Genomic DNA, 72,089 nt, shown 5'->3' on the forward strand with positions numbered 1-72,089 from the left:
ATAGAGGTTGCCCACTTGGGTTTTCCTCTACCAACTATAAAATGACAAGGTTCCTTTTCAATTTACCTTTGGAGTTTGATGTAGGAGCATCCACTAGTGTGACAAGAATCTTGTACCACCAAAAAAATGCTCAATGTTAGTTTATGTTTAATTTTTTTGTATTTCTAGATACCCATTTGGGCCAAATATATATTCCAACTCTCATAGTTCAACTATTGGTTTTCTCGATTAGTTTTGTTTAGCACCTTGGCATGTGTCTCAGTGTAAAAAATAGATTATTTTGGAATTGACACATAATTATGATGAGATAGAGGGTTTAATTGGAGGGATAATTGTACTTTTAATTTAAATCTTTCCAAAAAAAGATTCAGGTCAAAAGGCTTTACAATTTGTATTAAAACATAGAAGTGGAAGATCTAATAGAGTTACAGATGCATTAACTAGGAGACAGTTGTTGCTAATAGAAATGCAGGTCAAAGTGGTTGGGTTTGATGAACTCAAGAATCTATATCCTAAGGATACTAACTTTGCAAAGGCTTATAAGGCTTGTAAAGAACCTATTACTCTAGATAGGACTAGGTGGTTGGATTACATGATCCAAGATGGTATGTTGTTTAAAGGTAGTCAAGTGTGTATTGCAAGGAGGCTCACGAGGGAGAACTTGATCAAGGAGAAACATAATGCAGTGATGACATGACACTTTAGTCAAGATAAGACCATTTTCATTGTTAGTGAACATTTTTTTTGGACTCAATTGTCAAAGGATGTGAAGAATTTTGTGTAGAGTTGTCAAGTATGTTTGACAACCAAAGGAGTCAATCAAAATACTAGACTCTATTAGCCGCTTCATGTTCCATCAAATTCCTAGGAGGACATAAGTATGGATTTTTTTTCTTGGGTTTCTAGGGACACAAAGGGGTAATGACTCAGTATTTGTGGTGGTTGATAGGTTATCCAAGATGGTGCATTTCATTCCATGCCACAAGACTCATGATGCACTGCATATTGTAGTTTTTTTTGTCAGAGAGGTGGTGAGGCTACACGGTCTCCCAAAAAGTATTATTTCTAATAGAGATACTAAATTTATTGGATATTACTAGAGGAATTTGTGGAAGACATTGAAGAAAAAATTGAAGTTCTATTCTGCACATCATCCACAAAGTGATGGACAAATAGAAGTGGTGAATAGAAGTCAAGACAAGTTGCTATGGTGTTTAGTAGGAGACAAACCCCAAGGGATGTGATTCAATTCTACCACAAGAGGGATTTTATTACAATAATTATGTGAATTAGAGTACTACTAGTTCACCATTCCAAATTGTCTATGGGATTAGTCTAAGGACTACACCAGATTTGAGGAAGATGGAGCAAGGAGAAAGGACTAGTGCTAAGGCCAAATAATTTGTTAAACATGTCAATAACCTACATGAAGAGGTAGGTGCACATATTACCAAGATGAAAATGCAGTATAAGGATAGAGAATATCAAAAGAGGAGTTCCAAGTTGGGGATCTGGTTATGGTGTACTTAAGGAAGGAATGATTTCTAATGGGCACCTACAACAAGGTAAAGATGAAGAAATTTGGTGCCTGCAAGATTTTGAAGAAACACAATTCAAGAAATACATATGAAGTAAAGTTGCCAGATGGGATCCATATTTCCCATGTTTTCAGTACTGTAGGCTTAGCAAAATACAATGAAGATAGTGCAAAGGAAGATTTGATACTAAATTGATTTCCCATTCCTACTTCTGAGAAAGAGGCAATTGAAGAAATTTTTGGATAGTCATGTAGGTTAGAGCACCAAAAACATGTAGTATGAGGATTATCTAGTGAAATGGAAGGGATGACCATTGGAAGATTTTGCCTAGTTATCCAAGAAAGAGGTTTCCTATTTGGGTTTTCCTTTTCCAACTATAAAGTGACAGGATCACTTTTAAATTTACCTTGGGCGTCTAATGTAGGAGCATCCACTGGTGTGAGGGAAATCTTGTATCACCCAAAAATATTCTTAGTGTTAATTTATTTTTAATGTGTTTGTATTTTTGGATACCCATTTGGGTCAAATAGATGTTCCAACTCTCACAGTTCCATTATTGGTTTTTTGGGTTGGTTTATTTTAGCACCTCAAGATGTGAGTCAGTGTAAAAAAAAGATTACTTTGGAATTGAAACATAATTATGATGAGTTAGTAGGTGTAATTTTGAGGGATTTTTTACCTTTATTTTAAAGTAGTAAAAAGAAAATAATTAAGTGAAAAGGCTTTACGATTTGTATTGAAACATAGAAGTGGGAGATCTAATAGGGTTCTAGATGCATTAACTAGGAGACAATTGTTGCTGATAGAAATGCAAGTCAAAGTTGTTGGGTTTGATGAACTCAAGAATATATACCCTAAGGATATTTAATCTTCAAAGTCTTGGAAGGCTTGTGAAGAACCTGTTACTCTAGATAGGACCAGGTGGTTGGATTACATGAATCAAGATGGTATGTTTTTTAAAGGTAGTCAAATCTGTATTCCAAGGAGTTCGACAAGGGAGAACTTGATCGAGGAGAAATATAGTGGAAGGATGATAGGAAAATTTGGTCGAGATAAGACCATTTCCATTGTTAGTGAACATTATTTTTGGCCACAACTATCAAATATGTGAAGAATTTTGTGCAAAGTTATTGAGTATGTTAGACAACCAACTGAGTCAATCAAAATGCTAGACTCTATTAGCCACTTCATGTTTTGTCAAAGCCCTAGGAGGACATAAGTATGGATTTTGTTCTTAGGTTTCTATGGACACAAAGGGGTAATGACTCAATATTTGTGGTGGTTGATAGGTTCTCCAAGATGGTGCATTTCATTCCATGCCACAAGACTCATGATGTAGTGCATATTGTAGATTTTTTTTTTAGAGAGGTGGCGAGGCTACATGGTCTCCGTAAAAGTATTGTTTTTGAGAGAGATACTAAATTTATTGGGTATTTCTAGAGAAATTTGTGAAGACGTTGAAGAAAAAATTGAAGTTCTATTATGCACATCATCCACTGACTGATGGACAAATAGAAGTGGTGAATAGAAGTATGCACAATTTGTTGTGGTATTTAGTAGGAGATAAACCCAAGGGATGTGATTTGATTCTACCACAAGAGGGATTTTATTACAATGATTCTGTGAATAGGAGTACTAGTAGATCACCATTCCAAATTACGTATGGGAGTAGTCCAAGGACTACACTAGAGTTGAGGAAGATGGAACAAGGAGAAAGGACTAGTGCTGAGGCAAAAGACTTTTTTGAACATGTCAAGAGCCTATATGAGGAGATACATGCACATATTACCAAGATGAACCTATAAAATAAGGATAGAGAAGATCAAAATATGAGACATAAGAAGTTCCATGTTAGGGATATGGTAATGGTGTACTTAAGGAAGGAATGATTCCCAATCGGCACCTACAACAAGTTGAAAATGAAGAAATTTCTTGCATGGAAGATTTTGAAGAAACATGATTCAAGAAATGCATATGAAGTGGAGTTGCCAGATGGGATCCATATTTCCCATGTTTACAATATTGTAGACTTAACAAAATATCATGAAGATAGTGTAAATGAGGATTTGATAATAAATTAATTTCTCATTCCTACTTCTGAGAAGAGGGAAATTGAAGAAATTTTGAATAGGCACGTAGGTTAGAGCACCAAAAACATGCAGTGTGAGGAGTATCTAATGAAGTTGAAGGGATGACCATTGGAAGATTTAACCTAGTTATCCAAGATGAAGGTTGCTCATTTTGGTTTTCCTCTACCAACTATAAAGTGACTGGGTCACTTTTCAATTTACCTTGGGTCTCTAATGCAGGAGCATCGAATGGTGTGAGGGAAATCTTGTATCACCCAAAAATATGCCTAGTGTTAGTTTATGTTTAATGTGTTTGTATTTCTGGATACCCATTTGGGCCAAATAGATATTCCAACTCTCATAGTTCTAGTATTTTTTTTTTTTGGGTTAGTTTTTTAGCACCTCGAGATGTGTATCGGTATCAAAAATAGATTATTTTGAAATTGAGCTATAGTTATTATGAGTTAAGAGGGTGTTAGTTGGAGGGATGATTGTACTTGTAATTTAAACCATTCCAAAAAAATTTAGGTCAAAAGGCTTTATAATTTGTATTGAAACATAGAAGTTGAAGATCTAATAGGGTTGTAGATGCATTAACTAAGAGACAAGTGTTGCCCAAAAATATGAGATTGTATTAACTAGGAGACAATAGATGCATTAACTAGGAGACCAGTGTGAGGGAAATCTTGTATCACCCAAAAATATTCTTAGTGTTAATTTATGTTTAATGTGTTTGTATTTTTGGATACCCTTTTGGGTCAAATAGATGTTCCAATTCTCACAGTTCCACTATTAGTTTTTTGGGTTGTTTTTTTTAGCACCTCAGGATGTGAGTCTGTATAGAAAATAGATTACTCTGGAATTGAAAAATAATTATGATGAGTTAGAGGGTTTAATTTTTAGGTATTATTTTACCTTTAGTTTAAAGTAGTAAAAAAAAGAATTAGGTCAAAAGGCTTTACGATTTGTATTGAAATGTAGAAGTGGGAGATCTAATAGGGTTCTAGATGCATTAACTAGGGGACAATTGTTGTTGATAGAAATGTAGGTCAAAGTGGTAGGGTTTGATGAAATCAAGAATGTATACCCTAAGGATCCTAACTCTGCAGAGGCTTGGAAGGCTTGTAAAGAACCTATTACTCTAGACATGACCAAGTGGTTGGATTACATGAATCAAGATGGTATGTTGTTTAAAGGTAATCAAATGTGTATTCCAAGGAGTTCCATGAGGGAAAACTTGATCAAGGAGAAACATAGTTAACGGATGATATGACACTTTAGTTGAGATAAAATCATTTCCATTGTTAGTGAACATTATTTTTGGCCTCAACTGTCACAAGATGTGAAGAATTTTGTGTAGAGTTGTCGAATACCCAGACAACCAAAGGAGTCAGTCAAAATACTGGTCTCTATCAACCACTTCATGTTCCATCAAATCCTTGGATGGACATATGTATGCATTTTTTTTCTTGGGTTTCTAGGGACACAAAGGAGTAATGACTCAGAATTTGTGGTGTTTGATAGTTTCTCCAAGATGGCACATTTCATTCCATGCCATAGGATTCATGATGGAGTGTATATTGCAGATTTTTTAAAGAGAGGTGGTGAGGCTACATGGTCTCCCAGAAAGTATTATTTCTAATAGAGATACTAAATTTATTGGATATTTCTAGAGGACATTGTGCAAGACATTAAAGACAAAACAAAACCTAAGTTTTGATCTACATATGATCCTAGTGTAGGGGCACCAACAAAGTATTTATTTTTCTCTTATTGTGGTCTTGAATTGGTTATTTGATAAAATTTGTATAAAATAACCATGAAGTGGTAAAATCATGATAAATGGAATTATTATCCCATTATAATATTTTTGGAATGTTCTTGTAAAGTAGTAAAGTCATTTGAGTATAATATTGTAAATGTTGTGAAATGCAACTTTTCAAAAGTTGTGAAAACACAAAATGGGAAGTTGGATGGTCATAAAAGGAAGTTAAGTAGTTATAACTCTCACGTGAAGTTGAAAAAGATATTATAACCTTGTAATTTTCTTTCATGGGAATGATGAAAAGTGGGATAAGCATTGGAAAATATTGGAAGCATTTTGATATCATATGTTCATTTTTAAATCTATTGTTTTGTTGTCTTGAAATTTTTTCCTCTTGTTTTCAAGTATTGTATAGCGTCAAAAAAAGTGTATTTATATTATGGTAGTTTATTACATTGAATAAGCTTTCCATTAATTTTGATTTTAGATGATTTCATGGACTATTGAGGAAGTTATCAAAGTTTTGGTGAAATTTGTAACTGCACAAAACTCTAATTCGCGATGACCTGTTTTGGAAAAACATTCATAACTTTTTATTACACCATTGGATATTTATATAAACTAGATAAATGATATATAATTAGCTATTCTAAAATATGAATGGTGGGATTGGGGTCAGTTTCAATATTTGAAGATTTATTGATGATTGTTTATAACTATATTTTCATGACCAGAATAGAGTTTATTTCACATGTGTTAATGCCTCTATCATGTTGAAGAGATTGTGTTGATCATTTAACTCTATGGTGGATTTGGGAGTTCTTGAAACGGTTTAACATGCTTCCTTGCATTACATCCACATAATGATAGACAAATAGAAGTGGTGAATAGAAGTATGGACAATTTGCTGTAATGTTTAGTAGGAGATAAACCCAAGGGATGTGATTTGATTCTACCACAAGAGGAATCTGCTTAAAATATTTCCATGAATAGGAGTACTAGTAGATCATCATTCCAAATTGTGTATGGGAGTATTGCAAGAACTGAACTAGAGTTGAGGAAGAGGGAACAAGGACAGAGGACTAGTGCTGAGGCAGAAGAGTTTGTTGAACATTTCAAGAACTTACACGAGGAGGTACGTACACATATTACAAAGATGAACCTGTTGCATAAGGCTAGAGAAGATCAAAAGAGGAGACATAAGGGGTTCCAAGTTGGGGATCTAGTTATGGCTTACTTAAGGAAGGAATGATTTCTCATAGGCACCTACAACAAGATGAAGATGAAGAAATTTGATGCCTGCAAGATTTTGAAGAAAGATGATTCTAGAAATGCATATAAAGTGGGGTAGTCAAATGGGATCCATATTCCCCATGTTTAAACAAATACAAAATTAACAAAATATCATGAAGATGGTGCAATGGAGGATTTGATATTGAATTGATTTCCCATTCCTACTTCTGAGAAGGAGGAGATTGAAGAAATTTTGGATAGTCATGTAGGTCAGAGCACCAAAAACACATAACATGAGGAGCATCTAGTGAAGTGGAAGGGATGACCATTGAAAGATTTGACCTAGTTTTCCAAGATGGAGGTTACCTGTTTGGGATTTCATCTACCAGATATAAAGTGGCAGGGTCACTTTTTAATTTACCTTGGGTGTCTCATGCAAGAGCATCCACTAGTGTGAGAGAAATCCTATATCACCCAAAAAAATTCTTATTGTTAGTTTATGTTTAATGTGTTTTTATTTATGGATACCCATTTGGGTGAAATAGATATTCCAACTCTCATAGTCCACTATTGGTTTTTTGGGTTAGTGTTTTCTTAGCACCTCAAGATGTGTGTCAATGTAGAAAATAGATTTTTTTTGAATTGAGCCATAATTATGATGAGCTAGAGGTTGTACATTAAAGGGATAATTTTTCTTATAATTTAAAGCATTCCAAAAAGGAATTAGGTCAAAAGGCTTTATCATTTGAATGTTATTGTAGTTTTAAGTTTCCTAGAGAGTCATATTTGAGGCACTAAATAGCCTTGTATGGTCTTGGATAATGGAGAATGAGAAAATCTAGTCAATTGTGCTATATAACACTTGGATATCTTTCCAAAAATGTAAATTATTTGTCAATCGGAGTCTCGGATCAAAAGTTATGCCTCCTAGAAGTTAGACAACCATTTTTGGATTCTTCAAATTTTGCACTGATTTATGATGTGTTTTATAGAACCTTGTGCTTTGATGGTGGATGCCAAATGAAATATTCTAAAATTTATTCCTAACCCTAAACCTAATTCGGGTTACTTAAAGTCATTTCTTGCATTGTAGAGGAAATTTTTTGGAGTTTGGGAGAAGGTACTGTGAGAAGGGTTTTTCTCTAGAATTTGATAACAATGTAAGCCCATAGGGCATGTAGTTGAGTCTATTTTTGATATACTAAATGTAATAGCATATCATCTCTGATAATAACATTTTTCTTTTCTTGTTGCATTTATTTTTTCTTGGGTTGTGCCCTCATACACATCCAATAAAATTGGAATGATACAGAGAAGATTAGCATGACCTCTGTGCAAGGATAATATGGATAAATCAAGAAATGGTCCAATTTTTTTAAAAATATACACTCCCTCCTCACTCATTTATTATTATTATATTATATTATAATTATTTGTAAATGTTTCATTCATAATATTTCAACATTAAGCCATCATTAGTACATTAGAAATGGGTATAACTCCATCACATAATTCCTCATATACAATAAGCCATTTAAGTTGCTGACTATCACTTTTTAAATTTTACATACCAATTAGATTTGGAGTTCTATCTTTACAAAATGGTAGGCCATATTTTCTAACAATCTCTTGTGTATTTTAGTATCAGAAACATCTTTCGATTCCCAAACTACCTCAAAAGATCATTGGCTCCTCCCAAACCCTCCAACTTCCCTATGAGGTCCTACTCTGAGCTAAAATTTAATTTATATATCACTCACAATTTATACTTCCAAAATCTAGTCCAAAAATTGGTTTTTTTTCTTCATTGTGTGTTTATACATGCATAAAACACTTTCTCTCCATTTATCCCAGAATCTTAGATTTTATTATTTCCTTGGCATATCCATCTTCTATAATAAAAAAGGGTCATTACATGCAACCCAGTTCTTCATTCCTTTTGAGGCCAATTGGACCATCTTCCTTCTAATGTAAGAGAAGATAGGTATAGGCTTCCTAGCTTTTCCATTCAAGCTAGTTAACCCTATTTCTTACCTTACATTTATTTTCTATTTTGGTGAACTCGACTCCTTAGATATGTAATTTGGATGTGTTTTTATAAATGATTTGTATACATTTAAGTTTATATTATTTACCTCATCTTACTACTATATTTTATGAATTTAGAGAACTAGTTCAATCTTGAATTTCACATGTCAAAAAAAATATGCCAGTATTATTTTTCATGTATTCTTGTTAGATTTCATGGATCTCAATTTTATTTATATCATTCATATCATTTATGTATACTTTATTTGATTATAGTTTCAATTGATGAATGGATTTGATATCATCTTTTTATCGTTCAATTTGAAGTTTTTTTAAAAACATTTCCAAGATATTCCCTTTCACACATATGATTATAGCTTAGTTCTTCATTTCATCCAGAGCCATAATATATCCTCTCCCAAAATTGATCCCACAAATAATATTATTTTTTTGAAAGAAGATGTTATTGATGCTTATTCCAAAAGTCTTCCTCCTAGGTATGAACATTGGAGTAGTAATTAACATTTGTAAAATCAAGATCACAATCATAATAATACTGAGAACTAGAAATAGTGCCTTAATTATATTCATGAGAATCCTTTATACTATGGGTTTTCTATTAAACCATTTGAAAATAATTACAATTAGGTGTCAAGATGTTGTTGACTTGGTGGTCAACACCTCCTTCAGGGTTCACAACATGGCTTAATTGTCTCTTGTGGATCTAGGTAAGTCTAATGTTTGTGATGTTCATTGATAGCTTGAGCTTTTGATGCAATGGAAACCATACCAAAAATTGGTATTAGAGCCTTGGGTCATAGGTTTAAATCTTGGGAGGTCTCCTTCATTTCATTGGTGTGGAACCCTTAGTTGGTGCTGAGGGGGAGATTATTGACTTGGTGGTCAGCACCTCCATCAGGGTTTGTGACATGGCTTAACTGCCTCTCGTGGATCTAGGTTGTAGACACCTAAATCTGATTACATCATTAGGTGATCATATTTAGTCATCTCATAGGACATTACTAATTAAATATTAATTAATTAATTAATTAATCATCATTCCCTAGCTAATTAATTGATTTAATTAACTATAGTCCAATTGATAAAATCAAATGATAACCCAAAATCAAAAATCTATTTAATTTAATCATATATCACCATTTTATTAAATAAATCATTTACTAAAATATTCAAACCCCTAAAACATCCCTAAGACCTACCTTTATCCCTAATCCAACCCATTCACCCGTTAAAGCTAAGTCACTTAGCCACTGAGCTAACCCATCCCAGCTAAGCCACTTGCCCCCTAACCTCCTTCCTAAGCTAAGTCTAATCCCCTTCCTAAACATGTTCACAACTTTAAGCAAGGTTAAGACTTGCTAACCCAAGCCAAAGTCATGAAGTCTCTCTTATCCTCTTTCATCCCTATCCAAGAGCATTAATGGCTCCTACATCCCTCTTAATGACTCTTGCATCCCTCTTTATGACTCTTACATGTCTCTTACATACACAAAATCCCTCATTACTCCCTTTGACCAACCCTTATCCCATCCCCTCACACTCATCCTCCTTGTGACAAGTGTCACTTCCCTATTGGCTCTAAATAAGCACAATCCATGTGCTTCCCTTTGAAAGCATCTTAGCCTTCCCTCACCATTCTTCCATCCTTGCATCCTGGTCCTCCATCTCTCTACCCATTGGCCTATAAATAAAGCCCTTCCCTCTCAAAATCCAGAATCCACTTTTATACAATCTTTTAATGCTCCATTAACTACTCCATTATAGCCATTTTAAACCATCATAATGTTGAAATCCATCCATACCTCCATTGTTGAATCCATCATCCATGTACACAATTGGTAAAACCTCCACCCTTTGGAAGCTTGAGCACAACATGAGCATACATCCATTATCCATCAGGGACATAGCTTTGACATCATAGGTTATGTCTAAGGAGCTTACCATTCTTGGTTTTCCTTCCTTTTGGTGATAACCTCATCCTATCATAAGTGTTTACTTATTTGGTATTGTGAATGCTTTTTAAAGTATTAGTATTCAATATTGCATTGCGAGATTAGGTGATATATTTTGGCACACCTAGTGGGACCTCGCATTCAGGTCACTATAATCACACTTTTTCTTGTTAATGTTTGAACTAACCAAATTGATGTTTTATGCTTGTTTGTGCACATAGGTGGTGTTTTAACATTTTTGCAGGCACTAAGGTCTCTTATCAGAAATTGCACTCCTAGCCATGAAAGAAAATTCCAATTCAAGTAACATTTTAGGAACCTTTTTTTGTGATCCCACAGCCATGAAATAGCAAATCTGTGACCCTGGGATTATGGCCTAAACCCGCAGGAACATGTCCCCATGAAAGCAAGATCACTTTTTGCTCCAAACCCAATCACTATGTGTAATTAAAAACACCCCCTCAATCCTACTAACCAATGGTCCTATGGGAACATGAGTTTTTACCAATGGGATCATTATAAAAGACCTGTAGGAATGCATGAGCTATTTTATCAACCAGTATTCCCCACTATTTTCCTCCTCTATCAAACCCACCAAGAAATCCTTCAGTGAGAATTCTTCCTCATAGACCTGTAGGACCGCCATTTTGTGGGATTTCCCTATGATTTTTTTACTCGTGGCCCATTGTTTGCAATTTCACCAGTTCTTTGTATTGCAATCTCACCACCTTGCAGCTGCATTCCCGCATCATGGGATCGCTGTTTAAACTAGCGGGATCACTATTTTACCCATGAGATTGCTATTTCATTTGTGGGATCACTGTTTATCTTGTGGGTTCACTATTTTTCCCATAGGATCGATGTTTTACCCATGGGATCGCTATTTCACCCGTGGGATCGCTGTTTAAAAAAATAGTGATAGGGGTAATTCTAAGCATTTTTACGCCTATAAAAAAGAACAAAATGGTTAAAAAAAACTTTCCCATAGTTAAGCTTTGATTTTGGGGCTTTTTGTCTGACTAATCAAATTAATTTTTTGTAACATTGCAGATTGGAGCATCTTCAAAACCTAACCATGTTTTTTGCATGTTTTTCTTAGAATGACCTTGAATGTCTAAACAAATATTTCATTGAATGAATGTCACTCAGCTCAATCTTGAATGCCATGGACTAAAATCAAGTTTTTTTCCCTTGGAATGTATGATTAAAAAAACAAACACAATCTTGAATGCCAAGTGTCAAATAATCATTGCTATACATCACACTTCAACTTTGGGGCTTAAAAAGAAATCACTCAATCTTGAATGCATAAATGAATTGACTTGTTCACTCATCCCTTATCAAATTTCTTATGTTGAAGAACTCTGGATTTTCATTCTATTGATGATGCTATCAAGTTGGAAAGAACCTTGTATGCCATAAATATTTGTCTTTAATAATAGCTTACACAATCTAAATCATCAATTGGAAACAAGAACGTGTCTTTTAAACCTAAGATCACTTATGTGGTCTTGTTTTACTTTTTTTAGGAGGCCTTCTTGGGGATTTCATCACTCCTTGGGATGACCTCAACTCTAGCATTCTAGTAGAGTAAAAATATCAAGAGATGAATCAAAAGACACCTCTCTTGGAAGTATAATCTTGTCACTCTTAACTAAGCCCCAAAGAACTTTATACCTTAGGGAAGTGAAGGTGGAGATTTGGGTTACCATCTCCTCCTGACTGTGTGGCATTATTTTCTTTCATCTACATATTTGAGCCTCACCTACCTTGCATATATCAAGGACACCCTAGCTAAGCTTGTATATCCTCATAAAACATCTTATAGGGCTATTGGTGTGTTTGACATTCTTGAGTGTTCAAAACCCTCCCCATGTTTTAGAAAAAATCAAATCTTTTTGGTAAAGAGATCACTTGGATATCCTTTGAAATGGTTGTTAGCAAGTCCATTCGCAACAACCCAACCATTGATCAATCATTCAACCCAAATGAAAGGAATACTTAGCGTAGTCACTTTCTCATTTGAGATTCATCCAAGCTTCCAAGCTTTCCTCTAGTACCATCATTCATAAGGTCTTCCATAAAGTATTCCTTTTCTCTCCATGTCTTAACTAGTAACATTCCATCCCTACCCAACTCATCATCAAAACATGATGTCACACTCCTATTATGGTGAGTTTGGTCATCCCACCTTTTCTCCCACTCCATCCTATTCCAATGATGATGAAGATCTTATTGACTATGATGGGTATATTGAAAGCCTTAGAGATATTACTCCCAACATCCTCCAAATCCAAACATTCCTCCAAACTACTCCATCATTCCTCCCTACATACCCACTAGTACTCCTTCTCATACCTTTGACAAGGAAAATCCATTATTATCCTCATCCTCACATCCTTCGATTATTGTGCCCACATATTTCTCTTATACATCAGTCATACCTCCATCTTCCTCCACCTTCATATCCCAATCTCTATCCTTCCAAAATAATTCTAGTAGCTAAATCCCTAGTCCCAACCCACCATCCCAATCTTCTCGAAACCACTTTCCAAATCCTCCAACCAATCCTATTAATACAACACATCACCCCAATCCCCTTACTCTTCCTAGTCTAACACACTCATCTCAAGGAATTTTACAAGGAAATGTAAAGAAAATCCATCTCCCACACTCAACATTCCTCTTACATCATCTTATTGCTATCATCCCTATTTTATCCACCCCACTTATCAAACCCCTTCTATCTCCTACTTCTCATCCATTGAATCTGTCTAGATCCCATCTACATCTTGTCCTCCTAGCATTACCCAAATTCCACGTAATAAACCTAATAAGTCCTTCCCCCATCAACCCATCCCCATTGCAGAACCTCCTATCCATCCATCTACCTCACTTAAAGAAACCATCCATACTTCTCCTATCATACCATCCACTCCCATCCATTCCTATCAAGATCTTTTCCAAAAGCATGTTGAAATTGTAGAACAAGATTTAGTGTGCAAAGAACATTAACAATAAGAGAAACATTCACAAACTAAAACTAAATTCACATATAAGCTTAGACAAAGAAAGCAAACCAAGGAATGCAAACCTAAGAGAGGAAACACCCCATGCTTCCTTGATTTGGTAGATGTGTCCTTTGATGTGGATGTATGCTCAATATTCTTGCTCAATTGATTCAATGATGGAGATGGGTAATGCAAAATTGATAGCCTTGTGAGCTCTCAATTTGGCATTATAAGGGTATGGTTGATGGCTTTGGTTCTCAAACTAGCATTATGACTTTACTAAAAGGATTGTGATGAAATGGCTTGGAAGGGGATTCAATTTATAGGCCAAGGGGTAGAGGGATGGATGGCTTAGATGCAAGGAAAGATGAAAGCTTAAGGAGGACTAGGATGCACTCAAAGGAGAACACATGGATTGTGCTTGTTTAGCACCAATGGGAAGGTGACACTTGTCACAAGGAGGATGAGTGTGAGAGGATAGGATAAGGGGTTGGTTAAAGGCTTGATGAGGGAGGTTGAGTATGTAAGAGGGATGTAAGAGTCATGAGTGGGAGAGGTGTAAGAGTCATGAGTGGGCTTGTAAGAGGATTTAAGGGTTTGTGGGCTTCATCAAGTTTGTGGTTGGGATATTTTGAGGGGAGACTTTGGTTTGGTTTAGGAAAGTCTTAAACTTGTTTAGGGAATGTGACAACATTAAGGGGTGGATTAGGCTTGGGTTTAGGATTAGATTAGGGATGTTAGAGATTTGCAAGTGGATGACATTAATGAGGTTGGGTGGGTTAGTGGCTAAGATTGGTTAGTATGGGTGGATGGGGTGGATTAGGCTAAATGGAGGATTAGGGATAAGTTAGGGACTTTTAGATTTGAGGGATTTATTTATCAAATAGATTTATTTAATAAATGGGGATTTTGGAATTAGATAGGAGAATAGGATTTAATTGATAAATGATAGGTTATTTGATTTATCAATTAGGACTATAGATGATTAATTAAATTAATCAGCTAGGGGATCGCAAAGGATTAATTAAATAAGAATTTAATTAATGATGCCTTTAGAGATGGCTAAATTATATTACCAAAGCGGTGAAATCAAATTTAGGTGTCTACAAAAATATCCCACGATACAAAAGAAGGCCCCACCATCCCACTTATTCCCCTACATAATCCACTTTTACCATTCACTCCATCCAAAGAGAAGTCACTATCCCCTCCATCTCCAAATCTTATCATCATACCTATTCCATCACAAGATCTACTTCCATCAACCCATCTAGATCAAGAGTCTATCTTGCCATCCCCTCTACTTCATAATCATACATCTCTCATAATCTATGATGATGGATCCATAGAAGAAGAACTAACTATTATATCTAAAGCTTCCACTCCTTCACCTAGTAATGGAGTCACATCTTGTGTTCCAAATAATGAACTTCATATTGAAGAAAGAAATAAAAGTGTATCACTTGATGTTGGTATCCCTCCTACCCCTTTATGGTCCCACATCCTTCCATCTTCACCCCAAAGTTCCCATCCATCTTGTTCTCCAACTATTTTGGGCCCTTATCCTACTACTTCTTTTCAACCCTCCATTTTAGGTCCGTATATCCCTTACCTAATACTCCCCACCTTTCCATCCATTTTGAGTCCTTATATACCTAATATGAATTCTTTACCCCCTCCATCTATTTTGGGACCTACTCCTTCCTCGTTTCCATCTATTTTATGCCCATATCCTTCATTCCCTCCATCCATTTTGGGCACTTATATGCCTCCATATCCTATATTCCAATCTATCACTCTATCCCCTCAAATCCATAAGCTAGATCATCAAAGGCACTCATCCTTGAATCACTTCCAATCTTAAAACTCTATCACTCCATCCATAATCCCTCCATATCTCCCCATGCTCTTGTTCCCATATCATGGCTAATAGAAGCATATTGGATGCCAAAATAAAAAAGCATAAATCCACAAATCCACAAAAATCCAAATATCGACATGTCCTTTCTAAAATACATGTTCCAAAAGAGACACATTTAATCCAAATCAAAGAAAAAGTCAAGAGGCCACAAAGGCCCAAGCTGAAAAATTAAAAGATCATGTGACTACCCAGGATGCTCATAAAAGAAATGCATCTCAAAGAAAAATCTCAATTGGTATCCATTCCTGCTACTCAAACAGCCTCATCTGTTCATATTTTATTCAAATCTCCATATATACACCCTTCAACCCCCTAATCCACTCTTAGTCCATATGCTTCTTATCCTAAAATTCCCATCCTCCATCTTCCAACTTTACTATCAGTCCTTATATTTCTCTTCCTCCATTTTCTTCGTAACCTCATTCAATACCATCTTTCCTACTACTTCATCACCTTTCAAGGTGTGTGCCAATGATGATCTTTCCATATTCCTCATCCATTTAACCACAAGTCTAATGTCTTCGTATCCCTTATCTACCAACTCCCACCCACCATTCTACTCATTTAATCCAATCTTTTTCCACCCTTCCTACCAACATCTATGAGTAAAAATGCATCAAAAAAGCCAAAAAAAACCATCCACTAGTGAAAACTTGGCAGTTCAAGCACCTTGGACAAGTACCATGTTGAAAACTTGGAAAATAAGTGTCATGCGTAATCCCTTCATCCAAATGCTCTACACACTTGGGGGCACATTCCCTCACCCACCATACCCATCTCATCCCACTAGACCAACCACATCTTAGCCATTTCACCTGCCATCTTCCTTTGGATCTTGATACAAATAAAATCCATCACCAGATACATGCTTTTGGTCATCCTTTTTGACATCCATTTCCCATCAAAGTTTGTATCTATGTATCCTTTATCCAACCACCCTTTTGTCCATATAATCCCTCCATCTTCCTCATCCATCCATCATACTTTCCCTTTATCTCATTCACCTTTCACATCTTGGCTTCCATCTATCTCCCTCATCCTCTTGTTGACCAATCTTCCATCCTATCCCACCCCTTATAAAACCTCCTCTTGAATAAAATATAGTTGGGGGAACTATATTCCTTAGAGACCGTGTTGTGTCCATCTTTCCATCCCCCCATTCTAGCCCTATTTTCATCTTGTCATCCCCAAACTAGTCATACCTTTTTCTCCTATCCTTGCACTCCTCACCATCTCTCCATCTTTCCATCACCTGGTACATCCCTTGTCATTGGTATTTAGCTCTAGGCCATCCCCATATACCCCAATGTCATCCATTCATATCCTAATGCTCCTATAAATATACCATCCATTGCACCATCCCATTGCACATCTTTTTAACTCATCTAATCACCTTCTTAATTTTTTGCCCAACCTTGTTGCAAGCCTTGGTCACACCCCAATCATCATCATTAGGATGCATCCTTCCCCTCCTTAAGCTTTTAATTCACTCTCTCCTCATTCCAATCTTTTCCTCTACTGCCTTGAGCTTTGTGCCCCCGCTATCTCCTCATACTGAGATTTTTACCCCCACTATCTCCTCATCCTAAGCTTTCATCTGCTATCACCTCATCTTGAACTTTTTATCCACTATCTTCCCATCCCAATATTTTCATCCCCTCTATATCCTTATCTTGACCTTTCCCTCTATCTCCTTATACTAATCATTTTATCGGCTATCTTCTCATCTTTATATTTCCTGTAGCTATCCTATCATGCTAAGCTTTAGTACGGTAATCAATTGTATATACTTTGGTCTATTAGCTATATATTCCTTGTGTGTAAGTCCTTATCTTAGTACCATTTTCTATCTCTCATCTCTTTGTGTCAGTTCATGCTTGATTGTAAGTTGCAGTTCTCTTGGTTAGGTGCTTTAGTGAATCTTCGTACAAGATCCCTTTTCCTAAAAAGTTATGATTGCCCAACTCATCCTAGTCCTCAATATTACTAATAGATCCTTGTAGGATGCATCCTTCCTCTCATCTAATCTTGGTCTATTAATATCTAGTCCTACCAATCTCTTTGGAAAAAGGTTACTTTTTGATGGACTCACATTTTCTTTCGATTTATTTTCTTTTCAAAATTTCAAGTTTATTTCTTAAAGTACCTCTTCCAAGTGATTTGAGTTTTTCCCTCCTCAAGGTTGCCATGATCTCTTATATCATGGTGTGCTACGAATGTAGCAATTCAAGAGCACAGTCTTGATCAAGTCTTTCATCTTTTCTTTTTTCTGCTTATGAGTTACTCAGATATGACCCTTGCATATTACAAACATGTGATCACTTGTGGTTACATGGTGCACATGAGAAATATCATTTTCTTATGGGTTACCTAGTATCGTTTCCACTTTGATTCTTTCGGGATTCATATGTGATGCTGGGGCAATCCTCGTGCGTTTGTTTCATGTCAATCCCATGTAATATTGGTGCAAAGGCCTTGATGTTCTTTGTAACCTTTGCATATGCCCAATATTCCTATATCAAAATAAGTGCTCAACTATATGGTGGTGCTCCCCTTTGCAACACCTCCACGCTCAAGATTCAATAGATTATTTCACACTTTCATCCTATTCATGTATCCCATCCTATACAAGCATCCCAAACATCCCATCCTATCCAAGCATCCCATCCTATCAAAACATTACATCCTATCCAAGCATCCCCTCCAATAAATCTTGCCATTATGATCTAACTAATCTATCAATCATAATCATATCTTCTGCATCAATCCCATAGTATCCAATCCTGCATCAATCCCATAGTATCAAATCCTACATCAATCATAATCATATCTCTTGCATCAATCATAATCATAGCTCCTAAATCAATCATAATAATAGCTAATGCATCAATCATAATATTAGTCATCACCAATCCTAGAATCATAATCTCCCCAACCTTACCATCTTCCAAATCACTTTCTTGGGCTCAATTTCAAACAACCAATCACCCTCCCCACTCCCCCTATAACTAGTGTTATTAACCATCACTTATCCTTGCGCACAAGGTTTCCCTTTGTATCATTCTCCCCTAGTGAGAGTAGGAGCTTCCTTAAACCCTCTTTCCTAGCCACTGTTAGTACTCCTACTCACCCTAGATTCTTGTACTTTTCAAGAAACTGTCGGGCCTCACGTTCTCTCCCCATCACCTTCTTGAGGGGACATTACATATTCCATTCTCTCCTCTTCTACTTGAAACTAGGGCAACCATCTTGCTTCAAAAAGTCTTCTTTGCATCATTTATATTTGAACTTCTTTGAAATGGTGTTGTTCCAATACTATGTCAAAGAGGGCCAAAATGTAGACACCTAAATCTAATTACATCATTAGGTAATAATATTTAGTCATCTCCTAGGACATTACTAATTAAATATTTATTATTTAATTAATTAATCATCGTCCCCTAGTTAATTAATTAATTAATTAATTAAACTATAGTCCAATTGATAAAATCAAATGATAACCCAAAATTAAATTATCAACTAAATCCCTATTCCTCTATTAAATTAAATAAACTCTCAAATATATTTAATTTAATCTCATATACCCATTTTATTAAATAAATCATTTAATAAAATATCCAAACCCCTAAAACATCCCTAAGACCTAACTTTATCCCTAATCCAACCCAGTCAACCATCAAAGCTAAGTCACTTAGCCACCTAACTAACCCATCCCATCAAAGCTAAGCCACTTGCCCCCTAACCCTCTTCCTAAGCTAAGTATACTCCCTCTCCTAAACATGTGCACAACTTTAAGCAAGGGTTAAGACTTGCTAACCCAAGCCAAAGTCAACAAGTCTCCCTTATCCTCTTCCATCCCTATCCAAGAGCATTAATGGCTCTTACATCCCTCTTAATGACTCTTACATCCCTCTTTATGACTCTTACATGTCTCTTACATACTCAACCTCCCTCATTACTCCCTTTGACTAACCCTTATCCCATCCGATCACACTCATCCTCCTTGTGACAAGTGTCACTTCCCTATTGGCTCTAAACAAGCACAATCCATGTGCTTCCCTTTGAAAGCATCTTAGCCCTCCCTCACTATTCTTCCATCCTTGCATCTTGACCCTCCATCTCTCTAGCCCTTGGCTTATAAATAAAGCCCTTCCCTCTCACAATACAAAATCCACTTTTATGCAACCTTATAATGCTCCACTAACTACTCCATTATAGCCATTTTACACCATCATAATGCTGAAATCCATCCATACCTCCATTATTGAAACCCTCATCCATGTACACACTTGGTAAAACCCCCCACCTTTTGGAATCTTGAGCACAATGTAAGCATACATCTGTTATCCATCAGGGACATAGCTTCGTCATCATAGGTTATGCCCAAGGAGCTTACCATTCTTGGTTTGCCTTCCTTTTGGTAATAACCTCATTGTATCATAAGTGTTTACTTATTTGGTATTGTGAATGCTGTTGTTAGTATTAGTATTCAATATTTCACTACTATATTAGGTGATACATGGGTAAGTTTGGTGTTTGTGACATTCGTTGATAGCTCAAGCTTTTGGTGCAATAAAAAATATACCAATAGATGTTTCCTTTTTATCTTCAAAGTATACATTGAATATTATCAAGTACATGTAGAGGATAAAAACTATAGATATTTGGTATGATAAGTCATACTTCACAATGATAACTATGTGGAGTAGATAGCTATTCTGAATTTACAGTCTCTGAATTTGTCACATAGAAATTTTTTGCTATGGGACTCTTCTTTTTTCCTTAACATTGTGTATGTGTTGTTTTTTTATCTTTGAGTATCTCTCTCATAAAAAATATTGGTTATATGTGAATATTTTTTAGTGACTTCACTCTTGACATGGCCATAAATGTCAACCCTTGTCTATCCATCTTGCCAATACTAATGGTTGCATTTTGTAATGTTAGTCCTTGAGATTTGTGTATGTTTATGGCCCATGTCATTGTTAATGGTATTTTTCATTTTTCACCTAGCGACATGGGAATGATTGGCACAACTTTAGGGTCATCTTTATCCCATGGTGGTCTATAGTAACTTTTAGTTATTACTATAAAATACATTGGGATTTTAAGTGACCTAGCACTTGGGACATAAACAATCTCAATTATTTTTCCAAGAGCACCATTTACAAGACCTAATTTTGTCCATACATTTATTGTCAACATTGTACATTGGCCTTCGCAAAGTAGGATGTGTTCTTCAAGTTGTTCATCACTTGCTTCTTTTTCTATTGTACTTTGTGTATTTGTTTTTATGCTTACTTCTATTGAGAAATTCAACCATTTTAACATACTTCTATTGTATACCTTGGTTGAGTCATTGGTTGCAAATAAGTGTATTGTATTATCAAAATCTTCCCCTTCTACTGGTGTTATTTATTTATTTTTGTGTATCATCAAGACATGACAATCCTCTTGCCTTGGTTCTACTTAATGTGTGTTCTCTGTAGACACCTAAAAACCTTTAGAAAATAAAGTATTTTTATTTTCTGAAAAATTCCTGATGACATCATCATTTATTAATTAATTAAATATTTAATTAATTAATTTATTTTTATGCCATTAAATCCCTTTATCTTAATTAAAAATATTTAATTAAGGAATCCCTCCCAAAAATGTTTAAATCTTATTTAAACATTATTTCCTTATTTATTAATTATTTAATTAATAAATTGACCAAAAACCCAAAATAAATAAAAAAATTATTTTTTTCCCAAAACTTGGCCAATTTCCTTAAGACCACTAACCTCCTCCAAAATCTTATAATCCTTCTTTAATTTTGATTAAAGGCCAATCCCATCATTTCCTACCCTTAATCCCAACTCAAAATATTTAATTAAGATTAAATATGAATCCTCATGTTTATTAAAAAAGTTTTAATAAATATCTCCTCAACCCAAACCCTTGAAATAAATAAAACTTTATTTATTTCCTAAAAGTCTAATTTATCCTCATCCTAAGAAGTTCTAGACTCTTCTAGAAAGTCTTCATCCTCATCCTAGGAAATTCTAGACTATTCTAGAAAGTCTTTATCCTCATCCAAAGTCTAGACTCTTCTAGAAGATGTCTTTAAACCTAATCCTAATCCCCTCCCAACCTTGTCACATTCCCTAAACATGGGTTAAGACTTACTAACCCAAGCCAAAGTTAACAAATATCTCCTCCTTCACCCACCCTCATTAAATGCCATCCACTTGCCTATCCCTAAGCTAATCCTAAACCATCCTAATCCATCCTCTAATCATTTGCACAAGCCTAAGCAAGCTTAAAACCTTCCTAATCAAGTCCAAGTCAAAATTGCTCTCATCACCCTCAAAATATCTCAACCATAAAACTTTATGAAGTCCACTAGGCCATAAATGACTCTTCCAAGCCCTTTTATTGCTCTTACAAGTCATTATGAGGGTCTTTATGAAGATTTTATCCCTTGAGCCTCCTTTGTTGACTCATCCTTCCCCTTTCCTCCATCCTCTCACCATATGACATGTGTCACTCCTTGATTGGCTATAAGGAAGCACAATCCATGTGCTCTCCTCTCATGCAATTTGAGCCCTCCATAAGCTTTTTCCCATCTTTGCATCTTAGCCCTCAATCCCTCAAGCCTCTTGCCTATAAATTGGATCCTTTCCCTTTGAAAAATAACACAATCCATGAAGTAAAGTCATAATGCCATTTTGAGAAGCCATTTTACATCAAAACCATACACTCACACCCAAATTCCAACTCCATTTGAAGCCCTTTTTGAAGCATAAAGCTTGAGCATATATCCTATCTATTTAGACAAAGCTACTCAACAAGAGAGCTTCTCATTGAGAGAGCCCATTAATGGCTCATATTCTCAATTGAGAGTTCATCTTAGTCTATCTTGAGGTTTATGAATTTTGTTTAGTTTGTAGAAGCTTTATTTAAATTTGGTTTCTATTAGCATACTAACATTGCTCATATACACTCTCTAGTAGCCAATGGAATTAATATTTCTCTTTTCTTTCACCTTTTTCTCTAAACATTGTCTTCAAGGTGACCACTATTGTGAACTATTCTTGTATTTCTCTGTTAGTTGATTGTATAGTGTACATAGACTTGTCCATCATAGGTAGAAATTATGTGAGGTCACCACCAAGAATTATGGAGACTCCTCCAAAGTAAATATGTTGATTATGTGGAAATGCTTTAATCTTCTATCAATTTTAAGAATAAGTTTTTTCTCTATAAAACTTAATTTGTCAATTAAGACATACCTTATGTATGTCAAATCTTCTTTAAATTTTCTCAGTGCTTTCCCCTACAACAATTGCATTTTTTTAATGAGAATCTTGAGGACTGAATGTATTGTTGATGCATGTATGTTCAATGTGGATTCACATGTTGGTGCAAGTATGAGAAACTTTCTCCCTAGTATCACATCATTCATTTCATTCCTTATGCCAATTGTCAAATATAATCTTTGGTACCTGTTGTGTCTTCTATGATCATGCAAAATGGTTGGAAAAATAGATGTCGACTATAGTTAGTGATTATTTTTAGTGTCATTTCTTGTTCTGACAATATTTCATACCTTGAAATTTCAAATTCTAACATAGTGCTCCTAATTGATTCTTTCTCTAGTAAGGTCTTCTAGTTCTTACTGTAGATCCAAAGTTCATGATCTCTTTAGCTAGTAGTACATATGGAAGGTTCTTGAGGTGAGCATGAAGGTTTTCAACATTGGATGGTATATTTTCCTCCACCTTTCTCTTGAAAAATATGGTTGTAAGGATTTGACTATTATGTCTCATCATAAGGTTGTAGATGAAATATTGAAATAGTTTTTATTCCATGGGTTGTGTTGAACCATCAAGGAATAGGGTGGGAAATACCATGTCTACTAGAACCTCTATGTTGTACTTATATATATTGGAGAAGTGGTGCAAGAGCACCTCAAACATGGTTGGATGTATTTAAGAGTTTTGAAAGTGTTTTGGTTGTAATAAGAACACATAAAAAAAAATATTGAGATTGAGCCTATGGAGTTTTGTTTTGGGTTGCAAGTCTTAAAAGTTGCACTTGACCAAATTTTGGTCTACTGCCACCATGGTTAGTCAATGTTGAGTCATGATGTAGATAAGGCTGTTAGGTATCATATAAGGTTTTAGGATGATTCCTAGGTGTTTTGGACCCACTTTGATAATTTTAGGGTCATCTAGTCACAAACCCTCACAAACTAGTGTTTTGACACAAAAATGTCTCTAGCTTAACATTCCATGATTAAAATCTTACATGGCTTGGTGGAATGTTAGGTTAGTATTACTTGCATTTTACCTTGGTTTTTTCAAACAAATTGCTGAATAGAAAATACCCTTAAAGGATTCTTGAACCTTGAACTTGAACTTTCTAGGTTGATGGTTCAAAGGTTCAAAATCACCCCTTGCCTCGTGTCAAGTTATTTTGCCTTGCTTTATCTTATTTCAAACTTGAACCATTGAAAAACTTGGTTCAAGGTTCAAAGTTAAATGGTTCATCATTGTATGTTTTGTATGTCTAACATGAAGCTTTGTGATCACTAGTGGACCTACATGCTCTTAAATAAAGATGAACTTCATACCTTGTGTCTTGCTAGTTTGAGTTCAAAGTTCAATAAGGTACAATTCATTCAAAGTCATTATGAGTCAAGTCTATTGATTTGCATGTCCAAATATCATTGAAAAATGGAATTTGAACTTTGAACCAATTATTTCATGGCTCAAAATTTTAAAGTTCACAATCTCATAACTGGCCACCCATAGGCATGTGGTGTTACAAAAATTCTTAGTTTCTTCTGAAAAAGGTGAAAAGACATGTGTTAAATGGTGATTAAAAAAGGTGATGGTGGAATGAGATTTAGTACTTGTGAAGGTAAATTGATTCATTAATGATTATGACACCCTATCAAATCAGTACATTCTCCTATCATTCAATGAGCATGTTGCCCATACCTAAGTTATTATTAAACCTTTTTCTGGTAAGGTTTGCACGATTGTATGAATGAGGTAAATTCACCATGTCTTCTTGGAGTTAAAAGGATGCAACGAAGTGGTGTTTGCATTAGAATATTTTTGTGGATTTAAACACGATGAGTCTATATCTCTTTCCCAAATCTTTTGTTTCTATTTTCTCTTTGAAAAGTTAGAAACTTTTCTGGTTTCTTTTCCCATACCCCTTTCATTGGTGCAAAATTAAAACCTCCAAATCCTCATGGCTGCCTCTTGTCCCAAGTTACCTAAGGAAAAGAAACATGAGCCCTTGATGAGTTTCCTACCAAAATTAGTGGATACCACACTAGTTGATGAGGAAATCAAGAAGTTAGTATCTAGGTTTAAGAAAACTCAACTTGATTCTATAGCCAAAGAGGTATCAACAAGAAGGTTAGTATAAGATAGTGGGTTTCCTAAAGCCATTCTTTGTCCTAAACTAGTTCTAGAATGTAGGGATAAATATGACACCATTGAGAGTGTTGGAAACTATGATTGGAGCAATTTTTATGTTGTCATTGATGTCAAACCTATGGGTAATACATAATGTCAAACCTACTTGAGAGACATTTACTAACAGTGTAGAGTTCCATATCATTTGATTGATGAAGAGGATTTGAAAAGAAGAGATAGCAAGGTGAGCTAGTGATGTTAATGAGTGTTGAAGATGTTAATTACCATGGAAATACAATGGGAACTTGATAAGTTATTCCTTGACAAGATAATTTGTTGTTCAATCAATACATGAACTGAAGAAGAAAGTTGGATGAAGCTTATAGTTAGAACAAATCAAAAGGATAAGCTTGACTGAGTATCAATATTGGCTAGCAAATCAAGGAGATGAAGTAGAAGATTAAGGAACATATGAAGAAGCTAGATAAAATAGTTCAAGTCGAATGTTAGTTATTACTGAGAAAATGTATGAAGAAGTGTTAGTAGTGATCGAGCATAGCGATGGGTGAGTGAGCATGTTGATGTCAAGCAAGACATTATAATGTATGGTGAGCTACATAATAATGGCTGAGCAAAAGAACCCAATGATTGCTAACTGAAAGAAAAAGTTACAGTTTGGGAAATATTTGAATTTGAGGTTGATACAATAGGGATTTGTAATTAGTCAAAGAGCATGAAAGATAAGGATTAATGAGCCAATGTATTTAATGTACAAGGAGAGTTTGTTGAGAGATCAAAGGTAAGGATTTGATCAGAAATTTCTAAAAGGAGAAGGAGAACAAAAAGGTTGTAAGGATTCAATGAATATGACCTAACCCTAAGATCAATAGTGAGGCTCAAGTAACAAAAGATCAAAATTACCTATGTAAGGAGGCATAAGAGATGTTGTCTAAGGTTGGTTCGTTGTTGATTGATGATCTTAAGGAGAAGATATAAAGAGTAGAACATTAGAGGTAAAGTGTGAAGAGTGATTGCTTGAGGAGTTACCAAGTAGATTAGTGATGGAGATGTGAATGAAGGCTAGTTAATGGACCGACAAATGAGTGAATACAAATTTGAATTTACAAAGTGAGTTATTTTTTATAGATCAAACCTATTGTTACATTCTAACCATTATATCAGTCAAAATTCTTTAATCAAGGTTAACCTAACATTGATTTTGTAAATCCTTTAATCAAGGTGAAATTCTAATGGAATGATCCAAAGTCGTCTAACAATGTCACTCCTAACACGATGATTAAATCCTTTAATAGGGTCACATTTAATAGTGTGTTGATAACCTTTAATAGGGTTGGCTCTTAACCGAGTTCACTTTGGAAGAGTGCAAATTGGTAGCATTTTACTTTGTGGTTTTTCCCAAATTAGGTTTTCATGTTAAATACTGGTGTCAAAGTGTTATTTACATATATGGATGTTAGTAGTTTATTTACCGACAATCAATATATATAGGAAACATAGAGTTAAGAAATTGCATGAAAAGTTAAATTGTTGATGATATGCTATATAGACTAAGTGTTTATCTGAGATTGATTGAGTTGTTTGAAGCTAGTTAAAGTTGAATTGGTACATCTAGTGTAAATGTTACTAAGTAATCCATAAAAGGAAATGGTGTACCTACTTGTATTGGTGAAGTAATAGAACAATGTTCCAATTGTAAGAAAGATTTTAATATATGATTATATTCAATGGTATACATGATATTTTTATAGATGAGGTTAATTTTGTGTTGACGTATTGAGGGGACAACATGCATAACATAAAAACATAGTCTCCCTATAAGAATATTAGAACTAAGAGTATCATAGATAGCATGTATAGGTGTAGGTAAAGTAGTCAAACATGTCATAATGTGTAAGGTTTTTGTACCTAAGGTTCTTTAGAAATTTTGTTGAATCCATGAATACAAATATAATTAGAGAGTTGGATAAGTCTTTGGTCTATATTAATTTTATGCAACAAGTATATGCTACGAACATTAAGATCAAATCCATTATCAACTCTGTGAGGTAAAAATATAAACTATGTGATGCAAACTAAAATCATGCAAGACTAGGAAAAATTAAGATTTAACTTGAACTAGAAATTTTCAAAATAAATTTGCAAAAATACAAGAAATCTTCACCACAACCTCCAATGAGCTAACAAGGGAACCAATCAACCTTATTTGATATGCTCTTAGAGAATTTTGTGGGTGTGCTCTCCTAACACAATACAATAATCCCACTAATGATTGCTTGCAAATGCAAATGAAGATGAAATATAAAATGCAAGTTAAAATGGGTGAGTGAAAAGGTTTGAGAACAAGTATGAAAAACCTTCCACAAATCTTCACAAAATGATAATGCAAATCAATATCTACTACAAAGAATGAAAATGCAAGAGAGTAATAACTATATTCAAATGAAAACTAAACTAAAATGTGAATGCAATGATTCAAACTAATATATGAAATTCAAATCTAAGATACATGCAAGAATCAAAATCTAAGATGTGATGAGAATGCAAGAAGTTATCAAACTAGGATGCTAAGAAATTAGGAGTTCTCAAGTGCTCAAAGCATCATGAATTTCAAATGAGGAGCGAGGTCTCCTTTTCATTAAAAAAATTAGGAGGAAAAATAAATGGTTAGGTCTAGGGTTTGGGAAGGTTATGGAAGGAATGAGGTGGTATCCAATTAAGAGCCATATAGGAGACACATAGGCTAAGAGGCAAAACATTCAAAAGTCAAACTTCACTTTTATGGGGAAAGAAAAAGAACTCGAAATGATTGGAGGAGAAAAAAGATGCAAAGGTGGCCACCTTGAAAAAGCTGACTGTGAACTTGAATGAAAGATAATCCACCTTTTAATCCAAATTAGATGAATATTAGCAAGAAAACAAGATTGGAAAAAGTGAAAATAACATTTAAATTTAAATATTTTAATTTGATGAAGGTTTAGAAGAACTTTAGGTTAGTGAAGGAATACAATTTATTTTAAAAGAAAAAATGGAGGGATAAAATATCAAAATAAATTTAATAAGTTATAGTATTTATATAAAATCCAAATATTAATGGTTTTTTTTAATATATTAAGAAAAATAGAAGACTATAACAATATATTCAATAATTAATAAAATCAACTATAATGTTAAGAAAAAATATTAAATAAATGAATATTTGAGTGCAGAGGATAATTTTAGTTGTTAATAGCAACTAATGTTCTTCTAGTAGCATTGCCATTAATAAAGATTGTAATCATAAAATGATTTTATTAGTTTTCAACTTCTAAAGAAAGCAACTCATCTTGAGAGAACACAATTTCATCTTTAGGGTAAACAAGCTAGTTTTTGCCCATGATTGTATTACTGCTCTACCACATCCTACCATTACCTTCCCTCCCCCCCCCCCCCACAAATTACCATTCATAAAAGCCTAAAAAATGACAAAATTCACTCCCTCCCCCCCAATTATTCTGAATCATTATAACATGAGAGATATATTAGGACTCATCGCAATGAGGATTTGGTGTATGTGAATCATCTCACTGTCATGGAAGCCTTAAGAATTCCTCCCAAGGAAGTGTATGAAGATTGGACAATAAGCCTATCATATTTCTAGTTCATTACAAATGCTAAATAATTCAATAGTGCCATTGTCAATAATTGGTTGCTAAGGCTAGAAAAAGGTGTTTCCCATCTGCCATAACCTTAAACTAGAGAGCACATGATTCCAAAAATCAAGTATATGATCATTTTCTTAAATACGATAAAGGGGAATAAGATTTCTTTTCTATGGGAAAATTGGGTGTTTTTCTTCATTTAGACTATTCTGGGTGAGGGTAAGTACATTAATTGGGTAGAGATTAATGTAGACATACTTCACGAGGAGCTTTCACGAGTATTCACAACCACTAGTTTTTACATGTTATCTTATCTATTTTACATTCTATCCTATTGCAAGGAGTGAGAAGGCTTACCTCACCAAGTCTTGGGAAATAACATGACTATCTATGATTACTATCCTCTTTTGTAAAAGAAAAGAAACCCTTAAGAATTTTGAAGGGTACAAGACATGTTTCTGGCTAGATTAATTTTCAAACTACAAAGGAAGGAGAATAGAAGGTTGTCTAAAGAATTTATTTAGCCAATTGAAATTTATGGTAGTTTCTTTGTCCATTTCTCTAAATTCACATGAAAACTAAACTAAAATAAGAATGCAATTATTCAAACTAATCTATGAAAATCAAATCTAAGCTACATGCAAGAATGGAAATCTAAGCTATGACAAGAATGGAACAAGTTTTAAAACTAGGATGCTAAGAAATCGGGAGTTCTCAAGTGCTCAAACTAGAAAATGTATGACAAATGCTCAAAGCATCATGAATTTCAAATCAAGAATGAGGTCTCCTTTTCTTAGAAATTTTAAAAGGAAAAATAAAAGGTAAGATCTAGGGTTTGGGAAGGCTATGGAAGGAATGAGGTGGTCCACATAAGAGCCGTATAGGAGACACATAGGCTAAGAGGTAAAACATTCAAAAGTCAAACTTCACTTTTATGGGGGAAAAAGAAGAACTCAAAATGATTGTAGGAGAAAAAAGATGCAGAGGTGGTCACCTTGAAAAAGGTGATTGTGAACATGAATTAAAGATAATCCACCTTTTAATCCTAATTTGAAGAATATTAGCAAGAAAACAAGATTAGAAAAATTGAAAATAACATTCAAATTTAAATATTTTAATTTGATGAAGGTTTAGAAGAACTTTAGGTTAGTGAAGGAATAAAATTTATTTTAAAAGGTAAAATGAAGGGATAAAATATCAAAATAAATTTAATAAGTTATAGTATTTAAATAAAATCCAAATATAAATGGATTTTTTATATAAAATAAATAGAAGAATGTAAAAAATATATTCAATAATTAATAAAATCAATTATAATGTTAAGAAAAAGTATTAAATAAATGAATATTCAAGTGCACAAGATAATTTTAGTTGTCAATAGCACTAATGTTCTTCTAGTAGCGTTGCCATTAATAAAGATTGTAATCATAAAAGGATTGTATTAGTTTTCAACTTCTAAAGAAAGCAACTCATCTTGAGAGAACACAATATCATCTTTAGGGTAAACGAGCTAGTTTTTGCCCATGATTATATTACTACCACATCCTACTATTACCTTCCCCCCCAATCACCATTCATAAAAGCCCCAAAAATGACAACATATGTACTCATAGTCATAACATATGCACTAATAGTTGATCACTTTTTTAGCTTTCTTGGTTTCTAATTGGTCCATTTGTACAAAAAGTACTTTTTTTGGTGATTGACTATTGTTGGGGGTGAACATAATGGGTTCTTGACGAATGTTTTAAGACCACCTTGCACTCTACGTGTTCGACAAAGAGCTCTGTAAATGTGGGAAACTTGAAAGGTTATATTTAAGCTCTTCATTCACCATGAAGGTTCACCAAAAACAGGGGCAAATTTTGACGTACGGATTAGGAACTATAGGTGCATGAAGTTAGCTTGGGCAACTAATGGGTTGTTTCACCTAGTTTGGTTGTATTCATACGCTCCAACAAGGCTACCACATCCTTAAATTCAATAGGAGGAACACCAATATTTTGTAAAGCATCCTAAGACTTGGAATGGTGTGTGAGTGAAATTTGAATCAAGTGCTAAGAGTAGCATGAATTTGTTCAATAAGATTATACACCTTACCAACTTTTACTTTAAGACAAGGGAGTGGAGGAAAGAAAAGGTTGAGAAGAGGAAGGATTAGTGATGTTTGTGAATGCATCATCTATAGAAGAGAAATAATTTCGATGTAATGAAGGTAAGGCAACATTAAGAATGGTTTTTATAATATCCTCCTCTTTCTCCAAAATATCCTCATACACGAGGTACATTTTAGGAGAATGATCAACGTCATTTTTAAGTGTCTATACCTAGGAGGGTGACTTTGGGAATAAACATTGATAACCTCTTCTTTCACATAAATGTTATTAAGAGGGTATATTATGCTATGGGTGACATGAAGAACTAAGGTATAATCATAAGTGTGAAAGGGAATAGCTTGGAAATATTTGAAAAAACTTGAAATTGAAATAGCAAAAGAAGATATCAACTCCATTCATTAATTGAAACTATAATAAAATAAAGTATACATAAATGATACGAATCTCAAATTAAAAAAATTACTCTAAAATACATGAAATGTAACAAGAATGCATGAAAATAATATTTGTGGACTCTTTAAATCGTCTATATACACACATCAATTGTGAACGATTTAGAGGATGTTTAAATTATAACCATTTGCGCTTAATGTTGATATATAAAAAAACTTGAACAATTTCTCAATTTATGTGTGTCATCCCTGCGCAGGGCCATGCTAATTTTATCTGACTCGTTCCAATTTTTTCAGAAGTCTCCGAAGAGACGCTGATATTTGTGTAGAATGGGGAATATGAATTGCTAATATCTTGTAGCGCGTAGGCGATGTGGGAGCAAACAAAGGCACGAGTGGTAAAATATGAAACCTCTGCAAGCAAAAACAAAATATACGGTGGTGGTGGTAGTGGGTATATGAGAACAATTGAAGTGTTAGAATCTGAGATAAGCTCAACCTCCTCTTCCTTCCTGCATCACTTCAAGAGCCAAACATAGCATAGCAAAAGTCATGCAATGCAAAGAGGCCTTTCACGCCACGCCGCCAGCGTCTGTTGCCTCCACGCAGGATTGAACTACGGACCTTCAGTTTACAAGACTGACGCTCTACCACTGAGCTATAGAGGCTTTGCATTCGATACCCCGCATCTCCAATTACTATTTGTTTCTTTCTTTTTTCTGTCAGCTTTGCTCCATTCCCCGTCTAGTGGTAGAATAGTACCCTGCCACGGTACAGACCCGGGTTCGATTCCCGGCTGGTGCACTTGCAATATAATGTGGAATGTTTGCATTTTCAATTTTCCAAATGTACTCTGTTTCAGTCTAATTAGTATTATTGTGTTTTCCAAATGCACTGTTCTAGTTTAGTCGCGGCCTTCTCCACAAGAAATATAGAGCAGATCTGTTACATTCAAACAGATTTTGTCCTTAAATAGAAATGCGCACAAAGAAGAGGATTTACAACAGACTTTCAACAATTTCAAATCATTGTGTTTTGAGGGAGGGCTTTCAATCTTTCAAGTCCTCCAAGCGGCGCATCAACTGTTGGACAAAATGCGGAAACGTAGACAGAGCATGTCAAGTGCTCATAAACTTCTCTTCTGCTCTCATATTGCACTCTATGCACAATGCCTTAGAAAATTCAACTGGCAGGTATATAACTCGACTTCATATGACTGTAGGATTTTGAGTTTTGAAATAGTACAAACTGAACAGGGATGCCATGGGCAACTGTATATAAGACGACTGGTATGTTCTGCCTTTTCTCCAAAGTAGAAATGATGTTCTTCCCAATTGGGTTTTCTCTATTGTCTTTCACTACAATCTGCTTTGGCGCAAATCCAACCGTGTGCCCCCTATCAATGGTGCACTATCTCACTTCACACCCTGGTTCAACAACTTGTGTATCTCTCATTCCGCATTGCAAAAGGTGGACATTTCCATTAATCTATGCAAACTTCCATGGAGACACACCATTATTTGTAGATGTGCAACACAGTTTGTGGGCACCTTATGTAGCTTATACTACATCTTGGAGCACAATAGAACATTAAATTGGCTTTAAGGGGTCAACCATTCTGATGTAAAATGAATTCGTATTTTAAATTAGAGTTTCTACTCTGATTATAACATCAAAAGTTGAAAGTTGATGGAATTTTGTCATACAGAATAAGATGTGGAATCATTGATGTCATATGTGGAATTGCCCAAGCTTGTGTATTGAGGTTAATATCAATAGAGAGTTGCATTCGAGAAGCTACAACCCTAAGAACCACATTTATAGTATCATGGCTGTCCTCACAGTTTTCAATTTCAAGGAATGATCACAAATAGTCAAGGATTCGGATCATATGAGATATCATCTTAGGTTGCTATAATGAAATCATAGCCACAAGCTTAGCAACACATGCATTTAAAGACGCGATTATCTTGGCAACACCTAGGAGGCAAAGGAAATTTCCATTAGGAACTCATAGAGAGAACTTGGTGTCGTATGTTATGAATGAAACAATATTGTGATTGCACAAAATCTCAAGAGGAACTATGGACTTCAAATATTTGGAAAGGGTTGTGGATTTGAGGATGGAACAAGATAGAGGACGAAGACGTATTGACTGATGATAACTAAACTAATCATTCTTTTTTTCTAATTAAATATTTTCAAATGATCTAATTTAACTATGATTAATCAAATTTAATTTAAAATCATTATCTAATATCCAACATTGAAGAAAAGATTTGAGTTCTAGGCTAGTCATTAATTTAACATTGTTAACAATAGTCACATTAATGATTAAATTTTATTTTTAATCTATGATTCAAGGGGTGATTTTTCAAATCAATCCCCTCTCCCCTAACATTTAATTTCATTAACTTAACAAGAAAATAATATAAGGTTTCATTTTAAACATATCAATTTGATTTTCTTAAAAAGATATAATTGTAATAATTGAATACTTTTTACTAACTATTTACGTTCTTCTACGAGTAATCGCGAACTTAACTAATTAAATTATTTCATTGACTTGTTCATAAATACAATACTAAAATGCAATAGACATTTTTTCCACCTCTTATATCTATTCACCTCTATACATCTTCAATGTGGTTGCTATTCGATAAGATAGGAAATAAGATGAAGCTATTTAGTGGTCTAGTGTCTTTAAGGATTTCCTCCATCCTCCACCCATCCCTCATTGGATCCTCTCATGACCTTAACAATCAATTTAGAGTCGCCTTCATTCTCTAAATATTTTATGTTGATGGAGGTAGAAATCTTCATACCCCAAAATAGAGTCATTCCTTCTTCTTGGTTACTTGTGAGGCTTCCTACACATCCAAAATAAGAAGTCACAACATCACTTTTGTGATCCCTACTAATCCCACCTCTAGCAATAACTCCCAGTGTAAATGCACCATCAAAATTCAACTTGAGCTTGGGAGGTTGAGGAGCCTTTTGGATAGTGTTTCTCCTAGCAATTTTCTTTGAAATTTCATACCTGTAAAAGGACACTAGAAGCTTTTAGTTTTATTCAAGCTTACAATCCTAGGAAGAAGGTGGTTTAGCAAGAATAATCCATTTGTTGACAACAATAAATCTTCAAAAAGGATATAACTAAGCATTGCCAAAAAATTTAGAAGAGTTCTAAGAGTCCCTACAAATTGTATTATTCATCTCCTTCCACAAGTACCAACATATGTGTGGTGGGATTTACCTCCATATTTTCCCAATGAGAGTATGTTATGAAAGACACTTCTAATTGAGGATGAATTGTTGAAGATCCATATTTAAGCCCCATACATCACGATGTTTGCAAAATTCCTTCTCAAAGTGTAATACTTTGTATCCCAAGTCTTGTTCACAGTTTCATCCACTTCAATGACTGCAGATATAGCATAGGCTTCTATCTCTTCTCCATTAAGGTCTAGTGGTTTGAAAGACTCACAAGTATTCCTTGAAGGCTCCAAAACTTCAAGTTTCTTTAGCAGTGTATCAAGTTTTGGAGTAAAAAAATTCACAATAAGGTAAACCTCCCCAATAATCTTTCTCTCTCTTTGAAGTATATTCATAGTATCATAAGTCTTGTTCATTATCTTATCCATGTCAGTAACACTTAGATCTTTCTGTTCCAACTCAGTAGCTAACTGATCTAACTTTCTCTCATCTTCCTTAATGCACTTTGTGACATCCTCAACATACTTGCTTAACCTCATTGATCCATAAGTATAACCTAAATTTAATTGTTCACTCATCACCCCATTTTTATTTTAAACCTTCTCTAATAAGAGAGAAATTTTTTAGGACACTTGCACATGAATTTGGCCTAGAATATAGATCCTAAGAGTCAAGATTCGTGTGAAAGGAAAAATAAAATTTAACTAAGTCAAGAGTTTTAAATAAATTGTGAATTTAACAACACTTAGAAAAAGAGTGAATCTCTTTTATTAATTATTAATCAATCTAAAAAAAAGAAGCTACAATCTACTATTGTCTAAAAAAATTAATGTTATTGATTACATAGTTTAAGTTTTGACTTCACTAAGATTAGATTATAATGAAGACTAAAGGTAGTTATAGGGTATGCTTTAGATGAGGGTTGGTTTGGGACAAGGATAAGGTTTCAATAAAATAAATAATTTGAGTAATATTGTAATATTAATATAGGAATGCTTTTACAGTTTACTTGAAGAATGTGAAACCCTCCAAGGGGTCAACCATTTTGATTTAAAATGAATTGGTATTTTAAATTTTACATTTTTTACTTTAAATAACTTCAAAAGTCAATAGAATTTTGTCATTGATGTCATATGTGGAACTGCCCAAGTTTGTGCATCATCTAGAGTGAGAGTTGGTATCAATAGAGAGTTGCATTTGGGAAGCTAAAACCCCAAAAACCACATTTATGGTATCATGGATTCCCTTATAGTTTTTAATATCAAGGGCAAGGATCACAAATAGTCAAATATTTAGATCACATGAGATATTATCTTAGGTAGTAACCATTAAAGGTGTGCTTTTCAAAATATTCTCTAATTTACTTCTATAAGTGTTGGATGTATGACCAATATTTTTGCATTTTCAACAAGCAGGTTTTGTAGGTTTCTTACCTTGTATATTAATTGATTCCGTGCAATGGATCTTCTACTAATAGTTTCGATGATTCACTAGTTTCAAATTTGTTGTTGGCGGTGTAACCAAGACTAGTTGTGTTTCCCAATCTCCTTTGATTCTTTAACCATTCACCAATATTTTTTTATAATCTTATGTCAAATTTTATAAGTCTCTCATTCACTTATTTCATAACCTTTGGATTATTTTTCAAATATTCAACTTATTTTCTCAGTTTTTCATTTTTAGCAAGTATCTATCTATTATCTTCATTTGTCTCATTCACATATCTATTTTAATGTGTTATTTTATTGTTGCATCTAGAGAAGGATATCATCTTTATCTCTAATCATTTTCCCCATGTTTATCTTGTAGGCTCCAAGGCTTTCCTTTGCTTCCTTGATGGTTCATTCTTTCAAGTATTTAAGTTATCCTTAGAGCTTGGTTTTCATGTTCCTTTTGGGATTCATTCATATTTTTCTCTAGAGTTGTGTTTCTTTCCTTTAGATATGCGAATGTTGAATCAACTTCTTCAAAGTTAGTACTATTTCCTAACAATTCCTCAAGATCTTCAAGATGCATCTATAAATTCTATGATAATTCCTTTCATTTTGCTAAAAAAGCTTTCAAATTTTTCTTTGAATCTTCATTATGTGTAATTGTTTCATCCAAGGATTCTTCCAATTATTTCTCCTTCATGTATCTTTTCATATCTTAGATCTAATCTCAAGTTGTTAGGCTACCCTTCTAGAACTTAACTTAGATGCTAATTGTTAATTGGAAAGGTTAAGAATTGGAGGGGGGGGTGTGAATCAATACTTATCAATTATGAAAATATTACTTTTCTCTTATAAATTTTACTATATTGTTCATCAATAGAAATTTTAGTATTATCAATAAACTGAAAATAAAAGCATAAAGTAAATAATAGTAATACACAAAGACTAACAAAACCATGACACATGGATTTTTGGTCATACAGAAACCCTTGGATAGAGGAAACAATTGTGATGGGGATGAAATGAAAAACTTCTTCACTATAGTAGAAAAAAGATTGTATGTTAGGGCTTACAATACTGTCACCTTTTGAGTGACTCACTTGGCAAGGAGTGACTAATACAATGTGATTTGTATTAACAACATTAAAGACTAGTCTGTGAGGAGATTTTATCCTTCCTATGTGACATTCACCCTATTAATTTATTTAAAATAATATCATACATAAACTTGATAGTCCTGTTAGAGACTACCTTGTTGAAGGATTTAAAATACCTTTTAGAAAACTAGTTAAGATTCCTTACAAGATAATTGATTTGATTATTCTTCCTTCCAAGCTTGATAGATTCATCATTTTACTTCTCAATTCGATTTCCTCTTGATCTCTCTTCATCACTTCTATCTCTCTCTCATCCACTTCTAGTAACCCTTGTATCTAAACTTCCTCAGTTTTGTTGATACTTTTGTGCAATCTCAACCTTTGATTCTAGCATTCATCCTTTTAGCTATCTCCTTAAGCTATTTTTCCATTTTGTTAGTTGTTATCCAAAGCTTCTTTTATCTGATATCTAATTTCCCTCTATTCTAATAATATTGTCTTCTTTTTTATTGCTCCATGTTATAGAGATAGCTATAAATTTATTCTAATAACCCTTCCTTTTTTCTGATAGTATCCCATATATAAATATTGATAAGGATTTTTCTTATAGGTTCCTAATCTCTTTCACATTAATGAGAAAACAATGTCTAGATATTTCCAACATCTATTACATATATTTAGTACATATGTCCTTATTAGAGGACTTGACCTTATTGGAGGCCTAAATTCTATTAGGAGTTGTATTACAAAAGGAGCACAAAAGGACCTCACTTCTTAAACAATGATTTATAATTGAAACAAGTGATATAGATATTATACCAAAAGTGACTATACTAATATCCTCAATATTTGATTAGTCCTATGTGTTATCACATCTAATCATGCCCATATAACCTTTTATATTCTTTGATTATAAAATCATACATATACCAACATAAACAAATCTTGTATAAAATAATCATACAATAGCATAATCTTGTCTGTCTTTGCATAGAAGAAGTATGTTCTTATATATGATTTTCCTTAACTTTGTCTAGTCGGTTTGAATGACAAAATGTGTTACACTTTTCCAAATATTTTTATCATAATCTACTAAGAAAATTTAAACATCTATGATTTCAACCCTACATTACTAAGTTCTTGACTTATAAAGACAATTCAATTCCTTAGTCTAATTATCTATTGTTTACCATATCTTGGTTTTTATGATAATAGATTGGCTTCATGTTATTCACCCAGAAATCACTCCAAATAATACATTAACATTTGAAAACATAAACATATCATATATACTCCATGTTTTACCATTTTTATACTCAAAATTTGTAACTTTCTATACATATGTGACTATCCTTCATTTGGGCCTTAGTAAATAGTTATTTACTCACCTTTGTATATGTTCCCTACACATACATACATACATACATACATACATATTATATGTATGTATGTATGTATGTATGTGTATGTGTATATGTATATGTATATGTATATGTATACGTATGTATTTATATGTATATTTATATATCTGTGTGTGTGTGCGTATCTATATACATATGTAAATATACAATATATATATATAGATATGTATGTATGTGTATATATATATACATATGCATATATACATACATATATATACACACACATACACATACATACATACATACATACATACATATATATACATGTATATATGTATGTATATGTATGTATGTGTGTGTGTATATATATATATATATATATATATACATACATACATACATATATATACATGTATATATGTATGTATATGTATGTATGTGTGTGTGTGTGTGTATATATATATATATACATACATATACATACATATATACATACATACATACATACATACATATATATATATATATATATATATACATACATACATACATACATACATACATATTTATATATATATATATATACATATACATACATATATACATACATACATACATACATACATACATACATGTAGATATGAATGTGTGTGTGTATCATTGATTACTATTCTTTATATATAGTTTTCATTGATTATTAATCCCTCTTTGACATCAATGACAAAGGTGAGTCATCTATTTACAAGTCAAAACTACAATACCAATCTTTCTAAATTTATATACCTCATGATGTTTGCAAAATTCCTTCTCAGAGTTTAATACTTTGTATCTCAAGTCTTTTTCATAGTTTCATCCACTTCGATGATTGCACATATAGCATAGGCTTCTATTTCTTCTCCATTAAGGTCTAGTGGTTTAAAAGACTCGTAAGTCTTCCTTGAAGACTTCAAAACTTCAAGTTTCTTTTGTAGTGTATCGAGTTTTGGGGTCAAAAAAATTGTAATAAGGTAAACCTCCCCAATAGTCTTTCTCTCTCTTTCAAGTATATTGATAGAATCATAAGTCTTGTTGATTGCCTTATCCATGTCAATAACACTTAGATATTTCTACTCAAACTTAGTAGCTAACTAATCTAACTTCTCCTCATCTTCCTTAATGCTCTTTGTGACATCCTCAACATACTTGGCTAACCTCATACATGAAATCTAGACTTTCTCCCCTATTGAATACATCCTCTGATGCCTTTTATGCATTCATCTACAAAATTATCTATGTTCATAAATACTTTGTGAAATTGTTTTGACTCAAATTCTTTCTTTGCTCTTATTTTAGTTGATTTTGATAATAAAGAGTAATAAGAGTCAAATTCCTCTATTACCTTTCTCAAATTCTCTGTATTTTTGTTTCCTAGAATTTGTGTGGGGGTAGGTAGTGTCTTCTACAATCTATTTAAGCTTTCTTAGGAATCTTTTTCTTTAACACTTGAAAATAATTATGACTTCTTTTTCAACTTCTCTTTTTCTTTAACACTTGAAAATAATTATATTTACATAAATGCACCTTCATCCATATCTTCTTTGACTAACTTGGTAATGTCTTGGATCAAATTATTACTTGCAAACAATGATTAAAATGATGTGTTAGGTGTAATAGGTGTGACAAGCATGTTTTCCTTCTCCATTGTACTAGCTACTTGCATATTTGTCCTCTAAATCTATGAAGTGAAATGAATTTCCACTTTATTGTCATCTAAGTTATGGGAAATTATGATGGTTCTTCATTTTCCATAGATTTCATCTCTATTTGACCAATATTTATAACTTTATATCCTTGATCCTCTTGTTGGTTATGAATTTCTTCTTGCTTTGGATCCTCATCATCATCATTATCAATTTGACCTGCTAAGTCCACTATTTGAATCATAATTTCTCCAATGTCTATTGTATTGTTTAGGATGTCCTCACAAGTATCTTTCTCTTATTCCTCTAGAGTAGCATCTAATGTCACTGAAATCCCACTAACAAATAAATTTGGCTACTTAATTGTGGTAAAGAATTGACTAACATCATCTATCTCATACATATATTTTATCGTAGGTTCTCTAATTGTTGTAACCATTGATCTCCTTGCGAGTTAGGTGACATGAGACTTCTTGAAATTTGGTTCATTTAGATCTTCTATAACTTCCTTTTTCTATTCTCACTCATATTGCTTCATACATTCCAACCATGATCTTCACTAACCTCATCTTTGTGCTCATAAAAGGTATTTCTCTCTCTATTACATCATGCATTTCCTTGTAAGTTAAGTGTCCAGAGCTTGCATAACTTATTCTCTTTGATTTTCATATCCTATTCTAATTGTCTCACTCTTTTCTCATCTACCTTGTCAAACACATGATTAGGGATACTTCCCTTGATCTTTACTATGTTTTTCTTAAAATTTAATAAATACTTAACTATATAATTCTTAATCATATTTTTTTAAATCATCATTGTATCTCCAATGGTACATTTCAATTTGATCTAGTTTCCCATAATTTTTAATCCTTGTTGTGTTAAATTTCAAACTAGTTTGTCATTGCTTTCTCTTTTCCTCGATATTAATTTGTGGTTTCTTAGGTGAAAAATAAAAATAGGTTCTTCTTCCTTCTTTAGATTTCACTATTTCCTTTTCCCTTTCTTCCCTTTTCCTTTTCTTCCCTTTTCCTTTATGTGACCTTAGGTTTCCAGGGGATAGGCCCTTGGACCTTTGTGTTCTTCCTTGTAGTACTTGTCCTCTTAATCTCGCTCTTCTCAGATTAATTTGACTTTTTTGAAGGTGGAGTCCTTGTAGGTCTTCTTACTAAACTCCAAGGTTTAGGTGTGACCTTGACTACTATGATTTCAACATCTAGAAATTCTTATACATAACCTACCTATGAAATAGTCCCTTTTGTAGGATCACTTCTTATTCATTCAAGATTAGTCCTAGAGGGAACTTTTCTTGTCCTCTTAATTTGTTTCCACTCTCCCTTTGTTCTCCCTTATTTTATAAAAATATTTTCAATTATCTTCTCTACTTTTATCTTCCTTGTACCCTTGAACAATTATTCTCTCACTTGGGTAAAATTCTCTTTACAAGTTCCCTATCTCTCATATTCTTTATCTCTAGGTGATGCAAGCATCACACACACACACACACACACACACACACACACACACATATCCTTCAAGTACCTCTTTGTCAAATTCACAACAATTATATCTCTTAGTTCCACTGCCTCTATGAAGGTTACATGTATTCATACTATAAAACATATCGTGTCTGCATATTACTCTACAAATGATCTAGGGATTCCAAACCTTTGCTTCATTTCCTTCTAGAATCTTTATAAATATGTAGTAATATCACCTTTGTATTGCATATTGTAGTGTTCAAGAATTAAATCCACTCTACATCTATCATCTAACCATGCATGTGGGTGAATCTTATGGAATTTGTGCATAATATGAAAGAAGAGGTGCAAAATGAGTTAACCAAATTTGAAAAGTTGGTGCTTATCATGTTTAATTCTCCCCACATTCTCAGATAGTTGTTGACTTAGAGTCTCAAAAATATCAAAGTGTTCTCATCCAACTACTATATTATAGGTTGTTTGAATAACTCCTACTAAAACTAAACCTCTCCTTCTAATAGAGTTTTAACTTTGGATCTTTGATACGATCCTAACATCAATTTCCCTTATGCCAAATAGAGTTATGGATCATCCCACTTAGTACTAGTGTTGGATTCAACCTCTTTCTTGATCATCTTGGTGGCTATAGGCACAACTCAAGCATTGTCTAGGATAATTACTAAATGAATCAACTCCTTAGTAATAATAGTTGGTTTCTTTCCCAACTAAAGCATCTGGTCATGTATCCTACTCAACACAATTGTTCTCTGCATGGGTTCCTTAAACACTGCATAATCCACAAATTGTAAAATGATCAAGTTCTCAAGGTGTACACATTCTTTTTTTAGGGTCTTATCTAGATTATATATTTTTTCTAGGTCTACTCAAATATCTCCATTGCTAATAGTTTCTATCTTGTAGTGAATATAAGCCTTAATATTTTTAACATGTAAGCCACCTTCTAGGGTTTGTAGAAATTCTCTAGTAGGGTCATCCTCCATAGAAATAAATATATCTTTTTAAAACTAATACCTAGGTTTTACCTTGGCATTGTATAACTAAGGTTTGTCCATGATTATCTAGATTCAAAGATAACTTCAAATAACAACTTAAAGAAACATCATAATGTGGTAAATGCTCTAGTTCAATTCCACTAGGTCATCCACAAAATCCTTCACAAATGCTCTCAAATTACTTTTCTCTTTCACTCAAAGGCTCTCTATAGTCTCAAACTACTTGAATGATGATGAATGACTTAATTTTTCCATTTTAAATCCTTAGTAAAACATTTTTTTATAAATTCAATCTGGGATAGTACATAAAGTTGATACAATCATAGAATATGCTAAAACTTACAATGATCTTCCATACCTTTAAATAACCATTTGTGAACTAAGATACAAGATCATTGATGTATTACACACCTATAATTAACTTCACATATCTTAAATCACTGATTGAGGGGTCTGATATTTTTCTGGTAAATCCCACCCTCCCCACCTATAGCTATAATATATATTTAGGTTGAAGTAGAGGGTTCAATGCTAGGTACTATATCCAATTTTTAATTTATACATACATGTTCCTTTTTCTTCCATTCTCTTATCTTCTCAATACTTCCTTCTCTCCCCAATGTGCTATCAATTCTTTCATGTTGTTTCCTAATATCATTAGTTTTTCTTCTTCCACCATAATTTTTCCTCTTGACATTAGGTTTTCTCATTATGTTCACACATCCATTGAATCTATAAAATCTAGCTATATGCCCCAAATTATTTCAAAGATTTCATGTAATAACCACATTTCTATACCTTGGGACAAACCAATTTACTTGTAATCTATAATCTCTGGCTATGTGTCTAAAATCATTACATTTGTAGCATGTGACACCATTCTTGATACATTTTTAACTCCCAAAGGTCTTCTTTTCGTCAAGTTAGTTTTTTTTTTCTCACACTAGATCTCTAATTAGACTTCTTGCATTCATGTGATGTATGGTTATAAAGAAATCAATTGAAATAATATCTAGTAAAGGGTTTTGTATCCATGTTACCTTTGCAATCCTTCTTCATGTGTCCATACTTGTTTCATGCATAACATCTAACTTCGAATAATTTCCTATATTCTCTAGGTTGATCAATTTTATTCAATGTCTAATTATTTCCTATCTAGGTTCATGCTCAATCAATATCTTAGATTATTTAGAAGATTCACCTTAAACATATTCAATACTTGTCATGTATCCTTTAAGCTTTTGTGTAATTAATTGCTCATCAAGTTTATTTGTACTTGAATATAACTTTTCAAGATGTAGCTTGGTTTGAAAAATTTAACCTTTCATAATTTTTTTATACTTTTGAAGCTCCTTATGCTTAGCTTTGAATCACCAAGTTTTCAATTTGGTAATGAAATCTAAATCCTTAATCTGATCAACTATCTCTTTCCTTTTAGGTCTTTATATATCAATATGATCTGTTAAGTTGATATAATCTTGTGCTTCCTTGAGCTTGATTTTCAATTTTTCTTTCTCATAATTAGCATGATCTAACTCCTTAAGTGCAACTTCATAGTTCCTTTGGGAATCTTCTAAATCCATTTTTATCTCCCTCAAGATGTTAGACTTCTTTCGAGTAACTAAGCTCTAATACCAATTGTTATAAATAGGCAATATTGATGTTGGGGGGGGGGTGTGTGAATCAATATTCTAACACATTTTTCCCAACTTTAGATTTCAATAATTAACCATAAACATGCATAAAAAAAAACTAAATAATAAAGATCATAGCAGAAAGAAACTCATAACACCATATTTTGTTTACTAGGGAAATTGTGGCTAACAAAAAACCTTGATGAGGATGGTACCCATAAAATGATGCACTAATAAAAAAATACTTTGTAAGAAGTTTTGACCATGTTATGAGTCCATTACATACATTTAGTATGTATATTATTTTTAGAGAACTTGAGCTTTTTAGAGGCCTCCACCCTATTAGGATTTGTATTATAAAAGGATCTCACTACTCATACAATGATTTACAATCAATATAAGCGTTGTAACAAAAATGACTATATTGATATATTCAATATGTAATTGGCATTGGAAATATAAGATGAGTAAATGAGAGGGGAGGGGTGAATCAGTTACCACAAAAAAAATCCCAGATCCCTTAGATATTAGTACAAAACATAAACTTTGTTGAAACTATTGTTAATCAATTAATACATAGGCACTCGGTTAACACTAAAAATATGTTGTAACTTGACAATCACTATAATATCAACTATAACTTGAAAAATGTTGAACATGCAGATCATAAGATATTAACTGTGATTAAACTTAATTAATTTAGTTTCATACAAATAAAAGAAATAGCAAGAACACAAGTGACACCAAGATTTAATGTGGAAACCCAATTTGGGAAAAACAACCAATTGCAAGTAGTTACTATTGTTCACTCTTCTAAAGTGAGCCCTGTTAGGAGCCAATCATGTTAAAGGTTACAAAATACACTATTAGGTGTGATCCTATTAGAGGATTTAATCACCCTATTAGGAGTGGCCTTGTTAGAGGTCTTTAGACACTTTAATCTAGAAATGCCACCTTGTTAGACAATTTGCCAAATAACTGTTAAGCCAACTCTATTAGGAGATGTAGTTCACTGCTACAATGGTTAGAGAATAACAATGATATGACCTAATTTTTTATGCAAACTTATATTTTTTTATTTCAGATCTCAATTTTGGTTTCAGTACTTGATCCTTCCTAATCAGATTAATCATTGCCACCCAACAAGGATATTTTGCTTATCCTTCTAATTTTCTTCCTTGAAGAATCTTCTTATCTTCCACACATTCTTACTCATATTCAATCCTCATCTTGACCTTACACTTATACCATATACATTGTTAAGTCAGCTTGAATACACCTTAGAATAATTAATATTAATCTCTTTAGTCGGCTAGAACCAACAAATAAATCCATTAAACTCAATATGCCAAAACAAGAAAATCCTTTGTTAGCCAACCTTGCTTGGTAGACACTAACATGGAAATGATTTTCCTATGTTAACCAAGTGAGCTTAGTTAACACTGCATCTTTACAAGCTTCCTATGGTAATGGAGTGAGCTTGGTTAACACTCAACTTCTATGAAATTCTCTTCGACACCCAAGTGAACTTGGTAGACACTATCTTCTGAGCTTTGCAAACACTAGAATTCTTAGCAGATATAGGAAACTATCTTCATCACCCAAGTGATCTTGATATACACTAACTGGTAAAGATATGACATTTTGTGTAACATCATAGACAATATACAATTGATCAATTATTCTCAACAATTAGTTCTTGTGTTCCTCACATCCAAGCATGCCAATATAAACTTCAATTTTACTTGACCATCAAATCATACATATATCAATATAAACCAAGTTTAAACACCACAATCATACCATAGCATAGTCATGTGTATCTTCACATAGTTCAAAAGTATCTTCTTATATGCCAATTTACTTAACTCTGTCCAGTCATCCTAGATAACAAAATATGTTACATGTTTCCAAATATATTTTTAGCTAAGTGAAGGTAGACATCTAGGATGTTGTCCCTAAATTAAAAAGTTACTTAATTTTCAATATAATTCAATTCCTTAGTTGAATAATCCATTCTTTACCATATATTCTAATTCTATGATAATAGATCGACTTCATGCTATTCACCAAAAATTAACTTCAAATAATACATTAACATTATAAAACATAAACACATCATGTATACTCCTCATTTTATCATTTATCAAAATTATGGTCGTATATCTTCTTTTAGTGAAGCTCATTGACTTTAACTATGTGACCTCTGGAAATTTTTTCTAGTTATACTTATATAACTTCTTCATCACATTATACTAGAACTATATCCCTAACATAGGTGACCTTAACTAATAATAATGTTTCTATAAATGAAAAAAATCTATCCATTCACATTATCCAACTTGTAAATAAATTGTTGGTCTCTCTAAGTTTTGTTGTCTATCAGTGTCAAACACTTAGTCATATATAAGGTAGAGTCAATCGGTCATCACTATGACCAAGTTACTCTATATAGGTCAAGTCATGTAAATATTTGTAAATAATAATGTGTATTCCAATCTCTAGAGGAGATGAGCAAGTTTTTAGTTTCTGAGTACTTCCATAAAAGTTGAGTTCAGTAAGTGTCTAGCAAACAAAGCATATAGATGTCGAGTCATATAGAAGGAGCTAAGTTAATTAAGGTCAAGTAAATGAAGGAAGAACATTTATGAATAAGCATCATAGAGTGAATAAAAATGTCTAAAATGGTACAAGCTTTGAGGTAAATCATTTCAAGATGACATGCAAACAATATTTAATGATCATAGAATTTGTTGCAAAATTTTTTTACACATTTTGATGTGGATCATTGATCCTTATAAAGGGAGGACAACCAATCATATGAGGATGCAAAAAGGGGAACATATAGAAGATAATACTAATGTATTTAAAAAGATAGATCCAAACCCTATTTCATATGAGATGAGAGATGTGAAGTGTGTGTGTGTAAGAAGAGCAAGGAAGTAAAGTATCGTGTGAAGGAAGTTAGGTTTTGGAGGTTAAAAGTAACAGTTGTGAAGCAATAGAGTTAGTGACCTAATGAAGTAGTGAAGGAAAAAATAAAGATATATCATATAAGAGATCATATGAGAGATTGGAAGGATGAGATCTCTAATCAACATTGTAAGTGCAAACTAAAGGATCAAGTATTGAATAAATTTTGGTAGATTGAATTAGGATAATCTCTTAATAGAGTGGTCCTAATAGGCCTTTTTAAATCTCTTAACATATTCTTTACTTCATTTTACATGTTAAATAATTTAATCAAGGTAGACCTAATAATCTTGTAAAGCTCTTAGTAGGGAAGGGCCCTCATAGGGTAGATCATCAGAAGTGATCAAATTTGTAGTCCTAATAGGCTAACTTTTTTACTAAAGTAGTGAAGATTTGTGGATGTCATCCTTGCCCTAGTTTTACATTCACTTTGGAGGGTTTATGGGTTACCAAAATCTTTCGTGTTATGATTTTACATTTCATGGATGCGATACATATGTAGATTTATTTCAACATTTGATATTTCAAGTTATGTTATGCATAATCTACATATGAGATGGTTAATATGGTGAATATAGTCAAGTTGTTTTGAAGGATAAAAGTTATATAGATCCTAATTCATCCCCCTCTATGTATCTCAATTTCCCAATAAACTTCCAACAATTGGTATGAAAGCATAGTTCTCTTCAAAGAATTTTAACATCTTAAGAGTTTAGATCTTGGAGATGGAGGCTTACAAATTGGGAAAGATTATTGACAATCAAATGATTGACATCTAGCTTATTCTGAAACAGTGTGAAGCAACAAGAGAGGAATTGAGGAAACCTCTAAGGAAGAGAAAATATATGGCTATTTAACACAATGACACACTTTATCAAGAAATTGATACACAAGGATTGCTTGATAATGGAAGTTCTAGTGAAAGTGATGCAACCATTGCAAACCTATTGGAGAAGAACAATATTCTAAATGAATAAGTTAGAGGATTAAAAAGAGAACATGAAATCTAGTTAGTAAGAATATGTGAAGTGACCAAATAGAAGAAGAAAGCTAAAGAAGACAAAGTTATGGCCGAAGAAGACAAAATACAAATGACTATCAGACTTGAAGAAAGATCATCTGATGTATAAAATTCTACAAACACTTAGCTAGACATGATGAATAAACTGATATTTTAAAATTAGGAACTGAATAGGAAAGACATGGAGATAGACAATCTTAGATCGCATAGTGACTAACTAAAGAATGAGTTAAGATCTAAGAAAGGACTTGTGGAAAGGATGAACAAGCCCAATGAAGCAATAAGATATTTTGAAGAACTAATGAGATCACCTAGGTCATCTAGTAACACCTCTAGATTATGGAATATAAAGAAAAATTCATCTACTGAAGAAGGAGAATAATCCAAGAGTGGAGAGCTAAGGAATGCAAAATCAAAAGGAAAACCTACATGCTATCATTGTGGTAAACTTGGAAATATAGCAAACATTTGTAGAAGTAAGAATGATATACAAAACCCTACACCTAAGTTTATTGGTAACTTGTTTTATTGCAAGAAGCAAGGACATCAAACACATGAATGTAGATCAAAGATGAGAAATACACCTAGTACACCTAAATTTGAGGGATATTGCTACAATTGCCAAAAGTATGGATACAAAGCATATAAATTCAGATCATAGGAAAAGTCTAACTAGACAACCAGAAGGAAGGATAATGTTGCTAAGAAAGTTTGTTTCAACTATCACAATGTTGGACAAGTGAGCAATAACTACAAGACCCAAACACTTATACCAAATATAGGAAAAGTGGATGTTGAACACACAAGGAAGGGGCTGAATAAAACCTAGAAGAGAAAGGAGGAAACTAGAAGCAACAAAACAAATGAAGTTAAGATCACCCAATCCAATGGAGAATGTGATCACACTACCTCAAATTGATCAAGAATGGTATGTAAGGAACTATATATTTAATGACTTGTCTTACATAAGCTCCTAACATAAATTATGTCAAAGTTCATATATACATACGACAATATGCATTAGAAAAAATTTATGGAAAGAACAATATAATATAATCATTTACATTTTGGGTGTCGAGCATCAGTAACACTGTCTGTATTGATTGAGTATGGCAATATGGACTGAGTATCCCAATGACCAAATTGATATATAATCCAATTTATATGGTATCAACTGAGTTGTATAATGAAAACCAAGTTCAAAATTTTAATGAGGACCAAGATAGTTGGATTCCACCTAACTAAGGACACAATACTTATGGAGTCCCTAACTTGAGTGAATAGAGGTATATATAAAAAATTTGAAGTCATTTTACACACCTTGCATTCATATTTTGAGAGCATAGAGTGGCTTGAGCAACTTGTAAAGTGATTTTAAGGCGACTGAAAGTAGATTAGTACTAGAAGTGTGACAGAGTATTGATTTCTAGTTGTGCCAATTTTTTTAGAAAGAAAATTTTCGAAAACCTAAATGTGCAAATAGCATCACCATCATCAACAAAAAATATTCAAGAAGAAGAAGTTGAGGTAAAGGTCGAGCCCTTTGGAAAACATGAAGAAGAAAAAGATAGAATAAATGTGGATATTAAAATTGCTTCTACTAATAAAAAGAGAAAGAAAATGATTGAAGACCTAGAAGGAAAACTAGGAACATAGATGAAAGGTAAAGAACTTTTAATGCTAAGATGAGGTCCTGGAGAGGATCAAGAATGATAGTGATGCAGATGAAGAGGAAGAGAGTCCATAAAAATAGGGAAAAGCCTTAACAATTATAACCCCATCAAAAAAGAAGGCCAAAATAGTAAAATCATTGAGCCTAAGGTGAGAAAGGAAGAAAAAAAGGTAACATCTAAGCCCCTCTCTCCTCCTACACCACCAAGATTGAGAACCAAGGAAGTGACAATAGTCATTACTAAGCCACAGAAAAAGAAAGGTGTTGTAAAGGTTACCAAACCTAGTAAAGCTTCAAGTGGCACAAGTGCAGTCAAGAGCAAAAATGATAGCCACTAAAGGTTAGCCAAAGAGAAGAAAGTTGAAAAATCACAAAGATATTGAAGAAGAAGATGCAAAGAGAATTGAATCTGATGAACTTGGTCACTACCGAGTCATTATGTATGCAAAGCCTGAAACTATTGACAAGGTATGTGACAATATCAGAAACTCTACAGGATTATCAAATTTTAGATTCTTAAAGTATGATACAATGAGTTCCATAGAAATTATTAGAGTGGAGGAATCCATATTAGATATGATGGCTAAGTTAAAATTGACACTTTTAGAGATAGGAAGCAAGATTCCTTGTGATTGATTTGTGTTAGAGTAAAAGGCCTAACTTTAACTGCTTTATTAAAGTTGTATTTTATCCTCTCTTAAGATTTCACCTTTATGCATAGTTGGTATTTAATATATATTTTCATTTATTAAATGGCTTTATCTCTTTAGGGAATCCATGATAGGATTGCATGGACCCCTTATCTCTTTAGGAGTGGATGAAAAGGATTCCCTTATCACCTTATCCTCCTTAGAGATTTCATGATCTCCTTTATATAGAGTTCATCTTTCTTGTAATGCATATCTTGACACTAGTACATTTGCACTAATTTTTCATCCAAGATTTTTGACCAAAGGCCAAATTGGCCTTTGAAATCCTTTTTTTTGGGTTTTTTTGCTCGATTTGGTCAAAATTTTGACCAAATTAGGGTTTCCCAATTTTGTTGAAATTTTGACCAAATCGGGTTTAATTGTAAAAAAAGAAAGCAAATATGAAAATATTTTCATTTTTGCAAGAGTAGTTTGTTCGATGAGCTCTGTGTGCACAAGAGCCATTTGAGGTTGCCATTGGAGATTGTTATTTACATTTTATTAGAGATTCTTGTTTGTTAGCTTGTTTTTTTTATAACTTTTGCTTGTTTGTTTTACCTTTTGTAGGTTTTAAGCAAGCACAAAGAATATGGTAAGTGTGAAGAATATGGGAATGCTACGAATTGTTGAATGAGTTTGTTGATGAATCTGATCTTGGTCTTGATGAGCCCCAAATTGAACATCTTCTCCAAACAATAGAATCCATTCGTAAAGATTAACCCAATGAAGTTTGGATTCATTTGATTGGACTCATTCATGGTATAAATTGTTAATCCTTCTTAGATTTGCCAAGCTGATTCATGTGGTATAGCCCTACTTGTTATTCTTTCATTATTCTACAAACATTTGGATGAGAAATATGGTAATTACAAATTTGGGCAAGGTGCAACTTCATCTAAGTTTTGGAGCTAAACCTTAATGGGTTGTTGTAGGTGAGCTTGATCAACATTTCACACAATTAAACAGAACCCATCTATTTAATAAAAATATTTGATTACTTTATCTCATTATTGTCAATAGTCTTACTTACATATGATAATTTTGATAAATTCTCTACATTTATCTATAGTGTGGGTGATAGATTAAGTCCACATGAAAACTAATCCTATCATCAATTAAGTTTTCTTATGAAGATGTGTTGAAGTGGTAGATTTCTTGAGAAAATATGAAGTTATGAGTAGTTAAAAGAAATATTGTTATTATTTTGTTGAGTAATGTGCTAAACATCTTTTGTTTATCAACCATATATTATAATTTTTTATCCAATTGATAATACTATAAGTATTGGGGACTGTTTAGACCAAAATACCCATTAACATTTCTTTCCAATATCCTAAAATCTCTTCAATCCTCCCCCTATATATAAAGTAAAGTTGATATTTCTTATCAATAATCATCAAGGCATTAGTAAATATTTTGTTCAATAAGGATTAGTAGTAAAAGGTCTTAGTGATACTTATAAGAAGACTGCAAAAGGATATTTAAAAATGGCTATTCTTAAACATCATTATGTTTAGTGGTCAAGTTTACTTTTGGTCACTAAATTAAGAAAAAATATTTAATGTTTGTTGATGTGGATAAGTGCAAAATTGTTGTTCATAGTTTAACAATTGAATTGGGTGATTTATTTAATGTTTTTTGAGTTCTTGATAGTTTAAAAATTGAATTAGGTGATTTCCAAATCAAATGCTCGAATACATAGTTATTTTAATTACAATAGACTACTTAAATTTATTGATTTTCACAATGTTGATGAGCAATAAGTTGTAGGAAGCTACCATGCTAGTAATTTTGAAGAAGAAATTAGGGCCATCTTTTTTTTGTGCTCGCTTCCTGATAGTCAGAAAGAAGTGGTGATTAAAATTAGTAGCTCTAAAATTTAATAATAAAGGAAGGTATGTGTTTGATTTTGTTACAACAACTTTTTTAAATGAAGACATGAGAAGAAAAGATTAAGTTAGCTCAGTCCAAGTGATTGTGATAACTAAAAAATTGATATATATGTAGTTGTGAAATTTAAGAATATATAAGTTACAAAAATCATGTATGTGTTGGAATATTCGAACAAGAAGAATGCTTCTGAGTGCGGGGGGTGAATCAGAAGTATTGCACTTTAACCATTAAAACTTTTAACTGAAAGTAAATTATGTGGATGTAAACATATCAAACAACCTTGAAAAACAAACATGCATCACCACATAACACTTGAGATTTTGGTGACCAAGAAACCCTCCAGGAATAAGAAGGTAAAACTAGGGTGGGGATGATACCCACAAAATTACTGCAGCAATAATTGTTTTGACTACTTCTGATGGTCTGCCCTATTAAAGGCCTACCCTGTTAAAGGCTTTACACTGTTTCAATAGTGACTTGGTTAAAGGATTTACAAACACTTTACATGAAGTGTTACCCTATTAAAGGATTTAATCACCTCTTCAAAGGATCTACAACCTAGCTGTTAAGATAACCTATCAACACAGGATTTCCCTTCTAATACAATTACTAGAGAGCATTAGGTATAATAAACTTGATAGCTTAAAATCCTTGATTGCTGAATTTAGGTACTTGATCTACTTTCTTTGATCTTGATTCTCTAAAATCTGATATCTATTCATATTCCTTGCTTTGTTCTGATCAACAAAATATCTAATTGCTGCTCTTTTCCTCTAAGTCTTTTTACTCTTCACTCTGAACTCCATTATAGCTTTCCAATACACTCCTCCATCCATCTCAAATACAATGATATTTTTTCTTCCTTATAAAGACATTCAGAGACTTAGGGTTAGATGTGGATCTACGATCCATATTGAATCTTTATTTCCTGCTCATTCCTTGCACTTTTATTATTGGTTGCATGTAGATTACATAGAAAATACGAAAGATTCTATCTTATCACTTAGATCTTCAAGATTCATCATATGTTGGCCATAAAAATGGTTTACATATGAGTTTGTTCCTTTTCAAACTCATATATGCATTCTGTGTTACTCGAAACTTACTAATTCTTGATGCTCGACACATATAAGAAACTAGCTCACTTGGCTGCTGTAAAGATTTTATCCTACTCGGTATCATCTTTGACTCGGCACCTAAATATTACTCAGCACTTGGATCTTGCTTGGCACTTGTAGTCACTCGGCACTTGATCTTCACTTAGCACTTAAAGACTTCTCGGCACCTGAAGATCATTTGGCACCTGTTGGAATTCTGACTCGGCATACATAGTGTACTCAGCTTCAATGTAGAAAGTGGTTAAGTGTGTTGGCACTCAAATGTCAAAACCATTCTAAGACTAACAATCTCCCCCTTTGACATGAGCATCAAAAATACCTAACTAAGCATTATTTTTCTGACCTTATAGGTACATAATTCATTTTGTTCAGTGTATGCACAAAATCTCAAAAAATTGTTCAAAAGTTTTGCAAGGAACAGTATACCTTAAAATTCTTATAACTGAGCTGATTGTGCCAAAATTCATATAACCAAAATTTTGATAAATCTGATACTCTGTAGCTATTTTTGTACTCTGTACCTTTGTTATACAGTATATCTCCCCCTTTGTTATATCTTCCTTATTATATCTCCCTCTTTTTGTTTATCTCCCCCTTTTTGACACAAATGTCAAAGGGTACTAAGGGTTAAGACCATATTTTGCCAAAAATGCTCTATTTACCTCCATAATGATCTTGAGAGGTGCATCCCAATTATGCAAAGCAATTTCCAATGACTTGTGTTGGATGGTAGTTTTTGCAACAAGGTGAACAAGTCCATCTAAAGTAGAAAGATTAGGATCTTTCTTGAGAACAATTTCAGCATAGACCTGTTCTTTATGGAGTACTTCCAAATGTGGGGTAATGGAGGATTGGAGCTGTATCAGTTTGGCTTGATGGTGGCCTCTTCTGCTGTCAACACAACTACTTCTTTCTGGGTGTGAAGCATTTGATTAAAGTGCTTCTCACTTTGAGCTAGATCTTTTGGTAGTTGCATGCTTGAAATCTTCATATTCCTCTCTAGGCTCATTATTCTTTAGCTTGTCTCCTGTGTGAACTATGAAAAGTCACACAACTTTTTGTACAATGAGAATATATTCTCAAGTACCTTTCTCACTTTGTCAAGCATCTTTGCCAATTCAACTTGGGAAAGTGCAATTTTACTAGATATTTTCTCATTTACTTTCCCTTGGAATTTCCTTTCAAACCATTCCATAAGTTTTACATTAGTTTCTTGGTCTTCATTTGTCACTTGGTCAACAATATCTGATAATTGTTCCATTATATGCTTTGTCTCATCTGGTGACTACAAACTGAAGGCATCCATAAAGATGTCCTTAATCTCATGTAATGTTTTCTTTTTTTTATACTCCTTCCTGATTATCTCCTGCCTCTTTCTTCTATTTAATGCTTCCTACACCTCTGTGATTTGATCAATGCTTATTGTTTTTTAGTCATAAATAGGTATGACTATGTCCTCATCTAATTCAGGGTCTCCATAGTGAAGCACCCCTAAAAATTTTGTAGTACTTGATCCTAGTGCTGACATTTGCAATGGCATTGCATTATTGCTTGGTTGTTTTGAAAGAGTTCCTGAGGTAGGCAAATTTATCAATGTTTGCATTGCCTCCTATTCTTTAGGGGTTTTCTCTGCTTCCTTCTCCTTCTGTCTACTACCTTGATCAATTATAGAAATGTGAGGAAGTGCACCTTGTGTTTGTGTTGTAGGATTAGATGTAACAATATGTCCTATTTGTTCTATTTCTTTGTCTCATGCTGCACTTGGTGTTGAGATAATGGGTGTTGCACACATTGCATAATATTGTTATTTTATTATTTTATTTTGTTATGTAATGTTGTACCTAGATGGATGTGGAACATGTAAAGATTCCCATGGAATATTCTTGATGAGTTGTATTGTAACATTGTGATAATATTTCATGTAATTATTTAATATTGGAGAAAAGAATTAAATGCCCAATATTAAATGTGGGGTTAGTGGGTTAGGTAGCACATGGTTTATGTAATACCACTTGGTGGTTTTGTGGGACTTGCTACTATATAAACAGCCACAAGGGTAGTTGTTGTAGAGAGAGTAAGAGTGATAAAGGAAAGAGTCGAGCGGGACAAGGCTTGACAGGTTAGCCAAGGGAGCATTTGTGGAGGTTGAAAGCATGGCATGGGATGTGTGGGTTCATGCTTGTTCACATAGTTTGCTCGATTGTGGCTATGGCCATGAAGGCTTCCATGGTTGTATGAAAATGGTATTTTTGCTGAATAATACATGGTGATGGATGCTTTTGGAGGCTGGGTTTTTCCCTCAATGAGGGTTTCCCAGGGTATATCTTGTGTCACATTTTATGGGTATGTTGTCTATTCTCTTGCATGTGGATTTTAATTCTATGTTTATTTCAAATCTATTATGGGTTATGTGGAAATGGTGGTTATATTCTTTCTTGCCAAGTTTCCTTACAAGTGGTATCAGAGCTATGGTTTTATTATTATAACCCTAGATTGAATCTATGGGAATGCATAAGAGGATAAAATAAAAGAGCAAGATATATGAATGATTTATTGCAGGTCTGAGGGCTTTGGATTTGCTGTTATGATGGGATGTTAAAATATTTGGGCATGTGAAATTGTTGGAGAAAAAGATTTTTTGGATGTTTCATTTAAAATGAGGGTTTTGGGGGGTAGCATGTAGAAATGACCTCCTGGGTAAAAATAGACCTCACCATTGGATCCAGGTTGACATTTCCATAAATTTTGATATATAATATGCCCTAGTTTGGCCATGTTCAGAGGAAATGAAAGAGTTTTTTAGTTTCAGCCCATGATGGCCATCAAATTTAATCCCGTTGGAAGTTTCGTCACTGAAAAAATAAATTGAAAAAATCGTACTGAAAATGGTAAAAAGACAGTTTTAGTAAAAAGACCATAACTTTCTCTCAAAATATCAGATTTCAGAGTTCTTATAGGCGTTGGAAAGCTAATTTAGATCACTACAACATGATATAGTTTTGGTTCTATGATTTTGAGATTTTTTTAGGTTTTAAGAGCCCTAAAGTCAGATGTTATTTATTTTGAGCACGGATTAGGGCATAACTTGGGCATATGGAGTCAGATTTTGGACTTCGAGTAGTCAACGAAAAGCTCTTGGAGAGCTCTACACATTGGTTTAGATTTGGTGTAGGTTTGGCATGATTTATTTGTTGATATATTTATTTGAACAGTTTATAGGTATATTTTGACTATGGTAACATTGTGAGTTTATGGCATTGGAGATTTAAGATTTGATGTCATTGTATACTCAGTTCATATTTTAGTTTGGTCTCATGATGATATGGTTATCAGTGTTTGGTTTGGATATGCATGATGACTTGTTGGGTCTACAAGTTGTGCAGTGTTGTAAGCAGTCTATACTTACAGGTTGCATTTATAGCTTGGTTATGGGTTGTCTTTGCCCATTGATCTTTCATTATTGATGCATATTCAGATTGGTGGCTTGTATTTGGGTTGTCTATGCCCTAAGTCACATGATTTACTATTTTCTTCATGTAGAAGGGATGAGATGTTGTTACTAGAGATAGTCATGGTGGAGGATTGTGGTTGACTATTTTATGCTGACAGGTTGGACACTTTGAGAGCCAGATGCTCGGTTCATGGATGTGATCATGGTGCCATGGATTTTGGCATGACATGATTGGATATACAGGTACATCCTTGATGTTCATTAGCTTGGATTTCTAATTCAGTTATGGTGGTATATCTTCTTGGTTGAGGATCATGGTTATTTAGTTTCTTTTGAGGAGCTCATGATGTGCACTTTGAGCTCTTTGATGGTTTGATGCCTTGGTTGATTCTCATGGTTAGAGGATGGTCTTTTCATCATGATGTCATGGATAGCTTGGATACGCAGTTTAGTGGGAGCTTGTGAAAGTGATGAGGTGACAGTGCAGGATTAGTTCCTAGTTTAGTTTGGATCTTCATATAGGAGATGGATTTTATGATGCCATAGGTGACTTGGTACCATAGTTGAGTGGGAGTTTTTTTTTTGCATTGCTATATTTATTGAGTGTTTGCAGATGTTGGAGGTTTGTCTTAGATCCTATTGTTGCAGAAGCATCTTTGACATTTGCATGGTGCACTTGTTATCTTCATGGTGTGTGAAGATGGATAGATCTTGAGGACTCATGGGGTTCTTGGTTATCTTCATGGTGTGTGGAGATGGTTCTTCCTAGTATGTGGAGATGGTTGCATCTTGAGGACTCACAAGGTTCTTGGCAAAGGTGTGGTTTATGCTTTTATTTGGCATGTTATCCTTGGTATGAGGATGGTTTCATTATTATGTCATGGTGTACTCTTGATACGTGTTTAGAGTTGTGACATGTTATAGTATGTTCATATGGAGCATGTTATCTCTTTAGTTGAGATGGTAAGATCATGTTGTCATGTTTATGTTCCTAAGGCCATGGTTGGAACTTTGACATTGATCTTGGTTTAGTTTCTTGGTATTGAGTACACTAATCATAAGCTGGATACTTCATGATATTGCTATGTTACATTTGGAGTTAGCATGAATTGATTGGTTATAGGTGCTCATGGATACTTAGAGACAGTGGTGATGTTGATTTCTCTTGGATTAGAGAAGTATTTGTTCGGACGGTTGGTAGTTTTAGCAGGAAGTCCGAGGGGTAGTCACCTGATATGGACTTGAGAGGATATTGTTCTTAGATGAGTCTTGGTTGGAGACTTGGGTATCTTGATGAGCATTCTCATTCCCCACTCTTGGTCTACTCGACGGTTTTCTACTTGAGAGGTATAGCCCATTGTTTCTCTCAGTTGCATTATATTTATGCTTATCTTTCATGGATATGGATCTTGAGCTATGGTACATGAGTTAGTTCTAGAGGGTTCTTTTGAGAGATGGTTTAGCATTGGTTATCTCCATGTGCATATGTTGTTATGCTGGTTGGGTTTGGGAGATGGTTTTATATTGGGCATTTTCCTTGGTTTAGGAATGGTTTTATGAGTTTGATCTTCTTGTGAGAGGCTTACATCCATGATTAGTTATATGGTATGGTTTAGGTGTTGTTGAGGCTTCTTGTTGGGGTTTTATGGAGGAGATCATACTTGCACAATTTACATCTAGAGGTGTGTGTAGAAGGGCATGATACAGGTTATGATTTGCATGGTTTCTCTGGTCTTGGTTATCTTCCTGGATGTTCAGTTTTTCTTACATTGGATTTGAGATTGGTTAGAGATTGTGATCACTAGTTTGTGCTCATGTATGTCATGTGAGAGATGACATGATTATTTATTTCTCTTTCCTCTATTGGTTGTGGAGAAGTTGGGAGAACTTTGGAGATTTGTTACGAGAGTTGTTCTTTCAGGTTATCAGTTTATGTATTGTGGATGTCCTTGATACTACATGGATTCACTTCTTTGAGATGTTGTGAGTGGATTGGTTATAGATTTGACATTATCTTTTGCAGTGGGAGCTTCTTGGTATATATGTGGCAGGTATTGCTCTTGAGGCTTGTGATTGCAGGTTGTAGATTGGATATGTCAGTGATATGAGATTCACTTGTTATACCTTTAGAGGTATGGATAGTTGGATGGGTTGGCACTTGCTGTGGATGCTATTTCAGCTATGGATATTTTGACAACTACAGATACATGTGATTACCTTTGGATTAGGTTATTGTGCTCAGAATTTTAGTTGGTACAGGATTTTATGATCTTCTAATGCAACAGGTTGGGTGTTTTTTCTCTTTGGATGGCTTCTATGTATGTCCAGTGGGAGTGGCATAATAGGAGGTGAGATCATTCATGTTTGAGATGCTGGATACTTTGATTTTGTTGCGGTTAGTAAGATGGAGCACTTGGTGTATTTTGATCCATGATGGTGGATGTGCTAGGAGGGATTGTTCCCTTGTTCATTTATGTGGCTACGAATTGACCCTATGCAATGTATAGAACAAGTGGGAGATTGTTGAGATAATGGGTGTTGCACACATTGCATAATATTGTTATTTTATTATTTTATTTTGTTATGTAATGTTGTACCTAGATGGATGTGCAACATGTAAAGATTCCCATGGAATATTCTTGATGAGTTGTATTGTAACATTGTGATAATATTTCATGTAATTATTTAACATTAGAGAAAAGAATTAAATGCTCAATATTAAATGTGGGGTCAGTGGGTTAGGTAGCACATGGTTTTAGCACATGGTTTATGTAATACCACTTGGTGGTTTTGTGAGACTTGCTACTATATAAGCAGCCACAAGGGTAGTTTTTGTAGAGAGAGTAAGAGTGATAAAGGCAAGAGTCGAGCGGGACAAGGCTTGACAGGTTAGCCAAGGGAGCATTTGTGAAGGTTGAAAGCATGGAATGGGATGTGTGGATTCATGCTTGTTCACATAGTTTGCTCGGTTGTGGCTATGGCCATGAAGGCTTCCATGGTTGTATGGCAATGGTATTTTTGCTGAATAATACATGGTGATGGATGCTTTTGGAGGCTGGGTTTTTCCCTCAATGAGGGTTTCCCAGGGTATATCTTGTGTCACATTTTATGGGTATGTTGTCTATTCTCTTGCATGTGGATTTTAATTCTATGTTTATTTCAGATCTATTATGGGTTATGTGGAAATGGTGGTTATATTCTTTCTTGCCAAGTTTCCTTACACTTGGCTTCTATACTATTGTGTCAACTATTCCTGATGAATCAACTGTTTGCATTTGAAGTTGACCACTAGTAGCTGTAGAGATGATGGAAGGTGGTTCTTGTGGATTCACCTTATCTCTAACTATTTCTTCTACTAACTTTTGTAATTCATCCACACTGACCAATACTAGATCTATACATAATTTTTGTTGTTGTGTGGATTGGTCAAGAATTCTTTTGAGATCCTCTGTAGTTAAAGGATTGATGTTCTGAGTAGAAGTGTCAGGAACATCCTATATAGTTATAGTGTCTGCAGGTGTGATGGGTACATGAGGAGGGCTAGAAGGTGGCAATTGTGTGTCTTGCACACTCTGGTCTTGTTGTTGCTCCTGCTCAACTATTGCCATTTCATCTTGTTCTTGTGTCTCCTCCTCCTCACCTTTGTCTTTCTCCTCTTTATCTTTCTTTTCTCCTTCCTTCTTCTCTTCTTTTTCTTTTTCTATATTCTTTGCTTCTTCCTCCTCTTTCTCACTAGGCTCTTCATGTTTTGTGTTTTGTCCTTCAAGGGGATCTTCTTCTCCATCCTTGACAGTAGTCAAGCCATATATCAACTTCCATATATCAATAGCTATGCATGGCACATTGTTCAATCTACTGGATTGATAGAATTTGTGAGATATTATTCTCACAACAAAATCTAGAAGAGGATTAGTGATAGTATCAACAGTCGTACCCCTCTTATTCAATTTTGCTCATGTATTCTTTTCAATGATCTCTTTGGAATCATTGTGTAGGGTCTTAGTCTGATCTAGGGTTTGAAAACCAGTAACCCTATATACTATCCTTTTTCTAGCCAAAAGCATCCATCATGAATTTTTCTTAAAATAATTCATATCCATTCATTTTTGAATCCTACAGGGTAAACTAGGGCATTGGTCAAACTCTTTCTCTCGACTATCTGGAATTCATCCTTCACAATCTTGTTCTCACATAATCTACCATAGGCTATGAATATTTCAAGATCACCTATGGTGCCAAATTTTCATTTATAACACTTTCATACATCCTGCACCATGACTACTTTGGATGGAATAATGGATAATGCGCCAATAGGGTCATTTCTATAGGCAAATTTTGGAATTGGCCAAAATTCAGGTTGTTTAACCTCATTACTGACTAGTTGAACCTCATTACCTTCTTTTCCCTTGGGCTTCTCAGAACTAGAAGCCATTATTTTGATTTAGGGTTTCAAAATATTTTTTAACACTGCGTAGCTCAGCACTCGATAAATACCTTTGATTGATGAATTTTATGTTGAATCATTGTTGAAATCCATGTAAATGGCTTCAATGCAATTCTTTGATCTCTCCTATGCTCTTATCATCTTTGCTCTGCATTTGAATGGCAAGAAATGATAAAAAATTGACCTTATACCCTTCAAAACATAGCATTAAATGCTTAGTGCTTGTACAACTATAAACTCGATACTTGAAGGTTTCAACATCACTCATCATCAATTGAAATTTCTCAACTTGGAATCAACCATCAACTCAGTCGCTATTAGCAACTCGACATGCATTGGGGCTTTACTCGGCATCTGAGGATGACTCAATAGTATTTGCAAGAACTTCAAATTTTGACTTGGCATCTTTGCTTATGTTGATTTCTTCTTTGCAATACTTCTTTGTCTTGGGACTGATGTATGATATAACTTTGTATATCAGTCCCATACACCTTTCTCATGCTTAGTTTGATGAAGTGTGATCACTTGACCTATTGGGTGAAGTGATCCCTTCACTTGATGTGTTGCACTCATTATTCTTCTTCCATATTTTATTCATCTCTTCTCTTATGTGTTCAACGCCTACCTTTTCGTTTCTTTTGTTGAACTTAGAACTTGGTGCCTTGGACCTTGTTGGGCAATTCCTACTGATATGACTAGTCTTCAAGCAACTAAAACATGTGGTCTGGTTCAACCATCTTTTATAGTTCCCCTTGAAATTTTTTCTTATGTAGTTCTAGGGTATATTTCCATATTCTTGACAATAGTGATAGCTTTGCCTTGTATTGTAGTCCCAATTGTAATGATTTTCATTTCCTTTTGTTTTTGCTGGTTGATTTGATGTCCACATAGGTTTTGATTTGCATTCAAAGGCTCTATGTCCATACTTCTTGCAATTATGGAAATGTCCATCAAATCTTTATGTCCTTGTCTCTTTAGTCCTACAATCTTGTGTCATATGTCCTTACATGTTGCACTTGTGATAGTAACCCTTGCTTTTGGGTGTGTTTGGTTGATTGATTCTTCTACTCCTACACACATTAGTAGTATGCTCCTTTTTATTATAGTAATGACAAGTGGGTTTAGAATCCTTACCTTTGTCACTTCTTTGCTCAACACTCTTTCATGTTTCCCCAACCTCAGTACTGTTGTACCCAAGTCCTGATGTATCATGGGCTGATCTTGGGAATTTCAGCAACTGTTCAAAGTACTTATGGCTTCACTTGACTTGTTGAGATTCTTTTCTATCTCTTTTTCTCTATTCAATTCATTATGCAATTGTTCATTCTGCATCCTCAAAGTAGATATCTCGATATCTTTCATATTGAGTTCATGATGAAGGTTCATCATTTAGGCAAGTGTATCCATCTGCATGTTTGAGATCCTTGTTAATTCAATACATTTTTCCTCAAGCTTTTTTGCAAGATTCCTTTTGTCATCTTCCATCATGACTCTATCATCAACCACTCTTTTCTTTTGTTTAGTGATTTCACATAACATTATGGCCTATGATTCATGTTCCATCTTGAGAGATCTTATCTCTTCTACTTGAACTTTGTTTTTCTCCATCTGTTCTGCTATTGTTGCATCAAACTCTTTAGTGTCTCCATTGGAAAACATTTGTGTGTATCAATCTCCTTGTAGTTTATATCATTTTCAGCTATGGCTATCTCCTTTCTTCTTTTGAAGGATTTTCTTAATTCCTCTCTAGCTTCCTCTACCTTGTGTAGAGTGAGATGCACATCTATTACTTGGTTATTAATGATCTTTCCAAAATTGAAAACTTCCATCTTTATATCTTTTCCTCCAAGCTGTTAGGCTTATTTTTGAGAGAACTTGGCTCTGATACCAATTGTTGGAATATTTGAACAAGAAGAATTCTTTTGAGAGGCAGGGGTGAATCAGAAGTATTGCACTTTAACCATTAAATTTTTTGACTAAAAGTAAATTACATGCATGTAAACATATGAAACAACCATGAAAAAAAACATGCATCACCACATAATGCTTGAGATTTTGGTGACCCAGAAACCCTCCAGGAATAAGAAGGTAAAACTGGGGTGGGGATGATACCCACCAAATTATTGCAGCAATAATTGTTTTGACCACTTTTGATGGTCTACCTTGTTAAAGGCTTTGCATTGTGTCAATAGTGACCTAGTTAAAGGATTTACAAACACTTTACATGAAGTGTTACCCTGTTAAAGGATTTAATCACCTCTTCAAAGGATCTACAACCTAGCTATTAAGCTAACCTATCAACATAGGATTTCCTTTCTAATACAATTGCTAGAGAGTATTAGGTATAATAAACCTGATAGCTTACAATCCTTGATTTCTGAATTTAGCCACTTGATCTTCTTTCTCTGATCTTGATTCTCTGAAATCTGATATCTGTTTGTATTCCTTGCTTTGTTCTGATCAACTGAATATCTAATTGCTGCTCTTTTCCTCTAAGTCTTTTTACTCTGAACTCTGAACTCCACTATAGTTTTCCAATACACTCCTCCAGCCATCTCAAATACAATGAGATTTTGTCTTCGTTATTAATACATCCAAAGACTTAGGGTTAGATGTGGATCTACGATCCATATTGAATCTTCATTTCCTGCTCATTCCTTGCACTTTTATTATTGGTTGCATGTCTTCTCCATTTTTCTTATTGGCTACATGTAGATTGCATAGGAAATATGAAAGATTCAATCTTATCACTTAGATCCTTCAAGATTCATCCTATGTCGGCCATAAAAATGGTTTACATTTGAGTTTGTGCCTTTTCAAACTCATATACGCATTTTGTGTTACTCGACACTTATTAATTCTTGATGCTTGGCACATATAAGAAACTAGCTCACTTGGCTGCTATAGTGATTTTATCCTTCTTAGCATCATCTTTGACTCGGCACCTAAATATTACTTGGTAGTTGGATCTTGCTCAAAAATTGTAGTCACTCGGCACCTGATCTTCACTCGACACTTCAAGATTGCTCGACACCTGAAGATCATTCGACACCTATTGGAATTCTAACTCGGGATACATAGTGTACTCAGCTTCAACGTAGAAAGTGGTTAAGTGTGTTGGCACTCAAATGTCAAAAGAATTCTGAGACTAATAGTATGATGCAAAAAGACCCAAGAATAATGTTGTAAGAAAAAGAAAAAAATCAACTATGATGTGTGATGAAAAGTGAGAAAGTGGACAAGAAAGGTGATTATGATTCTTTCCTTCTCCAACAATGTATTGTTTGATGGTGATAATGTTAGGATACTAGAAAAAAAATTCAATATCAACCATAATTTCCATGTATATAGGAATTTTAATGAGTACCACAACCATGAGATATGAAGAAGAAACAATGAATGTCATTCAAAAATTACTGCCTAACTATGAGTAGTGAGCTCTTCTTTTAAATCACCAAATGATACTATATCTATTTAATATCAATAGCAGTTCTAGATCTTCTTTTCTCTATATAAGAAACTTAACAACCACCATAACTACAAAGTATAGGAGAAGATAGAAGGACCATAGTATAAATACCATCATATCAACAATAATTCACAAAAAACTAATTTCTACTTCAAAAACCATACACAAAACCTTTCATTCACCTTCTCCATATCTCCCTCTATATCAATAACATGGAATTACATTGCTTTATAGAATAACATGAATTTTTACCTCCCCAATGTCTTGAACAAGATGAATGACTTCACCTTCTACAATTTGTCAATTTTTGCAAATAATTGCTGACAACATTTCTTGGTAATTTTTACAACTTTTTCCACATTTTGCATTTTAAGTTCTAATATACTTTCCTAGGCACCCTAAATCGGTTCTAACATGCTAATTATAACTTAGATTTCTTGGGAGATGGTTAGGGTTCCCTACACCACTACCTCAAATGGTGTGATATTACAATGGAGTCCAAGACCCTACACCAAATCTAACCATCTATTGAAATTTGATTGAAAAGAACATTATTGAAGAAGGGAGATTTTTGATAAAGAATATTTTCAATCATTGTTTTTTCACTGATGTCAAAACTACTATTTGTTGGAATGACAATTACCTATAAGATCCAAGTACTATCAATTAGTTTATTGATGAAGAGGATTTAATCAATAAGATGTAACAAAAGCACCTAAGGGAAAGGTTGAGTTATGGTTTTGTAATGAAGTACAAGGATCAGTTAAGACAATGGTAAAATGATGTATTGATAATACACTTGCAGATGTAGAGGTTGGCTACACTTAGAAACTCTAGAAGAATAAGTTATAACAAAACTATTTGCAAAGCTTGACTAAATTCATTAGTGGGTGCTGGGCATGTTAGTTCATGTTGAGTAGATTATCAATAAGTGCTGAGAAAATGCAAAATCTAGTGTGTGCTAAGCGAGACAGAAGGTGCTAAGAAAGTTCAGGTGTTGAGCTAGACAAAAATGTAATAAGTGCCAAGCATCAATAAAACATAGTTGATGCCGAGTGAATCCATAGTAGGTGCCAAGTAATATAGTAGGTGTCAAGTAACATAGTATGTGTCAAGCATCAAAAAGTCAATAGTGCCAATCTACTACATTATTTGAAAAGTCAAAGATTCGCTAGATTTGAGTTGACAAGTTTGTTACCTTGAATTTTGTGAACTGGATGGAAAATAAGAATGTTGAGCTAGTGGCACAAAATTCTAAGTTAACTATTTTTAGGTGAATATCGGTGGATTCTACATGATGTTTCTAGAAGAAAAAAGATAAGGGCTAGATATATCGTATCTTACCAAATCCATTTGAACCAAAAATAAGAGTGGGAAAAGTATTCCAAACTTCTATTTAAGGAGTTACAGGTCAAGAAGTAGGAGGCTAGAGAGAGTGTGTGGTGTTAAGGAGAAGGCATTGAGAGGGAGGAAAAAAGTACAGAGACTCTGATTTGATAGGTGACCACAAAGGTGATTGCATTGGCACAACGAGCATGGAGACTCAAGGAGACAAATCTTGAAAGGAGGACAAGCTATTAGAGCTACATAGACTGAAAGGTAGGCAAATTTGTGAACTAAATTGAGATCTAAAATCTACAAGTTATGTTGTGAGTTATATTAGATAAAAAGCCCTTATTGTGACATTCCAATAACTAGGCTCACTTCTAATAGGGTGGTTGAAATCCCTTAATCGGGTCACATTCAATAGTGTGTTTTGTAGCTTTTAATAGGGCAGCCTTTCACAAGGCATCACTTTAGAAAAGTGAGAAAGGAGTAGCATGTTACTAGTAGTTTTCTCCAATTGAGTTTCCATGTAAATCACTGTGTTATGTGTTGATCTTTCATGTCTTATTCCTACATGTTGATTTATCAATAACTTGCTAAGAAGAATGTTTAGCTTGGATGCATGGTTAGTTTAAATGGTCTCACTATACTTAGTGAAAAGTTTTTATTAGGACATGTGGACCTTGAATAACTGATTCACTCCCCCTCTCAATTGTTCTAAAGCATTTCTAATAATTGGTATCAGAGCCATTTGCTGATTTGGTTTAAAGGCACTAGAATTAGAAAGATCAAGATGTCCAAGAGAGAAGTTCCCAAGTTCAACATAGATAACTTCACTGCATGACAAAGTTTAATGAAGCTACACCTTGGATTAATAGGTGATCATGCATAAACCTCAATCAAAGTAAAATAAATTGATCCAATTGGTGTCCCTACTATAGAAGATATGAAGAAAAAAAAGGAGCACAATTAGACAATGTTGGAGATTGCCTTTGCTCTCAAGTATGTTGAATTTGATGACATCAAGGGATGTACCTATACACTCAAGATGTGGAAAGCCTTGATAGATATTTATGGAGGAGATCAGAATATCCAAAGAGTAAAAAGAGAAAGCCTTAGAGGAAAGTTTGATGACATGAGAATGGAGGAAGGTGAGAACATTCCTCAATATGCCTCTAGAATAAAGGAAGTAGTAAGTGCAATAAGAAGTTTGGGTGGTCATTTAAATGTTGAAACTATTAATAGAAAAGTCTTAAGAACCTTGCTCCCTATCTATGCTATTAGAGTATCATCCATCCAAGAGTTGAGATGCATACCAAGAAACAAACTAACTCTTGAAGGTATAGTGGGAAGACTTACTGCATTTGAGTTATCCAACTTTGATAACTACAAACCTGAGAATCTTGAATTTTCTTTCAAGGCCAAGTTGTTATTGAAAGATACTGAAGAGGTGAAACCAAAGAAGAAGAAAAGAAAGATAAAATATGCATCCAGTGACAACAACACTAATGAAGAAGATGTGAAACAATTGGAAGCACTACTGGTTAGAAGATTTCATAGAGGCAAAGGAAAATTCATAGGTAAGTTGCCTATCATTTGTTTTAATTGCAATGAAGTAGCACATATTGCTGCAAGGTGCGTATAGAAAAAGAACTACAAAGAAGGCAAAAAGCACAAGAACATAAGAGAAAATGATGGTAGAGATTACAAAGACCAAGGAAAAAAGTGCTACATTTTTGAAGAAGAGAATTTTGATGAAAATGATGATGAGAGAGTCTATGTAGCCATAAAGGATAAGTTAGATGAAGATGAGGCAACATCACTGGTAACTTGTGTCAAAAAGAATGACAGATGGATCATAGATAGTGGGTGCTCACATCACATGACATGAGACAAAAGTAAGTTTGTTACCCTAACTCAATATGATAGAAATAGTGCTAGATTTGGAAATGATGCACCATGCCTAATCAAAGGAAAAGGTTCCATTAAGCTTATAGAGAAAATTTCATGTGATAATGCATATTATGTTGAAAGATTGAATTACAATCTTTTGAGTGTGTCATAGTTAAGCAATGTAGGATGCCAAGTAGAATTTGGAAACAAAATTGCCAAAATCTATGACACTGATGGAAATTTGATAGGAAAAGGAGACCAAACTGGGAGTAATCTATTTTAACTAGATATGGAGGATGTTGCCTGTCTTATTGTAAGAATTGATGATGTGTGGCTATGGCATAAAAGACTATGTCATGTCAACTTTGTTAATCTGATTAGCATCAGCAAAATGAGGAATGTTAGATGATTTTCCATTTGTTGATGACTACTCTAGGATGATGGTTTTCATGTTCTTAAAGAAAAAATTTGATGTATTTCAAATGTTTAAGTGGTATTTGGCTAGGGTTGAGAAAGAATAGGGAAGAGTCTAAAGTTCCTAAGATCAAATAGAGGAGGAGAGTTCACATAAAAAGAATTTGAGATATTTTGCAATGATAAAGGAATCAAGAGACAAAAATCAGTGCCTAGAACTCCTTCACATAATGGAATTGCAAAAAGGAGGAATATATTAGTGATGGACTATGCTAGAAATTTAATGATGGAGAAGAATGTTGCTCTAAAGTATTGGAGAGAAGTTGTAAGTATAGATGTCTACACTCTGAATTGAATACAAATCAAGAAAGGTACAAATGAATTTTTTTTCGAATTATGGTATAGTCACTCACCCAATGTAAAACATTTCAAAGTATTTGGTTGTAAATGATATATTCTTAAAGACTCTAGAAATGGAAAGTTTGATGCAAAGAGTGATGAAGCTATATTCCTTGGATACTCCACTAGAATTAAAGCATATAAGTGTTTAAATAGTAATACTAACAAAAATGTGGAGAGTGCAAATGTAAATTTTGATGAGCATACAGAAGTTAAAGATGATGAATCCATCAAGAAACTAGAAGAGCAAAGATCCTTTGTATACTTCTAGGAAGGAATGCTTGCTGAAAAAGAAGTTGCCAATCAAGTTGGGAATTAGCAACAAGTTTTAGTATCTGCCAAGTCACAACTAGTGAATGTTGATTTGCATTCCAAAGCTGAGTTGCAAAATGAAGACAATGCACATTTTGACTCTAAAATTAGTACACATGAAGGAGATGGTGAGCTACCTGAAAGAGATGTGTACAATGACTCTAAAGCTGAAAGACCAAACATGGAAATAAGGACAAAACCAAGGCTATCCAAGTATGTGATAAGACATCACCCTGCTAAACAAATCATTGGTGACAAGGAAGCCAGACCAATGATAAGGAACAAACTATGAAGTGAATCATGTTTGCTAAGCAAGATTGAACCCAAAACTCTAAAAGATGCACTACAAGATGATGATTGGTGTAAAGCTATGGAAGAGGAGATTGAGTAGGTAGAGAAGAAAAAAACTTGGAATTTAGTTCCAAGACCAGCTGATAAGAATGTGATTAGTACCAAGTGGGTATTTAGGAACAAGTTAGATGAGAATGGTGAGATCACACGAAATAAGGCTAGAATAGTTTGTAAAGGTTATGCACAATAAGAAGGACTAGACTATGGGGAAACATTTTCCATTGTTGCAAGGATGAAAGGAATAAGAACTCTACTTGCATATGCTACTTACAAAAGTTTTTAAGTCTACCAAATGGATGTAAAGTCTACTTTTCTTTATGGTATACTGGAAGAGTAAGTCTACATAGAACAACTAGAGGGATTTGTTGATGACAACAACAACGATATGGTTTGAAAATTGCATAAAGAACTCTATGGTTTGAAACAAGCACTTAGAGCATGGTATGAGAGACTTCACAAATATCTCCTGAAGATAGGATTTGAGAGGACATATGACAACTGCAACCTGTATATCAAGATAGAAAAGGTAAAGACATTTTGATATCTGAAATCTTTGTTGATGATATAATATTTGGAGGAAAAGATGTACTATGCAAAGATTTTGCTAATCAGATGAAACATGAGTTTGAGATGTCAATGTTTGGGGAAATCAAATTCTTTGTTGGATTTTAAGTACATCAACTAAAATATGGCATAGTTATGACTCAATCAAAATATATCAAGGAGATACTCAAAACATTTGGCTTAGAGGATTCAAAACTAGTCAATAGACCAATGGTAACAAGACACAAGTTATCCAAGAATGATGAGTCAACTAAAGTAAATTAGACAATGTATAGATCAATGCTTGAAAATTTGTAGTATGTCATACACGATAGACCATACATTGCATTATTTGTTGGAATAGTGGCAATTTTTTCTGCAAACCCAAGGGAAAATAATCTTATGGCAATAAAAAGAATAATGAGGTACCTAAAATGAATAGATGACTTTGGTTTATATTACAAAAGAATTGAAAAGTTTGAGTTGAATACCTACACTAATGTAGATTGGGGAGGTAACATAGATGACATAAAAAGTACCAGTGGAGGAGCAATCTTCTTAGGAAAAAGATTAGTCACTTGGACTAGCAAAAAGCAAAGTTGTACCTCATAGTGCATAGCTGAAGCTGAATATGTTGCTACTACCATCAACTACACCAATATTGTATGGATCAAGCACCTATTGAAAGGTATGGAGGAAGAGATAAATGAACCTATGGTACTCTATTGTGATAATACAAGTGTCATCAACATATGAAAGAATCTTGTGATGCATGCCAACATAGAGAAAATTGCAATTAAGTATCACTATGTAAGGGAATTGGTGGAAGACAAACAAGTGAAGATGGAATACGTCAACTCAAAAAAACAAATTGCTAACATCTTCACAAAACCATTACCTGAAGATGCATTTGAATATCTTAGAGGTAAGTTAGGGGTGATACCCCTATCCAAGGCTGCTTGAATAGTAGCAAGACTACCCTGCATCAAATGAGTTGATTGCTAAAATGATATAAATTGATGCAGAGGATACCTACTTTAGGTTTTGCCAGGAGTAATTAAAATACTAAAATTCCAAATAAGTCACAAGCAAGGTGATAAAGGGAGAAATTGGAGTTCCCATAAATGCTATATTTGCATGGTAAGATGTTGAACTAATATGTCTTTGGCATTGTTTTCAAAGAGGGAGAAATATTAGAAACTGATCAAATCTACAAGATCAAATGTGTAAAAGGAGAAATAGCAACTAAATAGGGAGAAAAAAACACAAACAAAAATCAATCAATTAGGATGACAAGATCAGAGAGGGAGTAGAACAAAAAAGAAAAGACAATGTATCAGCAAAAGAGATATCCCTAATACTTAGAAATAGGGAGTTACTTACAAAATTCAAAGGGAGTCATAAGAAATTCAAAATTGTTGATAGAATGAATATATTTTAGATACAAAGTTTTACAAAGTTTTATTTTTGGCATTTCACTTACTATTTTAATGTAGTTAGCATTTTAATAATGTGGTTGATCAGTTTGGTTTGTCATCAATGCCAAAGAGGGAGATTATTGAAATCTGATTGAAAAAAACATTATTGAAGAAGGGATATTGTTGATAAAGAATGTTTTCAATCATTGTTTTGTCATTGATGTCAAACCTACTATTTTTTGGAATGAAAATTACTTATAAGATCCAAGTACTATCACTTAGTTGATTGATGAAGAGGATTTAATCAATAAGATGTAAGAAAAGCACCTAAGGGAAAGGTTGAGTTATGGTTTTGTAATGAAGTACAAGGATCAGTTAAGACAATGGTAAAATGATGTATTGATAATACACTTGAAGATATAGAGGTTGGCTACACTTAGAAACTCTAGAAGAATAAGTTATAGAAAAACTATCTACAAAGCTTGACTAAATTCATTAGTGGGTGCTAAGAAAGTTAGTTCATGCCAAGAAGATTATCAATAAGTGTCGAGCAAATGAAAAATCTAATGTGTGCCAAATGAGACAGAAGGTGCTGAGCAAGTTTAGGTGTTGAGCTAGATAGAAATGTAATAAGTGCCAAGCATTAGTAAAACATAGTTGATGCCGA

At 33.8% G+C, this 72,089-nt stretch overlaps 3 non-coding genes across 3 annotated transcripts; 1 reads left to right on the forward strand and 2 right to left on the reverse strand.

Annotated features, from left to right (window-relative positions):
• The first annotated feature begins 7,876 nt into the window (after positions 1-7,876).
• Positions 7,877-7,981, forward strand: LOC149536456 (U6 spliceosomal RNA). Its single transcript, XR_016358283.1, has one exon. It is a non-coding gene; the product is annotated as a U6 spliceosomal RNA (small nuclear RNA).
• Positions 7,982-31,336: 23,355 nt separating this feature from the next.
• Positions 31,337-31,438, reverse strand: LOC149536457 (U6 spliceosomal RNA). Its single transcript, XR_016358285.1, has one exon. It is a non-coding gene; the product is annotated as a U6 spliceosomal RNA (small nuclear RNA).
• A 283-nt stretch (positions 31,439-31,721) lies between these two features.
• On the reverse strand, positions 31,722-31,793 carry TRNAT-UGU (transfer RNA threonine (anticodon UGU)). Its single transcript has one exon. It is a non-coding gene; the product is annotated as a tRNA-Thr (tRNA).
• Between the last annotated feature and the right edge of the window lie 40,296 nt (positions 31,794-72,089).

The sequence above is a fragment of the Cupressus sempervirens genome, chromosome 10 (genome assembly GCF_028749045.1).
Source record: "Cupressus sempervirens isolate cs-2001-9-10 chromosome 10, ASM2874904v1, whole genome shotgun sequence".
Classification (NCBI taxonomy): domain Eukaryota; kingdom Viridiplantae; phylum Streptophyta; class Pinopsida; order Cupressales; family Cupressaceae; genus Cupressus; species Cupressus sempervirens.